Raw genomic sequence first — 53,193 nt, 5'->3', positions numbered from 1 at the left:
TCAAAAGAGATATATCATGACATACGAATAAGAGAAATCTTTTATTCAGTATTAAATTTATGTATTTTATCATTTATTTCTCTTATCGCAATTCTAGATTTTGCTAATCTTCTTTTTTCTTGCTTTGGACTAATCAAGATCATGCCGCAATCTATATATGATCAAATTCTTATGCGTAAATCTATGTGATTATTCCAGTCATAAAATCTTAGAGGCTATCTCATACATAAGCACATCCTAGTTGTTTTAACTATAAGCTTCTAACCGGCCATCCCAAATATAAGCTCCTAGAGACTATCCTACTCGTAAACTTATAGAGACTATTACAGGCATAAGCTTCTAAAGACTATCCTACACATAAGCCTATAGAGACTATCCACGTAAGAAGGTTAGTCCAAATCATTTCTTATCTATTTGATTATTATATTAATTTTATCAAATCAATTTCAATTTGATGGTACGTTCAAGATAGTCATATTATAGCTGTATAACTATATTATCAATTATTGATACATATATATAATCAAGGCATAATGTACTCATGCCAAAAATATATATAAAAATAATATTGTCTCGTCCAAAGCCAAATCCATCAATACGAATCTAATAATATAAATCCAATGATTCAATTAGTATATATATAATAATGATTTTATATAGAGATTCTTAACTCTATCGATGATAAACTCGATCACAATTATTTATTAGTCTACATTGAGCATGCCTAATCAATTAGTATAAATCTAGTTCGTCTTTGATCAAATATTAGCATAATAAAATAAATAAATTATTATTGATTTCTTAATTTCAAAGCTCTAATATTCGAATCCCTCTTAAATCTATTTTTTTTTCTATACTGCCTTATTCAAGATTAAATAAATAAATAAGAAGTTAGGGTTCTATCTTGATTGAAGAACTAAAGTGTAAAATTTTTGCTCAGCAATTCTTATCCAACCAGGTACCTCTACATAAAATCAATATGTATCATGAAAAAAGATAAGCATAATAAGGATGAGACTGACTGGATACCGGCATCTAGTAATCCTAATTAATCAAAATAACATAATCAAATTCTTCATATCAATAAAAAGTGTCCAATCAAGGTTTAGATAACAAGTTAAATATTATCAATAATGGATCCATGGATAGTCAATGAAGATTGAGTTGAATATCGTAAGATAGTGTTCAGCCATAATAGTATGCCTTTGAATCTCTCATCAAGGGTCAACCTAGGGTCCACAAGTAGAAGTCTCATCTAGGTCCAACAAATCATGTAAAAAGAGAGAAAAGAGAGGAGCGAGAAAGTTTGAGAATAGAGAGAAAAGAGGGAGAAGATGACTCTCTTTTCCTCTTCTTCTTCTTCTAAAATAGGGGACTATCCACTTCTTCCCTTCCTTCTTCTCTATCACATCAACGAAGGTGATGACCAAGGGTGGTGGCAACTGGGCGGCGTTCAACCATAGCATCATCAGCGATAGTAGTCAGCCGACGAGGAGAAAAAGAAAAAAGAACAAGAAGAAAAGAAAAAGAATATAGAAAGGATTCTAGGCTAACCAACCCCACGTTGGTGGCTCTTAATAACAGCAACCCTGATGGCTCCAGCCCTTGGCAGCTAGAGCACGTCCATATCCAATGATGACAGCGGCAACATCTATAATTCTAGTGGTTGGTCGGATATAAAGTAAAAAAAATAAAAATAGGGGGGTTCAAGCAACAATCCAACGAGCAACCATAATTACAAAATCAAAAAAAAAAAGAAGAGAAAACACCCTTAAGTTCTTTACCCAAGTCTGGAAAGGCTAAATGGTGATCCAATGATCTTTTTTCAATAGAAAAATCAACAAAAATCTTAAAGCCGGTGGCAGTTGAGGAGATGATTGAAGGTTGCTACTTAAAGGAGAAAGGCATCTTCCTTTATAAAGAAATCCTAAGGCTTTATCTGAATTTGATAGCCTTAGGTTTCTCATCTTCGAATAAGATCGGGAGGAGAGGTAGACTCCCATCGGGGGGGATTCATCCTTTGCCTCATGTGCTCATTACCTTCAAGGCCAATCCAACCTAATTAGGTCCTATTTTAGATGGATTCAATTAAATCAGATTCTCATATTCTCTCTTCCTCAAAATAATTTCAGTATTGAAATTAACTTGCCTCAGGTTTTACATTTTAAAAGTTCTGAATATTTATGTTATCTACTAGCTCTCATATAGTTTTTTTTTAGAGTGCTCGCTTCACAAAATCTTGACACAAAGAATTATGTGGCATCTCGGAACTCATTCCTTTCATTTTTTCAAAGAACACTAATATTTCAATATTATATTAATATACCAAAATTCTTTATTCATGATATTAATTGACTAACTTCACATAGAAATAATAATCATCTCAAATTACTTGTAATAGAAATAAAAGAAAGTTTGAATATCGAGCACTCTTCATAATTATAGCCTTCTTTCTTCTTTTAACCTTCCTCATGATTTAATAATTCGATTTTTATCTTAGAAAAATCTTAAGCTCCTACATCCAAATCAAGTAACAATATCTAAGATAAAAAAAAATTCATATCAAAATATTTCAGATTTGAAACTAATCAAAAAATTATTTAATACTAAATTTGAGATATTTAGAGTTCTCCTTGGCATTATCTACTATAAGAGAACCTACTGATGAAAATTGCCTAACTATACCTAAATTAGTCAGAGCATCAACAGCATTCTTTTTTCCTCACTAGTAAAATCTTATTTTACTTGAAAACGAACTCATCTTCTATCATAATAACTTCCAAATCAAAGAACTGATGTTTCTATCCAATTTCAAAATAAGTCTAAAATATAATAAATTTGAAATGAGTTAACCTTTAATTTACTTGACAATTATTTAAACAATTTTAAATAAATTTTTCTTATAAAATTATTAATATCAAATTTCAACAAATAAAAGGAGCCATACTCAATGTCCTTATGAGTAGAATTTACTTGATTATTTCTCTTAAAGATTCCTTCACTATGATCCCTAGCATCAATCGACATACTCACTTAAAATTTTGTCTCTTATATACTAAACTCATACAAATCTTTCAAAATCAATTTCTTTTCTCAATTCAGTAATAACAACAAGTATCTTAGATTAGCTCATAATCTAAACTTTAACTTGAAGTTTAACACTCTCGATGATCTCCATTAAATATAAGGAAGATTAGGTAGTCTGATCCAAATATGATAATTTGAATTATCAAAGATTGTAATAAGATGCAAGTCATATACTCTCATGATAAAATCTATTCGATCAATAAAAAAATTAAATATATTTACAGCATCACAGATATATTTTCTTATATATGTCGGTTTCATTCATACTCCACGTATAGCTTCAACCCTCAAATATATCATTCATATTATGAAACTCTTTCTTAGGCCATGTCTTAAACAATTTTTAAATGATAAACTCAAAATGTGTAACCAATAATTTATAACCAAATTAAAGTATTATCATGATTTGCACCCATATCAAGTTTAGAATTCTAAAATCATCTAAATAATAATCGAACAAGTATACACATCGCAACATAACCTATCAATATATCGCATTTTATTTCATAGTCAATAATTTTTGTACTTAGGTCAAACCCTACTTATCGAAATTAAAGACATAACTCGTCTAGCTCTTTGTACAAATCGTACGCTATTTATATATAAATTTTATCATAATATCTTATGGTTTGAAATCTAAATTTTAAATCTTTTCGGCTACTTCTATCGTATCCCTAGTGATCATAATCTCAAATTTTATTTCACTTATGTCACAGTCTCAAGTGATCTTAACCTAAGCTCTGATATCACTTTATCATACTCCAAACCCAACATCGAGGTCGGCCATGAGATATGCCCGTATGGATCCTAAAGCGACATCTTAGAGATCATTTAAGGTCTTAAAATCTATTATAACCTCAATATCCATAAATAATAATGATCTAATTTTATAACAAATAAGAAAACTTATACAATTATAAAATATAGCCATCCAACTGTATCAATCATGCTCTATCTATTCATTCCTTTTGACCGTGATTCCATCCATAGCCAAATACAAGTGTCCTATAACTTTGAAAAAGAAAAAGAAAGAAGGGGGTTATGAGATTTACAGTCCAGCAAAAATCTTCACACATCCATACCAATATAATAATATAATTTTAAAATAGTGATAAGCAATATCAGAGTAAAAATATAAGATATGAAGTCTTATATCCAATAACTAAAATAACTCAAATATTCATATAAACATGTATAAATCATCCATTATCAAAAGAGAAGTATATATCATGACATGCCAACAAGTGAAATTTTTTATTTAGCATTGATTTTCATATATTTTATATGTTCATCTTATCATAATTTTAGAATTTTACTAATATTTTTCTTTCTGATTTTGGACTAACCAAGATCACGTTTCAATTTATATCTAATCAAATTTCAACACGTAAGCCCTGTGGTGGCTATCCTATCCATAAACTTTTAGAGACTATCTCATGCATAAATCGATAGAGGCTATCTCAAGTATAAGTTTCGAGCTGGCTATTTCAAGTATAAGCTTCTAGAAGCTATCCTATATATAAGTTCGTGGAAACTATCCCAATCATAAGCTTCTGGGACTATTCTATATGTAAGTCCATGAAGGCTGTCCGAGATATAAGCTCTTGGAGACTATCTCATACATAAGTCCGTAAAGGCTATCTACATGACAAGATTAGTCCAAACTATTTTTTATCCATCCAATTATTATGTTAATTTTATCAAATCAATTTTAAATTGATGGTATGTTCAAGATAAGTATATCATAGCCATATAATTATATTATCAATCACTAATATATATATATATATATATATATATATATATATATATATATATATATATATATATATATATATATAATCAAGACATAATGTACTCATGTCAAAAAATCATATGAAAATGATATTGCCTCATATAAAGTCAAATCCATCAATATAAATCTATTGAAACAAAACTAACGTTATAAATCCAATGATTTAATTAGTATATAATAATATCATCATGTGTAATGATTCTTATTTACAGTAAACTCGATCACAATTATTTATTAGTCCATGTCAAATATGTCCAATCAATCAGTATAAATCCAGCTCATCTTTGATCAAATATTAACATAACAAAATAAATAAATTATTGCTAGTTTCTTAATATCAAAGCTCTAATATCTAAATTACTCTTAAATCTAATTTTTCTATCTCGTCTAATTCGAGATTAAATAAATAAATAAGAAGTTAGGATTTTACTTTGATTGAAAAACTAAAGTGTAATTGCTCAGCAATTCTTGTCTAACCAATTGCACTTCTACATTAAATTAATATCGATCATAGGAAAAGATAAGCATAATGAAGATAAGGCTGACTGTGCATCGACATTAGCCAGCATTCAGCAGTCCTAATCAATCAGAATAGAGTAATCAAGTTCTTCAAATCAATAGATGAGTGTCCAATCAAGGTTTGGATAATAAGTCAAATATTTTTGATGATGGGTCCATGGATAGCCCATGAAGATCGGATTAAATGCCATAAGATGGGTATTCGCCCATAATACTATCTTTGAACCTCTCACCAGGGGTCAACTTGGGGTCCACAAGTAGAAGTTTCTTCTAGCTTTAATAACTCACATAAAGAGAGAGAAAATTTGAGAGATAAAGAGAGAAAAAAGAAAGAGGATGACTTTCTTTCTTTTCCTCTTTTTCTTTTTCTTCTTCCAAAATAGGGGACTATCCCCTTCTTTCCTCTCTTTCTCTCTATCACACCAATGAAGAGGTTGGCGATAACCAAGGATGGTACTTAGCCGCAATATCATCAACGACGACAATCAGCCGATAAGGGGGAAAAGGAATGAAGAATGAGAAGAAAAAAAAGAACAAAGGAGGGATTCTACATTGACCAACCCCATGGTGGCGGTCCTCAACAGCAACAACCCTAGTGGCTCCGACCCTCGACAGTCAGAGCATGCCCATGTCCGACAACAGTGGCTATAACAACCGCAGTCTAGCGAGTAACTAACATTGTGTGTGTGTGGACTGTTATGACAATAAGATAAAAGGTTCCAATACTATACACTATCCTTTACATCTCCTTTCACCTATTTTCACTGGTATTGTAACTTAGGGGTCCAAAAAAATGAACCATTGCTCACAAAATCAGAAAATTAATTAAAGGTTAAAAGAGAAAACCTTGTCTATCCATGATAGGTAACACCCCTCATCTTTTGCTTGGAGGGCAAGAGACAGTATTTTTTCCAAATAGGCTTGTTTATAGATCAGATTTGGTCTTGTCCAAATGTCAAGATAATTTTCTTAAATCCAGGCTCGAACAGCCCGACTTGGCCTAATCTTCTTTGAGGTCGACTCTTGTTTAGGCTTTGAGTCGGGACTTAGACTTCATGGTCATTTTTAAATTATGTAAAACTAAAAAAATATTAAAAATAAAAAAAATTTAAAAATAGTGAATATGAATAATTAAATATTGCAAACAACATGTTTATTATATAATTAGCTGACAGATCAACAACAATTATCAATTACACTTGCAAACATATCAAACCCAAACAAATAAAACAAGCAAAATAAAAAAAAGAGTTGGGCCGAGTTTTAATCTCAAGCCTAAGCCCATCGTTTATTAGACACTAAGATAGATCTATTTTTCAGGCCTAACTTGGGCCGACCAACTAGATGGGCCTAAATCATTGACTTGAGCCTGCTCAAAATGCTTTGGATTCAAGCATCTCTGGCTGGCGATGTGGTCCATGAACCATTTTTTTTTTTTTCTTTTCTTTTCATTTCGTTTTTCTGTTTTTGTACATGAACAACGTATTTTTCCAAAGTAAGATCCGGTAGCATTCCATGATACATATTTGACAAGTGGCAGCTAGTCTTGTACCGAGCCGAAAGGTCCAGAAAGCAACTACCAAGGAGAGGTTGAAGTTTTTCCAACGACTTATGTGAAACCGCACAAAAGCCGATGAGCTACTCGGAAACTTCCGGACAGAGACCTCGCCGACTATTTCTTACCGCGTCCTATGTCGCCAACCCCTTCCCCACTTAGCCACACTGAGCTAGGCCTGCTGATGAACGACGGGAGGCGAAGAAGTTGCGAAGCTTCCGTAGTTTCCTTTCCTGAATTCACCAAGAAAAGTTATTATCAAGGTGTTTTGGACTAATTCTATGCTGCTCATCGACAAAGTGCAGCATTAATGATGCTTGCCCCCAAAAAATGGTTTTTTTACATCATACCGAGCTTAAGTCAAGCTTGAGGTTGACTTAGCTAGAAACAAGTTATAATGTCCTCTGATTTGCATGACGGAGCTGAAATTAAAAAAAAAAAGAATTTCAGAGAGGCAGGATGTCATCTACATTATTAGTACTATGATGACAGTGGAAAAAAAGTATATTTTTATGGATTTAGCTCGTTTCTTTTGATAAAATATCCATGTTGATCCACAGGTAGAACACTATGGAATCAATGCTACTATGGTACCAGGATTGGCCAAGTGACCAAGTGGAGCCTTTTTGCATGTAAAATTCCTCTTTCACTATAATTCATAAAAGAATGAGAACCACTCTACAGTATGAGAAACTCTGTTTTATGACTAGACTTGAAAGGAATGAAATTGATAGGACAATTTTCAGGGAGAATGGAAGAATCTAAATTTTACTTGATATATACATACATATATAGATAGATAGATTGAGAGGCAGAAGCTTCATTATGAGTTCAAAAGTTTGCTCGCCCATCCTCCAAGCTGTGAAACATAGAAGGAATTTAGCGACTCCCTGTGTATAAGCACATTAGCTAATATTTATTATCCATCAACATAAATCAGTCTTTCATCAAATTGGCACCTTGGGATGAGGAAGATGCCTTGAAAGCTTCTGTCAGCACATAAGGTGGAGATTGCAAAGTAGAGGCTTCCAAATAAAACAAATGGAAACAAGATTGCATATATCAAAGCATAAAAGTAGCCATTACTTGACAATTTCCCAGGAAAAAAATTTATTCAACTGGTTAATTTTGAAATAGACTACCATTGTATGGTCCTAATAATCATAACAACACAACACCGCCTCATGGCACATAGTTTCCTTCTTCTCTCCTGTTACATACTAGAATGGAATGTGCACACCAATATGTATCTATGTATACCGATCGGCAGGCTCAAAGTCCTCTTAGCTAGCCTCAAAAGTTTCATGTTCGGTTATCATCTACATCAAGGGGTCCTCTTGAATGAATTCTTCACTCTCTCTTCCCAGTTTTTAAAGCTGATGGCAACCCACAGGAAAAGCAGGAGGCAGACCCACAGGGCCAGGTCCATGGCGAGCGAAGTCCTGGGCTGCGAGGTGATGAAGGTCAACATGAGGCTGGAGTAAGCCACCACGAACGGCCACCGGACCCGGCGAGACTCCACCGGCACTCCGGTGAGCAGGTACACCGTCATGAGCATGGAGCTGCCGAAGCCCACCCAACTGGCGGTCATGAAGAGCCAGTACCGCTTCCGGTGCTTGTCGCGCATGATGGGGTCCCCCGCCACATGACCATGCTCGTCGTCCTGCCAGCAGCCACCAGGGATGTTGGTTCCCAACTGGTACGTTAACGCCGTGATCAGAGTCGCCACCACGATCAGTGTGTTGCTGTCGTTGCCCTCCCATCCCCGCCGGTGCTCCAATACTGGAGACGGAGAGAAAATCTGGCCCTCTTTTGGCTTTTGGTGCTGTTCTTCTGGTGGGGGACCGGGAATTGGAACTACGTGGTTCTGGCCCTCTTTTGGCTCTTGATGCTGTTCTTCTGGTGGGGGGCCGGGAATTGGAACGACGTGGTTTTGGGATTCAGACATGGTGGTTGGATTGCTTTCGCTGAAAATGGTATGGACTATTATGGAACTTTTTTTTTTTTTTTTTGGCTCCTGGACGTTTTAAGTCGGGACTCCAAGACTTGGGAGAAGAAGAGAAAGGCTAGAAGAAGATTGAACCCTGGAGACTGAAGTTTTGCCATCTGATCAGCTTATTAAAATATAAAGTCTTCTGTTGACTAGGAAGCTTCGGCTCTCCTCCCGCGCCGAAAGCCCTCGGAAATCTCTCGTCTTTCTCGTTTCCCCGTGAGTGGACACGCGTACATACCGAAGGGAAGATTTGTCAACATGAATTCTTGTCCTCACTCCACAGCTCGGGTCTGCTTCTTGGGGGCAGCCGTCCGCAGCAACCAGGGAAGAGTGGGTTCCTTCCGCTGGAAGGTAAAGACCGTTGATAGTCTCTGTTGTCGTTGAGATTACTTTTGAGCTAAGTATTTTATTTAAAATTTTAATAATTATGAATAAATAATATATTATTAAAAAATTGTATCTATCAGGCTGATTTCTAATATTTTAAATAGTATATGAATCTAAATTTTTTACAAAAAAATTACTATCATTTTAGTGGAACATGTGCAATTTATTTGAAAATTTTGAAAAATTATATCGTTCTATTTTCTTTTGTATTTATGTTTGTAATGCCAAGTTATTTTTTTAGCAAATGCATGCATGATTATTCAAAATCAATTTTTATCATTAAGTTAAATCTTGAATGCTCATTTAAGTGCTATAAATATACCATGTATCAACACAAAAGATATAACTGTTGAAAATAATAAAGTATTCAATAAAAGTTCTCAAATACCTTTTTATTCTTCACTTTGAGTATATGTGTGTGCCTACCTCCTTCCAACAAAATTGTATCAGGGCCTTGTTCTTTAGAGAAGATATCGTCAAAAGAAGCTACACTTTTCTTTTATTATCCACAGCTCATCAAAGATAAGTTTGACAATTGGATAATTAGAATGAAGGCTATCTTTGACTCTCGAGGAATATGAGAGATTGTTGACAAAGTTTATAACGAGCCTCAAAATAAAGCAACTTTAAATCAAGCCCAAAAGGATGTTTTGGAAAAGGCAAGAAGGAAAGATCAATATGCTTTCACAATCATCTATCAAAGCTTAGATAATGAAATGTTCAAAAAGGTGGCAAATGCAACCAACTCTAAACAAACATGAGGAACCCTCTAAAATTTTTTCAAGGGAGTAGATAAGGCGAAGAAAGTTTGCCTTCAAACTCTAAGGGTCGAGTTTGAAGGACTTCGCATGAAACAGAATTGTTGCTGCTGAAATTAGTTGGAGTTAGATGACGGACATCTGGTCCTCAAGTAGAGATGCTGGCATTGGAGTGACCTACAAAACAAGTCCCAAATTGGAGGTTATGGCTCCAACAAGGATCCTCTGACACTCAAGTCAAAAAAATAGAGAACAAGAGAGTAGCAACGGATTCTCTGAGAGGGATTTGATTGAACTCCTGGATTTTTGGGGCTTTGATTGTTTATATAGAAGGATGTCGGACAGCTGGATTGTTAGCTGTGAGATTGCACGATCATGAAATTGTCGGATCGTGGGACATGCTAAATTAGATGAGATAATTTAGCCCTTAATTACTCCCACGAGATCAGGGGAGACGGTTATACCAGATCTTATCTATTCGAGATAGATAGTTATCGCATATGTTGAAGAGATAAGTCAGCGAGTAATTCATATACAGGTTAGACCTCGGGAATGCCTCAACTCAGCATAGAGATAGACTCCTCAGCTCATACGGTGATCAGCGGTCGTGTTGATGATCCGAGAATTTGAAATATTTTGTGATATAGCACTGATCCGAGGTACTCGCGATAACCATCATAACAAGAATGAATCCATTTTGGATTATTTCTCGAGAATTCTGGTGGTGGTCAATCAAATGAAGAGGCTTGGTGAAGATGTAGAAGATATTCGTAAAGTTGAAAAGATATTTCGCTCACTTAATTCTAAGTTTGAGCATGCGGTGGTGGCTATCGAAGAGTCCAAAGATTTGGAGACCATGTTGATTGATCAATTGAATGGATCTCTTTGTGCATATGAAAAAAAAATAAACAAGATAAATATGGACTCGTAAAGCAAGTCTTGCAAGCAAAACTCTCTCTTAAAATGAATGAAGATGCTCCTGAGAGAGGTGGAAAGAATCATGGATGTGGAAGAGGTAATGGTCATGATTGTGGTCAAGGAAGAGGAGGAGATGATCAAAAATTTTCCTATATGAATGAAAATCAAAATTCCTTAAGAGAATATGATAGAGGAAGAGGAAGAAGCAATTATACAAGAAATAATGAAAAAAATGTATGACAAGTCTCATATTGCATGTTATAATTGTCGCAAGTTTGATCACTATTCTTGGGAGTGCTATAGCAAAAAGGTTGAAAAGGAGAGAAAACCTTATTGAAAATAAAGAAGAAGAGGAAGAGCTAGTCTTGTTGCTTACACTTAAAGAGCTAGTCTTGTTGCAAACAATCATATGATCGATGACAGAAGCAAATTTATGGAGCTTGATAGTAATATTGGTGGGTATGTAACTTTCATAGACTCATCCCCGGTGGAATCAAAAACAACATTATAATTTTAATTCAGTCAAGAAATAATAGTCATAAAATGTTGTCTGATGTTTATTATATTCCAAAGCTAAGAAGTAATATTTTAAGTCTGAGGCAACTTTTAGAGAAGGGTTATAAAATTTATATGAAATATCGTAATCTTTGATTGAAGGATCAGAATGCTAGTCTTATTATTAAAGCATCTATAATAAGTAATAGGATGTTCTTGTAAAATCTACAGACTGTTGAAGCCGTGTGTTTGAAAATGTGTGAAAATTTTGCCATGGCTCGACATATGCAATATAGAAATAAAAAAGTATCCAATAAAAGTTCTCAAATACCTATTCCTTCTCTTTGAGTATATATGTGCCTACCTCTTTTCAACAAAGTGGTATCATGGCCTTGCTCTTTGGAGAAGATGTCATCAAAATGAGCTATACTTTCCTTTCAATATCCATGACTCATTAAAGATAATTTTGACAATTGAACAATTAGAATGAAGACTATCCTTTTCTCTCAAAGAGTATAGAAGATTATTAACAAAGGCTATAATGAGCCTTAAGATGAAGCAACTTTAAATCAGATCCAAAAAGATGCTTTGAAAAAGGTAAGAAGCAAAGATCAATATGCTCTCACAATCATCCATCCAAACTTGGATGATGAAATATTTGAGAAGATGGTAAATGCAACCAACTCCAAATAAACTTACATGGGGAATCCTCCAAAATTCCATCAAAAGAGTAGATAAGGTGAAGAAAATTCACCTTCAAAGGAGTTTGAGAGACTTCATATGAAAAAGAATGAATCTATTTTGGATTATTTTTTGAGAGTCCTGATGGTGGTCAACTAGATGAAGAGGCTTGGTAAAGATACAAAAGATATTCGTATAGTTGAGAAGATACTTTACTCACTTAATTCTAAGTTGAGTATGTGGTGGTGTTAATCGAAAAGTCTAAAAATTTGGAGACCATATCGATTGATCAATTGAATAGATCTCTACTTACATATGAAGAAAGAATAAATAAAAATAAATATGAACCTGTGGAGCAAGTCTTGCAAGCAAAACTCTCTCTTAAAATTGAGGAAGATACTTGTGAAGCAGGTGGAAGGAGCCATGGATGCAGAAGAGGTTGTGGTCGTGGTCATGGCCAAGAAAAAGGAAGAGATAAACAAAATTCTTTCTATATGAACAGAAATCAAAATTGCTCAAGAGGATATGGTAAAGGAAGAGGAAAAAATAACCATACAAAAAATAATAAAAAAATATAAAAAGTCTCATATTAAATATTATAATTATAGCAAGTTTGGTCACTATTCTTGAAAATGCTATAGCAAAAAATTTGAAGAGGAGACAAATCTTGTTGAAAATAAAGAAGAAGAGGAGGAGCCAATTTTGTTGCTTACACTTAAAGAAAAAAATAAAAATAAAAAACATACGTGGTATACTGATAATGAAGAGAGCAATCATATGATCGATGATAGAAGTAAATTTATGAAGTTTGATGGCAACATTGTTAGGCATGTAACTTTCGAAGACTCATCCAAAGTGAAAATCAAAGTCAAAGGTATAATTTTAATTCAGTCAAGAAATGATAATCATAAAATGCTGTTTGATGTTTATTATATTCCAAAGCTGAGAAGTAATATTTGAAGTTTGGGGCAAATTCTAGAGAAGGATTACAAAGTTTATATAGAAGATTGTAATATTTGATTGAGAGATCAAAATGTTAATCTTATTACTAAAGTATCTATGACAAACAATAGGTTGTTCCTGTTAAATATATAAACTGTTGAAGCCATGTATTTGAAGATATGTATGAAAATTTCATCATGGCTATGACATATGCGATATGGCCATTTAAATTTTAGAGGATTCAAAATTTTAGGAGAGAAGAAGATGGTATTAAGTATGCCAGGATTTGATCATCTCAATTAACTATGTTAAGCATGTTTACTTGGCAAGCATTCAAAAAAGAACTTCCTAAAGCAAGCTAACTCAAGAGCCACCAAGGCATTTTAACTTGTCCATGCTGACATATGTGGCCCCATCAAACCTCCATCATTTGGTAAAAATTCCTATTTTTTGCTCTTTATTGATAATTTATAGTAGAAAGATTTGGGTTAATTTTTTAAAGAATAAATTTGAAGCTTTAAGGGCATTTAAAAGTTTTAAAGCACTTATAGAAAAGAAGAGTGGCTATGAAATCAAAGCTTTAAGGATTAATAGAGGAGATAAATTTACTTCTAAAGAATTAAAAAAATTTTTGTGAAACACATGGAATTCGTCGTCCTTTAATAATTTTCAAATCATCATAATAGAATGGAGTAGCTGAAATAAAGAATCGAACAACTTTAAATATGACTAAATGCATGTTGAAGAGTAAGAAGATACTAAAAAAATTTTGAATTGAAGTAGTTTTATGTGTGCTTTATTTTTCTAACCGCTATTCAACCAAGAGCTTGAAGAATGTGATGCCCTAAGAAGCTTGGATTGGATGCAAGCCGAGTATATCACACTTGCGTGTCGTTGGCTCCATTGCTTATGCATATATTTTTAACCAAAAAAGAGTTAAGCTTGATGATAGACGTAAGAAGTACATATTTATTGGATATAATATAAATTTTAAAGACTATAAACTGTTCAACCTAAGTAATGAAAAGTTTATAATCAGTAGAGATGTTAAGTTTGACGAAAAGGTATCATGGGATAGGAGTTCACAAGAGAAGAAATCATATGATTTTTTTTCATACTTTGAAGAAGAAGATTCAACCATTCAAGCTTTTTAAGATCTTACCACACCACCAACTTTACCAACTCCTATCTCTTACGGATCAACATCCTTACTTTCATCCATATCAAATTTAAGTGAAGGATCATAAAAATATAGAAATCTTGCTAATATTTATAATGAAACTGAAAGGTTAAATAATATTACTTTATTTTATTTTTATACGGATGTTGAACTTTTGAGTTTTAAAGAAGGTAGGGAAGAAAATAAATGGATCCAAGCTATGAATGAGGAGATACAAGCTATAGAGAAAAATGAGATATGAGAGTTGGCTAGTCTACCAAAAGGATAGAAGATAATTGGAGTCAAATGAATGTTCAAAGTCAAGAAAAATATCAAGAATAAAGTGACAAAATATAACATAGGGCTTGCAGCTAAAAGATACAAATAAAGAGAAGGCATTAACTGTAAAAAGATATTTATTCCTATTGCAAGATTAGAGATAATTAGGCTGTTTATCTCATTTATAGCTTATAATCATCAGAAAATTCATCAATTAGACATTAAGTCCATTTTTCTTAATGGCTATCTTGAAGAAGTCTATATCGAACAATCCTTAAGATATGAGGTTGAAGGGTACGAAGATAAAGTACTAAAGTTGAAGAAGGATTTGTATGGATTGAAGTATGTGCCAAGAACATAGAAGAGCTGAATTGATAAATATTTTCAATAAAATGACTTCACTAGATGTTGACATGAAAATGCACTTTATGTGAAGGAGCAAAATAGAGATCTATTATTTGTATGCATTTATATGGATGATTTTGTCTTCATCGATAATAATCCAAGCATGTTTGAATAGTTTAGGAAGGCTATGGCATAGGAATTTGAAATGATCGATATGGATCTTATGTCCCACTATTTGGAAATTGATGTAATGCAATTAGAAGAAATTTTTATCTCATAAGAAAGATGCACAAAGAAAGTACTTAAGAAGTTCAATATGCTAGATTGCAAGCCGGTTAATACTCCCATGGAGTGTGGTATAAAGTTGTCTAAGATGGATTCAAAAGAGATAGATCCTACATTGTTCAAGAGTCTTGTGGGGAGTCTAAAGTATTTGACATATACAAGACTTGATATTTTATTTGCCGTTGAGCTTGTAAGCCACTTTATGGAAAATCTTTTAATTCTCACATAAAGGCAGCAAAAGAATTCTCAGTTATTTAAAAGATTTTCTTGATTATGAGCTATTTTATTCATCTTCAAAAGATTTTAAATTAGTAGTGTAATAGTGATTTTGCTGGAGATCTTGATGATAGAAAAATCATATAAGGTCTTGATGATATGTAATTTCATAGAGTTCTAAAAAATATCTCATAGTGACACTCTCTATATATGAGTTCGAATATATTGCTGCAATATTTTGTGTTTATCATATTATTTAGCTAAGAAGACTCTTGAAAAAATATTATTTACTATAAGAGAAAGCTATAAACATTCTAATTGATTATAAGTCAGTTCAAGCTTTAGCAAAAAATCTAGTTTGTCATGATCGAAGTAAGAACATTGACACAAGATTTCATTTTATTCGAGAGTACATTACTAAAAAAAAATTAAGTTAAAATATGTAAAGTCTTTTGATCTAATTGAAGATATTTTCATAAAGCCCCTCAAATATAAGAATTTTCAGAATACATGAATGAAGCTTGGAGTAATGAAAAGGTCAAATTTAAGGGGGATATTGTTGGAAAGTAACTTAGCTATTCATTTTCTCTGTTATTATGGTTAATTTTGAGCTAAATATCTCATCAAGAACTTCAATAATTATAGACAAATAATATAGTGCTGAAAAGCTACGTCTATCTAGTTTCTAATGCTTAAAGTAGTGTATGAATCTAAATTTTTTATAGAGGGTTATGATCATTTTAGTGGAAGATATACAGTTTGAAAAATCTGAAAAATTATATTATTTTAATTTTTTTTATATTTATATTTGTAATGTTGAGTTATTTCTTTTGCAAATGCATGCATGGTCATTAAAAGTCAATTTCTATCATTAAGTTAAATCTTGAATATTGATTTGAGTGCTATAAATGTGCCATGTATCAAGGCAAAGGGTGTAAATGTTGGAAACAATAAAGTATTCAATAAAAATTCTCAAATACCTCTTTATCCTTTTCTTTTGAGTATATGTCTGCCCACCTCCTTCCAACAAAGATTTCTTATCCTAAATTCTAATTTTTTTAATAAAAAAATTCATAAGAGCAGGCAAATAGATATCTATCCGCTCAACAAAAGTGAAATAAAAGGATTGAAAAATCTAAAAGGCCATCAAAATTATTGACATCATCCATTTAATCTAGCTTAGATATGGATGGGAAGAATGGGAGCCATGCATCCATGATATTATAGTAGATCTTATTTGCTTCAAGGTCAAGCTGTCATTGACTTCGTAATGGTAACAGAAGAAATTCTAAGGTGTAAGTACCCAGTAGGTAATCTTTATCCCATCTGACTGTGAGATTGTTAAGATTATTATAGTGGTAGAAAATGAGGAAGACTTGCTTAGAGTAGCAGCTCTCTGGATACCATCTTAAGAGAATAATTTGGCTTGAACTCAAATGAGAAATAAAGCAAATAGTATGTCTAGTAGAATCATGGTATGTCACTAGATAACATCATTGATTCTATTTGACCTCCAAATTGAACTCTAAATCATCTGAGATTTGAGGCAAAAGAATAATAATGGTGGATGCATTCAATGTCAGCAGGGGCATAATCTATCTTGCATCCTGGTTCAATATTTTATATATATATATATATATATATATATATATATATATATATATATATATATATATATATATATATATATATATATATATATATATATATATATATATATATATATATATATATATATTCTAGATAAACATCTGCATCCTATTATGAGCTTGAAGTGGATGGAGTGGGTAGTTTTTCTCCATGCTTTTGTAATAAGAATTTCTATTCTAAATGCCTCTCCCCTGTAAAGCATAGCCCTTTCAGACCCACCAACCATTAGTCCCTCTATGATACTTTGCACAAGCTTCATGGAAAAACATGATTGAAGGCTCTGAGTATATCACAAATGCCATTCGAGAGGATAGTTAATTGAAACTTCTTGTGATTCTCAACCTAATCCATAACAATCATAATAGCCATTTTAGAGAATAGATAGGACGAAAATATCATTGCCATTGCCGATAAACTTGAAAATTGATTATCCAACCAATAGAAACTCTACACCATAGCCTTTAAATTGAAGAAGACTTTCTCGATGAGAAATTAAGCTCTACACCATATGCACCATATGGTGGTGCACCATGCCAATTATCTCATCTCATTTTTATGGACCTCATCTATCATGTGCTCATCTCAGATTATGCCCCCACCCCCTATACCTCATCTCAGATTGTTCCTATGGTGCACTGCTAGTATGGTGCATATGGTGTAGAGTATTTCTCATCTAGATCAAATATAGTTCATCAAAAATTATTGCCTATTCTGCATGTATCATATAGCTATGCACTCATCCAATCACAACCTCTTGTTTCTATAGTGACCATAACCAATCATGGCTATTGGTTGATGTGGGCCTCATTTGTCGAAAACACTTCTCAGTGCACCACCCTATAGAAATCAGTGGCTATAATTGACTGCATTCATAGCCACATGGTGCACACAGTATAGATAATAATTTTTTTATAGTTTATCTATCTCAATTTAAAATTATATATGGGGTTGACTAGATGTACCCATAAACAATCAGGTTGCAGAACTAGTCTCCCCATTGTCTTGTTCAAAAAAAGATCCTTCCATTTTTTGATGATAAGAAAGCTCAATCCTCTACAAAAATGATTACATAATTCTCTTTAGGTAGCAAAATTAATAAGAACTCATACATTTGTGAAAAGATGAACTAGCATGAGCACAAGCACTTACTGTAATTGATCCTATCACTGAAAGCTCCTTCTAGTTTCGTGCATCAAGTTAGATATTTTTCTGAATATAAACTAGGTCGAGATCCTGCATAATAAGCCTTTTATGTTGCAAAGGAATGCTAAGATAATAGCCTAAATCATCCACCTATCTAGCTTCGATAGTATCCAACAATACTAATATCTTCAATTCATCTGACATCTGAGGTAAAAACATTACAAAGCAATTGAATAAGTTAACTCGATGTCTGGATTGGCAACAACACTCCAAGATTACTCTTAAGGTTATGTGATCTTATACGAAACTTTGTCGATCAAAAAAATGCAGTCATCCACAAATAGTAAATGAGTAATTGAAACCCATCCTTCTCTAGGCTTATATCAACATAAATTCTCATTTGCAACCTCATTGTTGAGTTCAAGTCTCGACATTTTATTACATAAAAAAAAATAATGAGGAGACAATTTGCTTGCATTCCATGGTGGAGTTGAAAGAATATGTAGAGCTATCCGAAGTTCAGATACCAGATTGCTGGCTGCAAGGGGCTCACATCTTTTTGAGCCTTCCATCTTGTGAGCAGAGCTTCGTGCCGCTTAGATAGATATCATCTGTGCTAGACAGGAGTTGCAAATAAAGATAATTTTTATTGAGGATGATTCTGTCATAATATTTAGTTGGATTAGAGATGAGGCGAAGTAATTGGAGGCTCATCCGCTCCTCCACGATATCTGAAATTTTTTTCATCTTTCCATTACGGTGTCAGTTTGGCATGTCTTCAGGAGGTGAATAGTGGAGTAGATTGAATTGCATCCTTTGTTATTGAGCACACTAGAGACTGAATATGACATCAAGGGGATGTTTGCCTATGAACCTTGCGGGATATTTTATTTTCTGACTTCTTAGATTGTACTCACACTAGAATGGTGTGATCATCCGTGTGTATCAAAAAAAAGAACGCGTAGAGCTTCAGAAGTTCTTCTGGACCAGATGTACAATTGGATGCTATAGACTTTAATGTCATTACAACCTATGCTCATAATAATCTCCTTGCAGAATTCAATTTTCTCGTTAACGGTAGTAGTTCTTTGAGCTCCAAGATAGGTAAGGGGAGAAATATTAGTAGCTACCCTCCAACGTTTTATAAAATATCTAAAAGGAATATATTAATGGATGCCTCATCATTTAACCAATCCCCTTAGCATCATCCAGCCATGATATTATATTTTTGTGTCTCCTTATAATTATTGATTTGTGTCTGTTTTGCATTCTAAGGAGTTGTGATACAGAGTAATTTTATCTAGCAACCACTGCATATTAGCATGCAATAACCCATAGAGATCTATTTTTATCTGTTGGATCTTAAAAATTTTAGTTTTAATTTCATTAAACTTCTAAAAAATTTTGCCCCCCACATTCTTGTTTTACTTTCTAAAGGTTTGCCTAATCATATAGCTTCTTCTACAATGCATATGTTGGAGAACAAAGTTGCTTGGATTTTATAATTTAATTGTATTAAGACCGACAGTAGAAGCACTCACATAAATAATAGAGAGAATAAGAAATAAAATAATATAAAAATTTTCACGTGGTTCGGTCTCTCAAATAGACCTACATCCATGATCTCGAAAGGGATATTTTTACTAAAATAAAATTGCTATAATTTTTGAACAGACAAAATTGTAAACCCTCTTTTCCTCACAACTCTCCAAGATCTTAATTACACCCTCTTAGTTAACCTAAGACTTGACTTGTTTTGATGGTTATAAACAAGAACCAGGAGGACCTATTTATAGGAGCATCAGACTCCCCCTGTTTTAATCTCAACCTATGTGGGACTTTAAAAATCACTATGCTTGTCACAAAAATTTTTCTCTTTTTCAAAAGTCTCACATATCTCTACTTTGTCAAAGAACCGAACTCTTTTCTCAATCTTCAGAGTGTCTGTCATTCTGCTGCTTTTCATCTTCGCTGACAAGACATGTCCATCTAAGTATTAGATATTCTTTACTTTCTTCCTTCCTTGTATAAGTAAGTTTCTATCCTTGTACACTCTACACCAATTTTCAATGCCAACATACTTGTATCCATGTGAAGCAAACTTATCTAATGAAATAATATTAGCTCCACAAGTAGGCACATACCTTACATTAGGAATTATTTTGATTTTATCATTGTGGAGCTTCAGACGAACTCTTATAATGCTTTCAATCTATTACTTCAGATTGTTTCCCACATTAATGTAGCCAAAATCTCTCTCAATATGCAAAGTGTCAAATAGATTTCGATTAGTGTATATATAGATATCAGCAGCATAATCTATCATTTAGCTAGAATTACTCTCAATAACAGCTGTGTTTGAGAGGTAAAGTTCATCATCAGTATTGACCATATTTACGGAAGAATCACCTTTTGACTTATCCTTCAACTCTTTCATGCTTGTTAAGTCCTCCCTGAACTTTGGGTAGCAAACCTGGATGTGACCAAACTCTCTACAGTAATGGCACTCAACAGTGCTAAAGTCTTTTGGCTGAGATTTTGATCTTCCATCACATTGGTCACCTCTCTTCTTCCTCCCTCTCTTAGAACTCTCCACAGTTAGTACTCGACTTTCTCCAGGATAATCTTCATCTTCCATCATCCGATGATTCTCTTTCAAAATCTTCATCACCTCATTTAATTGTAGTATGCTTTTTCCTACTAGCATTGACTGCACCAGTAGTTTGTAGGATCTGGATAGTGAAGCCAACAAGAACAATGCCTGCTCTTCTTCATTAATCATCTCCCCTGTATTCAATAGTCGAGATACTAACTCATTAAATTTATTTGAATGGTCAATAACATTACCTCCTTCCTCCATCTTCAGTGAGTACAGATTTATCTTCATCATCAAGCAGTTAGTTAATGTCTTTGAGGCATACTTACTCTTCAACATGTCCCACAGCTTCTTTGGTGATGTTTCGTTCAACATCATGATTTTAATTTGTGGGGCCAGTGCCATCCGAATCTTACTAACTATCTTTTTTTGGATTTTACTTCAGTCTGAATCTTTCATCTTATTCGACTTTTCATCATGCAATGCAAAATCAAGATCCTGCTGCACGAAATAATTTTGAATTGTGTATTGCCATAAAGTAAAATCAATCATTCCATTAAACAATGAAATCTCATTCTTCAATGTAGTCATCGTATTTAATAAATCCCTAATTAAACACCTTCACTCAAATAACCAACAATAAGTACCACAAAAAAAGCCAAATATAGAAAAATTGATCTAAAAAATGAAACCAGTAATTCGAAATTAGTCAGAACCAACCTATTTTCAAAAAAAAATATTGACATGGTGTCGAGACCCACTGACATGGTGCTGACTGTTCTTCCACTTGAACTACTGATGTGGCAACTCCTGCTCCTTTTTCTTTCCTCTCTTAGATCAAAATTTCGCTCTGATATCACTTGTTGAGACCGATAATGAAAGTACTCACACAAATAATAGAGAGAATAAAAGAAGAAAAATAATACAAAAATTTTTATGTAGTTCGGTCCCTCAAACAGACCTACATCCATGATCCCGAAAGGGATATCTTTACTAAAATAAAACTGCTATAATTTTTGAATGGACAAAATTGTAAATCTTCTCTTCCTCACAATTCTCCAAGACTCCGATTATACTCTCTTAGTTAACCCCAGACTTAGCTTGTTGTGGTGGTTATAAATAAGAACTAGAAGGGCCTATTTATAGGAGCACCAGGCTCCTATTTTAGTCCCAACTAATGTGGGATTTTGAGAACCACTATGCTTGCTACAACAAATTGTTGACCACCTCCTAGCAGGATTGGACAACATTGAGCCAAATTTTCTTAAATATAAAAGAAACAATAATTCTAGCAATTAGAGATAGAGTCAAAAGAAGGGGACAATGGTCCAAGCCAATTAAGAGTAAATGTATGAAATTCTTAAATTCTTTGACTTTTGAATCCTTATAAGAAAGGAAAACGTCCTCTTCTCCCAATTCTATCAACTATGGAATTAAAAATCTTCCACAATGACCATTGGTTTGTCTAACTGGAGCATTTGAGAGGCCTCCTCCCAAAGGATTTAGCGAGATACTCCAAAGATTTTTTTATAAATTAATATCGAGAGCCAGGGTTTACCATCACAAAGAGAGATTATATTATATATGGCTTGATTAGAAGAATAGTTTTTGGATGGCTCCTTAAAAGACTCGATGCATATATGAGATAGTTTTATTGAGATATCGGTGATATCTATTTTGATTATGATCTCTCTATTTTATTCTTACAAATCATAGAGACATTATTGAGCTAATAGGTGTTGACGTGGACACATTTGATTTTATTTAATGACTATATCTTGGTCTTCATTTGCCATATGGCTATATATTAAAGATTAGGATAAAAACCAAGTAACAATGAGTGTGCATTGATATCTTTGGCTTAAGCTGAAATACTCTGGAGATTGTTGAGGACCAGAGGAAGGAGATGATATAATATCTCCTAGGTTAGATTTTTCTTCGAATATTTATGTGCCAGCCGTTATTTTGGAATCGGATTCTGATTGTATTTTTCATGCAAAAAAATAATTTATTATTTTTTTTCCAATGTACACTATTAGATATCACTTTATAAGTTTAATGTCGGTAAATAAAAAAGATAGTCCGAAGATCTTTGAGATCTCAGCGAGGTATGATGCAATTGTTGATGTTATATAAAAAAATCAATTATTCTTTCACATGAAAGATATAACCCAAGCTTTTTCAGAATTGATGGTTTGGCTTTTAATGCTACTTTAAGCTACATCGTTGGGCCTTGAGATCTCCTCCTTTAGGCTTGGGTTTGGCCTTAAAGCCATTGGAGTTAGAACTAGAGATGACAGTCATGCGGGTTTTTTTGATTATCTGATGGTTCCGAACCCTAATAGAATCTATTTAGTATATCCTATAGGATTTATGATTGAGTTTGAGATTTAAAATTAAAATTTGGATTTGAGACTTGTTTTTTGGATATCTTTTTTATTCTTGATTATATTATTTAATAAATTTTTATTCAAGGGAGAGAATTTGAAATATAAATCTCTTAATATCCTAACGACTACCTCAACCAATGAAGCACAGTATTTCGTTGTTTTTAGATTGATTGCTAAGATATTTATATCCGTTCAATTCTTATACATAAATACCAACACAAAACCAAATGATAGGGCCTTTCCCCGTATAGATTGATCACTTTTTTTTTTTTTTTTTGCTTATTTTTATTTTCATTTCATCCTCTCTTCGGAGATTACGGGGAAGGAGAGCACCTAAGAGAGGTTGGAGGGTTCGTTCCAACAGGGTTGCGAGTTGTGGCGATGTGAGTTGGTCCTCGAGGTTTCGAGAGAGCGATTTTCTCATGATAATATCAATACGAGTGAGGGTTGAACGGACTGGTTCGGGTACCCGACGGGTGTACCAATTTCGTAATCGGGTGTGGACGGATTCGGATACGGGTAGGGCAAATTTTGCGAGTACCCAACCCATCCACACAGTGCCCACGCAGCGGCGGCGGGCCATCTCGTCATCACCTCTCTCTCTCTTTGGGATCAGGCCGGGCAGGGTTCGGGTAGCCGGTGGTCAACGGTTCTGTGGAATGGATCACATCGAAACCCGTCGAGATCGAAATCCGGTCGGTTTATAGATCTAAGAACAATCTTTTTTTCCTCTGCTCTCGTGGACCACACGATCCCCCGCCAATTCCCTCGACGAGCTCCAACACGGCAATATCTGATAACTCCTGTAACGAAAGTTTGCTTTTTTAGTTCATTTTTGTTTCTTTTTTTGATCCGTTCTTATAGTTCTCATCCTTTTTCTTTTTTGTAGCTGCAGAGATTGAAAAAGAGTTGTGCTTTTATACCGAGTTATAAAGGGAAAAAGCTGATCTTTAATTGATCGCTAATGGCTTCGCCAATCATGGCTCCCAGCTTTTCAATCTTTGGCAGAAAGGTACAATCTTTTTTTGACAACTATTTCTGTTTCGTTTACAAAATCTCATTGTTTACTAATATTTTGTTTATTGCAGATGGAGTCAGGGCTGATGTCTCGTTTTATCCCTTCAATCAGCGCCCATGGATGTAGGAAACAAGCTCTGAATAGAGTTCTTGCAGTTATGGCGCCGACGCAACCTCAGCGTTCTCCAGCAACCACTGGTTCAGTTGCGATTCTTTCTAGTTTATTAGACTTTTGATTCTTATTTTAGTTCAATTCTTCTAGGTCATCTGATCTTTTTTTATTTTATTTTTTATTTTTTGCTTTTAGGTCAAACATGCTATGTCTATGACGGAGAAGATCTTGGCAAGGGCATCAGAACGGACACAATTGGCACCCGGTGAGAATGTGTGGGTGAATGTGGATGTGCTGATGACCCATGATGTTTGCGGGCCGGGGACTATTGGGATTTTTAAGAGAGAGTTTGGTCAGAATGCAAAGGTGATGACTGGCCCCTTTTCTCCCTTCCTCTTTCTACTTGCGCTGTTAGAGGTTAAATTATGCTTTTTGTTATCATGCTATGATCAATATGGATTGCATTCATTGGACTAGAATCTTATTATGTTGGATGGATGTCTGGTCAGGACACCACCTCCCAAGATCCTTTCAGTACCACGCGATGCAGCAGGAAGAAAAAAAAAACAAAACAAAAGGAAAAACAATCAAAATACGTGGATCAGCCACAAAAGGGCTCGCCTCCACGGGGCATGCAAACTTCACTATGAAAAGAAAATTTTACAAGAGGAGACCTCATCCTCAACCCTTGTACACCCAATTCTCTCTCACATAAAGTTCCCCTCACAAAAGCTCTCTCTCTCTTGGAGACCCCCCTGAACCCCTGAAGAGCCTGGTGACCGCTGTCCAGGAGCCTCCTGCTCCTTCTCTCTCAGCGCCCTAGCCTCTCTCTCTCCTCTGGTTCGTACGGCGGCGAGAAAACCCGAGCCCACCTCTTCTCTGTTTCACGCACAGCCCTTTTAAAGGCTTAAACGGGTTTAAAACTTGATTAGAGAGAGATTAGGAGTCCTAAACAAAGCCAAAAAACCTCCTGGACCGTCGGATCAAGACCGCAATCTCTCTGGGCCGTCCGATCGCGCTCCGGTCCACGGAATAGTGCCGTGGACCGCGAGAAACGCGTGGGAAACGCCCACGCGGTCCACAGGCCGCGCCGTGGACCACCCGGTCCACGGTGGACCAGGGCAAAGGGCCAGCAGGCCTGGGTCGCGCGTCCTGCGCGGGCCTGGGCCTGGGTCGCGCGTCCCGCGTGGGCCTGGGTCGCGCCTTCCGCGCAGGCCTGGGTCCCGCGTCCCACGCGGGCCTGGGACGCGCGTTCCGCACGCCGCCGCCGCCCGCCGCCGGTCGCCGGCGGTCCTCCGCCGCCTCGATTCTTGTGCCGACTTCAAAAGCTCGTATCTCCTCCATCCGAGCTCCGATTCAGGTGGTCTTGGTCTCGTTGGACTCCGTTTTTCGCCGCGAACTTCGCTGTGGGCTCAATGTGGACTGAATCTTGAGGCGTCAAATCCTAACAATCTCCACCTCGACTCGATATTCGGCCTCTTCCAAACTTCGAGAGCTTCTGGATCTCCTCGCCCCCATGCCCTGGGGCAATCGCCTGCTGATCATGGATGGGCAAACATGGGAGTCGAGCTAGGCTGCTCGATCCCATCTCCGTCGTATGCTGTGCTCCTCCTGACCTGAGACCTGCTCGGGGCATCATCCTGCGGCAATAGGAATCTTACCTTGCGACGTCGCCTCTCGTCCTCCCGAGTCTCCTGTCTCGTGCCCGATCCGCCTCCTGGAGCTCCACCTCGCTCTGGGCTCCACCTGGCTCCCGATGCTCCACCTCGCACTGGGCTCCCTGACAGGTAATAATGTCCTCTGCTCCCCTTCTTCCCCTCCAGCACAATCCTATCGCCGCGTAGCACCCTCAGGATTCCTCCACCAGCTACCGTCCTGTAGCCTCTCGAATCCAGTCTGCTAAGTGAGATAAGATTCCGTCTGAAATCGGGTATGTATCGGACCTCCCCCAATCTCCTCACTGCACCGTCATGTGTCCTCCAGCTGACCGTCCCAAGGCCTCTGATCGCACAGCTCGATTTATCCGGCAGATATACAGTGCCCTCACTGTTCTCCAGGGAGTTAAACTGCTCCTCTCTGCAACACACATGATAGGGGCATGCAGAATCTAATATCCACTGTTGGGAAGAAGCAGATACCTCGTCAGATATCTCAAAGACATCTCCATCTAAATCACTGCCGGCCGTCGCTACAGCAGCCACCGTCCGATTTTTCAATTGAGGGCAATCTCTGGCTAGATGCCCCAACTCCTCACACCGGTAACACCTGGTTTTGCTCAAGTCCCTCCTGGACTTAGACCGCCCTCGTTGCGATCTCCTGTCGCTCCGTCTACCGCCTTCTGCACCTTCAGAAGCCACCAAAGCTGAGCTATCGACACCTGAGCTCGAAGCTGGGTTCTCTCTCCTGAGAACCTCGTTCTGGAGTATCGCCGCGGTGACCTCGTCCATCTTGATAGTGCTCTTCCCCACTAGAAGAGCAGTCACCAAGGACTCGTACGAAGAGGAAAGCGACGCCAGCAAAACCAGCGCCCTGGTCTTCTCAACGTTCTCGCCAACGCTGAGAAGGTCGGTGAGGATCTTCTGGAAGTGGCTCAAATGCTCCTACACGCTCTGTCCCTCAGTCATCCGCAGTTGGTAAAACTGCCTCCAGAGGAAAAGAGTATTGGTGAGAGACTTCGCCATGTACAACTCCTCGAGCTTCGACCACAGCACCGTCGGGGAAGTCTCGCTCAGCACATGGATCACCACCTCATCCGCCAGGTACATGCGGATGGTACTCACCGCCTGCATCTGTAGCCATTTCCAATCCCGCACCTCCATGGTGGTCGGCTTCTCATCGCACAAGAGAGCTTCGATCAACCCCTGTTGGATGAGTACGTCCTTCACCCTTGCCTGCCACAAGGAGAAATTGCTCTTACCATCAAACTGGTTGATCTCCATCTTGATTGTTCCTGTTTTCTCCATCTTCAGTCTTGCTCACCACCACTGCAATCTGCGTCCTTGTACTGTCTTGCTCTGATACCACTTGTTGGGTGGATGTCTGGTCAGGACACCACCTCCCAAGATCCTTTCAGTACCACGTGATGCAGCAGGAAGAAAAAAAAAACAAAACAAAAGGAAAAACAATCAAAATACGTGGATCAGCCACAAAAGGGCTCGCCTCCACGGGGCATGCAAACTTCACTATGAAAAGAAAATTTTACAAGAGGAGACCTCATCCTCAACCCTTGTACACCCAATTCTCTCTCACATAAAGTTCCCCTCACAAAAGCTCTCTCTCTCTTGGAGACCCCCCTGAACCCCTGAAGAGCCTGGTGACCGCTGTCCAGGAGCCTCCTGCTCCTTCTCTCTCAGCGCCCTAGCCTCTCTCTCTCCTCTGGTTCGTACGGCGGCGAGAAAACCCGAGCCCACCTCTTCTCTGTTTCACGCACAGCCCTTTTAAAGGCTTAAACGGGTTTAAAACTTGATTAGAGAGAGATTAGGAGTCCTAAACAAAGCCAAAAAACCTCCTGGACCGTCGGATCAAGACCGCAATCTCTCTGGGCCGTCCGATCGCGCTCCGGTCCACGGAATAGTGCCGTGGACCGCGAGAAACGCGTGGGAAACGCCCACGCGGTCCACAGGCCGCGCCGTGGACCACCCGGTCCACGGTGGACCGGGGCAAGGGGCCAGCAGGCCTGGGTCGCGCGTCCCGCGTGGGCCTGGGTCGCGCGTCCCGCGCAGGCCTGGGTCCCATGTCCCACGCGGGCCTGGGACGCGCGTCCCGTGCGCCGCCACCTGCGGCCGTGCCGCCGCCGCCGGTCGCCGGCAGTCCTCCGCCGCCTCGATTCTTGTGCCGACTTCAAAAGCTCGTATCTCCTCCATCCGAGCTCCGATTCAGGTGATCTTGATCTCGTTGGACTCCGTTTTTCGCCGCGAACTTCGCTGTGGGCTCAATGTGGGCTGAATCTCGAGGCGTCAAATCCTAACATATTATATGCATTCGAAACCATTTTGGTTATGAATTTAAAGTTTATGATGTCCAAGTTTAAGATTAAGATGCTTGTGGGTAAGCTCGAGTTGTTTATGGAAATTTTGAACTTACTAGTTAAGTAATATGATATTATGTCTTTGTCCAACCATGACTTGTAAATGGTTGCATCATTGAGAAAGGTTTTCAACTATACTCCTCATTTTTCCTTCTTTCTTTCCTTTTCTTTTCTTTTCCTCAGTTTTCAGTTCCAACATATTGCTTGGAGACTGATGATTCATACATGTGACCCCAATTGTTGGGACAAGGATTAACGATCATGGTTGTGCTTATCTCTCGAATTCAACATTATGAGTTTGCTTGACAAACAATGCTACATAAGCTAAATACTATGGTTTATATATATCTCTTCTATGTTCCTGCTATGTAGGCCTCAAGGGTGTATCAACTTTTGTTAATGGTTCCTTTAATAGGGTTATTGGTGTGAAATTAGAGGATAGTATTGGTGGGGATGATGATGGTTACAAAATTACAATTTGGAGTCTACTACATGATTGTACACACATATTTGGAGGTTGTATTTGGTAATGATAAAAGGAGACATAAGATTTGTGGGAGGGTTTGCGGGGGGGGGGGGGGGGGGGGGGGGGGGAGTTTAGGTCCAGAAGTTGATACACTTGATGTTGTTGTTAGATGCTTTTCTATCCATGCATCTTCTCTTACTCCCGTTTTCTTTTGTGCTTCATGCAACTGAGCACAGAAATATATATACTATGGTGGTAGATCAGAATGGACAACCACTAACAGGGTACTAGAATGACTTGTTTACAGCATTATGCTTGTCTAGATGCTTAGTTTCTTTCAAAATGATTTACAGATAGCATAAAGCTTTTTGAAACTTTCAGAATCGTGTTTCACTCCACCACTATAGCTTTTCAATTCGGTGGCATCTCCATATTCATTGATACAGCTGACCTTCTTGGCATGATCTGCAACTACATTATCTTCTGAACTGGAGCTTCTCCTAGTGGGCACACCCCTTTTGCTTAACCGGGTTCTGGGTTCAAATTTTGGATGGTGCATCCCCAAAGAGTTGAACTTCACTATTATGTGTGCGTGGGTCTCCTTCCCCACCCCGCTTCTCTTTATCTCAAAAAGCAAAAAAAAGACATACATTATCTTCCAAAGCAATAACTACTGAGATTGCTCATACTCACATATTAAGTCCTAAAAGAATCCATAAGCAGCTAACAACCAATTTAACTCTTAGTTCCAAGGCTCAAATCAAAGGATGTTGCATATAATCTTTAAGTTGTAGTTGAGTGATGCACAACTCTAGGAAGCATAGATACCGGTACGCAGTATGAGTATGCCGATATGGCAAAAATTGAAAAACCACGATACGGGTATGACTAGATATTTTATATTTTTATTAATATTTAAATATAAATAATATTCTAATATTAATAAAAATATATGAAAAAATTGAATCATATATATAATATTTGAATATTAAAAAAATTAAGTTCTCAAATCTCAACTAAATTTATAAGTATCATTATAAAAAACAAACAAATACTTGCAATTAATGAAAAGAAAAACACTAGCTGTCTAAATAAGTAGAAAAAATCAAAATAGTAAGTCTTGATAATCAAGTGATAATAATTTCAGCTGCTTCATTCTCTGTATTATTAGCAAAAAGCTTCTTCTCTACATCTGGTTTATCAAGGAACAAACTTGCAATCTCAAGAATATAGAGATAGGAGTACCGGTGCCGCATCGGAAACATACCCACAGCGAAAATATATCCGATGTTGGTACATGCCTGAAATAGGAGTACCGGTGCTTCATAGGCACAACTAGTTAAGCAGCTTGCAAAGCCTTGACAAAACTATCCCAAGAGTCTATGGAGGACTGTGATAACCAAATGTATGAGAGGAGATAGTATGTCTCTCTATTTCAGACTTCATCCCATTATCGATAAGAAATTAGAATATAGTCGTATTCAATCTCTATCTTTTCGGTTAGTCAAGAGATCCAAGAGTGCCCAGAACATCCAGCAAGAACTCCCATCTGTTTTTCTGCAGATACATCCCCTTCTTTGTCTTGCATCTGAGAGTTAATGCTTTTGCTATCTATTCTGTTGTGTAGATTAATACTAATGTATAAGAAGCCTACATCAGTTTGGATTGCAGAGGAGTCATTATTAGTAGAAGAAGCTATAGCCTTGAGTAATCTTGATTGCATAGATATGATCATTAACTAACTGTGAGGTGCTATTATATATTGCTAGGCATGGTATGCAATTCCATACCAAATCACTCGATTCGGTTGGTATCTATTGTACCAACCATGAAGCGGAATGGTTCATGGTCGTGGTACAATTTTTCCTGAACCAGTGCAGATCGATTCTTACTGTGCCGAACTACCTGGAGACCCTCAGTTCTAAGCGGTTCGACTTGGTAAAGGCCTATACCTCTTTGGGCCTCAATTGTTGATGGAGAAAGGCTTGTCACCCTTTTCTCCCTCTTTTCAAGATAAGAGAGGAGAAATGAGGAGAGGGTAGGAAATAATGAAAAGTCTTTTTTAATATGTATTTTATATTTTTAATGTTATATTTAGTTAATTTAGGATTTTTCGCATATATATCCTTACAAATATGGCTTATTACATAATTGCTCTCTGAAAATTTCTATTTTCATATATACCTCTAAAATCATCCTATTTTTTATGTGGATGCCCGTATCATTAGAATTTTTGGTTGATATTAATAAATAATTATTTTGAGTGCTCTCTGACACTATTACCCTTTTACTCTATTATTCCTAAAAAAAAAAAAAACTAGTATTCAGTTTATATTGAAAAGAACTATATGTTTATATAATTTGTTCAAGGGTATCAATGCAGAGTGTAATAAAACCATTTTATATGTAAAAACACCATCAACGGAACACAAAGACATGATTATTTTGGATTCTTTTTGTTAACATGCAAATAGTGAGTTTTTTTGGTGGTAAAATATGTATAAGCTATATTTGCAAGTGTATATATGCAAAAACTAGTTTATTTGTTAACATATATTATATAGTCACACCATTCTTTATGCATGTAACATAAAAAATTAGTATATTACATTTAAACATAAACAAACAAACTCACAAGATCCTTCTTTAATTCAAAACTAAATAAACGAAGTTCAAAAACCTTGAAAACAAAAAAACAATATTTTTTGGTGTACTGGTATGGTTTTGTATGGTTTGGTATGATATTGGTACTATACTATATCGGCCACCTATCGATATGCAGTTTTTGGTACGGAGACTAGGAATATTAATGTTGAGAATTTTTCAATTTCTTCGTTTGTTTATTTGGCATGTCATTAAGTTCCACAATCCTTGTATTAGATACTACAATGGTACATTACTAGTTTAGTATGGTGCAAGTTGGTACGATACGATAATCACTAGTATTGAGACAGCTTTTAAGCTTGGTATGAGTCAGTATAGGTTAGTATAATACAGTGCAACCCCCAATTTTGGGTGGTATTTGATCAGATAGTGTTTGCACCTGCTTTGATTGGGTATGATCGGTTCCGTATGGTACAGCAAACATTACATGTCATTAATAAAGAAAGGCTGGTACAGTATGGGTCATTATTGGTTCAGTATGGTACAGGTTAGTGTGGTACGATACACACCCTGTATCGAGACATCTCCCAGGCCCTTTTTTGCACTATTTATCACAGTACTCCCTGAATCTAGGTGGTATGATCGGTATAGGTTGGTATAGTATGGTGCGCACCCTAGTTTTGGGCGGTATCGATAGTGTTTAGACTTGTTTTAACAGGGTACAGTCGATTTAGGGCAGTACTCATCAATAGAAAAAGGTGTTGTGCTTAATACTGTGTATTTACTATTTCGATTGTTAGAGGATTTTTCTTTTCATCGATTGCCCCACCAAAGCATTATTGTTTAATAAGTATCCAGTAATCAGTAATCAGTATTTAGTTTTTCATTGTTGTATCTTTCTCTGTCTAAATTGTAATATGGAACATTTTGTGTTGCTTCGATTTTTTTTTTAATGTCTGAATTTCATTGTTTTAGGTATATGCTTTATATGATATTCAAGGATGCACCTCTCCATTTTAAATGCTTGTTCTGTGACTAATTACAGGTTTGGGACCGTGAAAAGATTGTTATTATACCAGATCACTATATCTTCACTAGTGATGAACGTGCAAACCGTAATGTGGATATTTTGAGGGACTTCTGTACAGAACAAAATATTAAATATTATTATGATATCAAGGATCTTGGTAATTTCAGGGTATGATTTTGACTCATTTCTTTCCAAGCAGTTAATGCCTACAAGTTGAATCATGAATTTACTAAACCAAAAACACATTGTTAGCTTGCTTGACATTTGTATGTTAAATTTCCTTACCTAAAAATGCAGGCTAATCCAGATTACAAGGGTGTATGCCACATTGCTCTTGCCCAAGAAGGTCATTGCAGACCTAGCGAGGTGCATATAATTACTAAAGATGCATATAGTGTATCAAAAGTTGCCTACATTTGTTATCTATTCTGAAGCGGTTCATTGTTCGTATAGGTTTTGCTTGGCACAGATTCCCACACATGTAATGCTGGAGCTTTTGGTCAATTTGCTACTGGAATTGGCAATACTGATGCAGGTTTTGTCATGGGGACTGGGAAAATTCTACTTAAGGTTTGTAAAGACTTAGTAGATGTGCAATGCTTTTTTTTTTTTTAAAAAAAAAATGTTTTTTCCTGTTTTTTCTTTTTAGTTTAGTAATGCATATACTGATGATTTTATTTATCTTTAGTTTATTAGAAATAATTAATCTTAAGATAACATTAAAGATGATCCTAAATAGGAATATTTGGCAAATAAGGATCCATAAAGCTGACCACAAATAGTTAGAATTAAGGTTTACAATATTGGTTTCAATACCTGTTGCCAATTGCTATATGGACATGTGGTACTAGGGGTGTACTATCTATCGGTTTCTACTAGTACAAATATGTATGCCTGGTATAGACCAGTCTGATCTGAAACCATGAAATAATGCTAAATTCTTTCCTTTACCGCTCTTAAACCAGCTAATATAAATTAATTGGTCCAACACCAACTTTTACAATTATGTTTCATCTTTATTTGTTTTGGAGGTCATTTAGGTTGTAGCGATATCTTCAAACTTCATTTCTTATGTCCTCCTATGTTTTCCTTCAATCTTTAGTAATTGCTGGCCTTCTCTAACATAAACAAACTGTCACACATCGTTTATTTTCATTTTGTTCTTGTTAAATTTTCTTGTATCCTCTCTGTTCTTTGCCACAAGTCTATTCAAACATTCTTTTCTTTGCTATGCTCTTTTTTGCATCTAATTTTTCCTGTTGATAGAAATGCAAATACAGTTCTTCTTATTCTATTCTTTTTCCTTCTCAAGTCATACTATAAAGGTTAACAATCTCAGTACCAAATCCCATATTGGTACCATGTTCATGCAGTGCCAATATGCTCGATGTGTGGTTGGTTCGGCCCTATTGAAAGGTCTTCCCAACTTGTTAAGTTTATGAAAGAGATCGCTATTTCTTATAAAGGTCTAATTTCTTAGCTGCTGAGGTAAATGAGGTGTTCATATTTGTTGTGATTGTTCAGATAACAAGCATCAAAGCAAGCCTCAGCCTGTTAGTTCTTGCCATTTAGATCCAATTATTTACATCTACACATGACTAGTGTATGCCTATGGTTCTGAATTATTTAAGTGATTATTGTATGTTTCATCCAGGCTCTTAAAATGCCTTGAGATTCATTGAATTTGCGAAAGTGATGCCACATCTTCACATGACAGTGACCTCTAAAGGGAAGAGAAAAGCATGCTTATAGGAGGTATTGTATGATAATTCGACTTGCTGACTAAAAGGCGTTCAAACTCCAACAAAGGTTAGGGGACAATGGGAAAAAATCTGCCCACCTTAAAAGTCACTCATTTAAGAGAAGATTATAATTCTTGATGATTCTTATTCAAATCGAACAGAATAAGTTCTCTTTCAAGTACACCAACATGTACAATATATCTCTAGGTATACTTCTAGGTCGATAACTTTCAGAAGTCTGAACTTTTCAAAAGAAATCTCACATTACCTATTCTCTATGTATGAGAAATTGACTCGATGACAATGGCATTAAAACTCACAGCCAAGGTTTTAAATATCAATGGGATGACAGGGCATCCCACATATTGAGATGGGCTGAGTTAGGAAATAGACCGGGATGGGATTGGACATCTACCATCCAAGCGTTAGTACTGTCCTGTTCCATTGAAGAAACTGGGACAGCCCTATCCCACAACATTTAAAACCTTGCTCACAATTGCTTTATGCATTATATACATAGACTAGCCCAACTTTTGTCTTATGGATTGTACTTGGTTTAAGTTGATTTGAGCTCAAATTATGATCTTGTTAGCATCTATTGATGCCAAATATTGTGTTGGCCCATGATGCTCTTCCATTAGAAGTTCTGATGCATGTACATGCCCTTGGAGCTCAGAGTACAATAAGCTTCCTACTTTTGTGATTTGATGCAAATGCTTGAAGGAAAGCTGTTTTTGCAACCACATCAATGACATCATTGTTCTTCACATGCTTCCTCGCAGATTCGTGATCTCAAACTCTGATCTTTTTTGTTAAATTTTTTACCATGCATATTCTCTCTCTCTTTTTTTTTTGTCCACATGATCCATGTTAGATCTTGTTAAAGTTGTCTTCTTGACTCATATATAATTGTTTGATTGAAAAATAATGAATGCTAGGTAACCACATCAATAAAATTTTGGCACATTTCTTCGTCCTAATATTAACATTATCTCTTTCATTCTTTAGATAAATATTAAAGTTTAAGGGTGAACACAGATAAGAAATAAACCAATACGTACCTTAGGCTTATTTTCAACCTCCATGATTTTTGATAAGTGTAGTAGGATGATGAGGATGCTCAAAAAACAAGAACTAAGCATATAAAATCACTAGTTAATTCCTGAGCTGTTATACAAATTGACTAGGGAGTTCCTGTGGTCTCACGGGATGAATTTTGAATGTAAATCAGGAGCAAAGGTGAATTAGGATGGCAAATGGATCTTACTAGGATCATAACAGCTTCAATTGTCATGCTGAATTTTGATTGGAATTTGATCGGATACGGATTGGATACCAATATATCCATATCCATATTTGTTTTGTCTAACGAATACAAATATGGATATAGATATTATTTAGATGCAAAATTCATATCTATATTTGTTTTAAACAGATACAGATACAATTCGGATACTGGAAGTATGGATATAATTATAGATATAAGTTGGAAAATTAAATTTTATGACTACAAAATCAAAGATATTACTAAATAGATGATAAATCAAGTTAACATCATATCTATATGGTTGTATATTTTCTTTAAAAGTTAATGTATTATATAAAATTATATAGGGTTATAGGTAGATTTAGATATTCGGATATAGATAGGATAGTTGTCTATCCATATCCATATCCATCAAAAAATCCATATCCATTTTTTTTTGATGGATATGGATATGGTTATGGATAATAGTCGGATCCTCAAATTTTTGTTCATATTTAGATTGATTTGGATACAAAAACGGATCCAGATAGACTTTTGCTTCTAATCAGCAGCCTGCATACCCAAGATAAAATTTACTGGTTTATGTTATTGAAAATGATATAACTTTTATAGAAGTGTTTTCCTTAGAACCTTTAAAATTGCAGGTACCCCCAACTATGAGGTTCATACTGGATGGAGAAATGCCCAAATATTTGCTTGCCAAGGATTTGATTTTGCAAGTAAGTTTATGGATATTGAAACATCTTAACTCTGACTTATTTTAGATTGGTTTGTCATTTTATCTAGTAATTATTTGCTGGAGAAAATAAGACCTTTTTTTCATTGTAAAAATATTTTCAGCTTATGTTGTTGTCATGCAGATTATTGGTGAAATAACTGTTGCTGGTGCAACATACAAATCCATGGAATTTGTTGGCTCCACTGTTGAAAGTTTAAATGTAAGACTATGTTGTACCATATCTTGCTGCAATGGAATTGATTATATCTTTCATCTAAAATTTGACTTTATGTATGCAAGATGGAAGAGAGAATGACACTGTGCAACATGGTTGTTGAGGCAGGGGGTAAAAATGGGGTTGTCCCTGTTGATAAAACCACACTTAAATACCTCGAGGTAATGGAAGTTTGCCCTTTCATTGATCTATGTCAAGCTGCAGTGAATTGTATTAAATAAATGAGGAAATTAGACACCAGAACAGTTGTTTTTGTTGGCATCGCCAAATGAATACATTGGAAACATAGAAGAGTGCTGTCTTTCACAAAATTGTCCAGTTTCCAAGGGTGGATGGCTCTATATTTTAAATTTTATGTTATTTACTTGATTTTGCAGGACAAGACAACCTTGACTTCTGAACCCGTATATAGTGATGATGGTTTCAGGTAATTGTAAATTTATTTTCTACAATTATCTTCTCAGTGCTATAGAAGGTCTGGTTATTTCATCTGTAAAAAGTTCCTTTTGGTTTCTTTTTCCATTCAACTGTGTTGGTTAATACTATTCCTCTAATCAAGAGAGGTTTTCCACCAATTATGTATTTCTGGTTCCCCAAATTAGGACAAATCAAATCTTTCAAATTCCAGATGATACCAACTTTTACTTCTTTCACATAAGCAGCCTTACGTTCTTGGATATTGCATGCTTTGTCAGTATAACCTGATATCTTAGGAACTTCTAACTTCTATAAATTCTGATGGTTAAATTTTCTTTAAGCTTTGCTGAAGTAAATGTTCCCAAGTATCTCGTTAACCAACCCCTCCTGTTTAGTGCTTTCACACTCTGTCTTTTCTGCCTAATGATTTTCTTCAAATAATTTTATTTACTGATCACACGTATCTCTTTTTGTCTTTCTAGATTTATTCAAGAATACAAATTTGATGTCTCCAAGTTGGAGCCGTTGGTTGCAAAGGTTTGTAGTGTTAGAATACTGAGTTCTTTGAAGTGTGGGAGTTTCTTTTTCCCTTTTATCCTTTTGCACTAATAGTATGAAAATGCTGCTTCCTCTATAGCTGTTAATCTTGATCCATTTTATATTATTCCAGCCACATTCTCCTGATAATCGTGCTTTAGCAAGAGAATGCAAGGATGTCAAAATTGACAGGGTATATATTGGCTCTTGCACTGGTGGAAAGACAGAGGACTTTCTAGCTGCTGCAAAGGTTTTTCTAGCTTCGGTAAGAAACTTTTGGATCTCATCTTTTGTAAATTTGGTTGTCAGTCCGTCTTCTATAGGTCCACTATTTTCCAGTGCTAGGTGATGGAGAATGGAGAAGTTTAATAGCTTTTTTTTAAATATTCAGACAAGATTTTGTGTCCATGTTTTGTTAGTTCAAAAAATTCCAGAATTTCTTTTCCACAGTTAATTTAAAAAGGATTTCATGTTAAGCTTGATTCTCTAAATTAACATGTTGGAATGTGATGTTATGCCATTAAAAATATTGAATTGTGAGTTTGCTTCACTATTCTAGGTTCTTGTTCTTATCACTTAGTAACACCGCAATGCCAATCCACTGCCACCCCAATATGCGTCATGTGTTATTTGGATGCTCCATTTTTAGGTATCTAGAAATGTCAGAATTTCTGGATGCTTGACCTGACACGATTGGACATTCCATTTTTTAAGTGTCATCCTTGTGTTAGCAAAAAAAGTGCCTACAGTTGGCTTGCTTTTCAGGCTGCTGTGTGGGCTACTTTCAATGTTGGTTACGTTAAGTGGAATGCCCTATATTTCAAATAAAACTACTGCAGTCATTTATAACTTTAGTATTTTAAGTTGCATTTTAACTTACATGAACCTGAGGATTATCTTAAAGCAACCAAACTGGCAGCTTAAATTCGCCTAAGGAATCACTTACATTGGTTTTACATATTTACACGCACATGCAGGGTCTGGCTATAATCTTAAACAGAGGATGTTACACCACTATAAAAATCAATGTTGGGGTTTAAAAATACAATCTAGACCATTAAATGTGATCTGCCCGTAGCTTAAAATGCCAATTTAAGAGTCATATTTTGAAGAACCCTTGCCTATGCATCAAGTCATTTTGAAACCAACACAATGTATTTCATTTCCAAAGCTACATATATGGGAGGTCTTGATGCATAGGCTAGAAGCCTCTAAAACATGTTTCTTTTTGTACAGTGGCAGTTTTGGCTTTGTAGATCATATTCGATGGTTTAGATTTGCATTTCTCCAATCCTCTACATTGAATTTTGCAGTAGGTGTTGAGTCCTTTCATCACGTCCTGTGTATTATAACGATTACCCCTACATACAAAGAGAATAAAACTTCTTTTGACTTATTGACACACCTATCTATTTTCTTCTTTTTTGTAAAAAAAAAATTAGTGGAATAGAACCATGTACTCCTAATGCCTTCTTGGACAAACGGGAGGGATGATAGGATAGACTGTCTTTAGAAAAGAGAAGAGAAAAGATGAGAGGAAATAAATTAGAGAGGGCAAGGGGAAGGAAGAAAACCATTCAACCATTAAAGAATTCATGGGATATGGCAAGTGCCAAGTGAAGGAAAACACAGATTGTTGCTGGACAGAAGAAAAGAGCATGAGACATGGTAAAGAAGAAAAGGAAAAAACTTGACTTCTTCAAAAATTACAAAAAGGATTGCAACTCGGGCAGTCTGGGTCAGGTTGAGGGCAAACCCTTACCCAATCCAACCTCTTTATGGCCCAATCCCGACCCAACCTTTCTCAGGTTGGGATTTCTCGAACCTAGCCCAACCCAATATGTTGTCAAGCTAAATTCTGATGAGATCTGGTTATGTGGATTGGTTAGGCTGTGCCACGTTAATCAGGTTAGATTGGGTTGAATATAAATTTTGAGACATGAAAAGGTTTGAGATGCTTTTGTTGGATTAATGTTTGTCGGATTAAGGACTCAACATTCATCAATTTCCATGACACACTCTCACATAATGTTACAAGCCTAAGCATATGACTATCTAAACATGTAAGTTATCTATATGAAACATAAAATGAATTATTTATTTATATATTGGTTGGGAGTTAATTTAGATCCAGTTTGGTTTTGGTTAGAAATGAGTCCATGTTAGGTTGAAGGTCAACCCTAACCCAACCCTATTTGAGGTCAGGTTATGATTTTTGAGATTAAGCCCAACCTAATTTTATAAAACCTCAACTGAACTCAATCCAATGTGCGAGTCAGGCAATCAGGTTCGAGTTGAGCCCAACTCAAGCTGCACTTCTGGTTACAAACAAGGGTGTTTCTAATTTGGGGTGAGAAAATGAAAGAATTCATGGTGTTTCTAGGCAAGTGTCCTATATCAACCAAGGTTTAAAGTAATGAATGATTGTTATAATGGTTACAACAAGGCCCTAGATTGCTCGGACCATAATGGGGTAATGGCCCTTGCTGTTATAACAGCTAATAACTGCTGCTACAGCACCATTATTTTATTCCCAAAATCAACCAATAATCCTACTATAAGGCAGCCACAGTATGCGAGAGGTTAGGTTATTTCCGAGTGCGCATATATGATATATGGAGCGCATATGCAGGTGTATATGTGATTCACATTTTTAAATATCTAAATAAATGATATATATTTAATTATATAAATGGTTAAATTAAAAGAAATTAATCAATAAAATTCAAAAAAAGAATCGTATACACCAATTCATTCTTATTTTAGTGGGCTGCGTGTACAGTTGATTTTTTTTAATATCTCAAAAACAAGGTACGTAAATATTATATAAATTTTTACAAAAAGAAATGAATTAAAAAAGTTCAGAAAAGATAATAAGAATTATGTATGCACATTCATACCCATTAGGTTTTTGAGTGCATATTCTAAAGTTCTAACATGAGATGTTAACCTAATGAAATGACTATCATGCTATGAAGTATAGACCATCCTCAGACTTGCAACAATGAGTTAAGTATAAATGGCAACAAAATATTTTTAGAAGAGTATAAGTGTATAACAAAGTTTAAACTTTGAAGTACATACTTCACAAACGAAAGTGGTGAAAACATGTAGTACTTAAGGAATGTGGGCATATATGCAATTTGTGGGTGCATATGCAGCCACATATGTGTTATGCAGGTGCATATGCAGCCGCCGAGGCATATGAGGACTGCATATAACCTGTGCAGTCCTGTTCAGGGGCAGCCTTCGCATATGCAGCTGCATAGACCACTTTTTGAAACAATGAAATTAAGGGTCAGGATGTGGTCCATTATTTGGGGATATCCACATTGTTGTAAATGTTGCTAACAACTCATCCCCTATAGAGATGCTTTTGCCCAAAATTTTATTCATAGGTTAGCCTGTGAGTGTCAGATTCACACGGGTCTCCACAGGTTGCAGACACATGACCAATGTGAGTTGAGAGATGTGCATTGCTTCGATTGCTTATTGCATGATTGGCCTAGAATAGCAGGTCCTGTGATGTGCCACATGCAAGGATCTGCAGGGGATAGGCCTAAGAATGGTGCTGCTGGTCCAAGAGGCATGAATGAACTATCTTTGACAAAGCAACTTTTACTGTAAGGTATTAGATTATTATTCAGTTTTGGGCTGGTCTATGACATAAATCTGAATATAATGAAATAGTACAGTATGTCAACAATGAGATGCTTATTTATGGATGTAAATAATATGTAAATCTTGTTAGAGTCCGACCCAAAAGCTTAAACTTTTAGGTGGATGGATCTAAGGTTTTAAATCTCGTGGGATGGGGCTGTCTCGATTTTTTCATGGAACGGAACGTGTCGCTGTCCCGTCTTGTCCTGACACTTGGGACAGAGATGTCCCAAGGGGTCCCGATCGGGATGCTGGGGTGCTAATGGGACAGCCTGTCCCAACACATGGGATGGTACCCCATCTCGGTATCCCATGAGACGTCCCACTAGGATCTGAATCCTTGGATGGATCTTTGAGTATCTGAGAACAACTTGAGTTACTAACCTATCTAACATGGGATTATTCCTCAATACCCCATCTCATATGTAGAGTGTGAGGAGAGATGGAACTTGAAGATTACGCGGATAGGTGTGTAGAGGCATTGCTAGCTAAAAAGAGTGCCATGCTAGTGTGATCCAAAAGCTTAAGTTGGTCGGCGGATGGGCCTATCAATATTTGAGACCAACTTGAGTCCCTAGCCTTTTTGGTATGGGACTATTTTTCAACAATATTATATTCAAACTCTAAATATTTTATAACAATATAGGTTGAAGAATTGGTTGATGGAAAAGATGCGATTGTCAGGAAGAAGTCTCAGCAGTGGGTGCAAGATTTTGGGAGTGGTTTGAAACCCTAAGTGGTAGACTTGAAGAAATAGATTGCATGGTTGAATTTCCAAGTGTTGTTATTTTCAGTTGGTTGTATTTAAATGGGATTTTAGTGAACACAGTGTTTTCATTTTCTGCTGGATAGTCTTTATTCTCCTTTAGGTAGTTATCTTGGATTATGGCTGTAAGTTGAGGGCATCACTTGCAAGATTTCATCAACCAAGAGTTGTGAAATTGTAACCAATCTCTTTAGGTAAAAAAGATGATATCATGGGATGCTGTTTAATTCTTTCTGCCATTTGTGTTTGTATTACATGCACATTCAAACAAAGATCCTGCTTATGTATTTGACTTGATGTTGCACTATTTGGCTCATGAGTTTCTGTTCTATGACCAGGGCAAAAAGGTTAAGGTGCCCACTTTTCTTGTCCCTGCTACACAAAAGGTAGGACCATCACCTCATATAGAAGGAAACTGGATTTGCTGTAAACTAGGACTCACAGCTCATTATCATAATTTTCTGTAGGTATGGATGGATGTATATAGCCTTCCAGTGCCAGGATCTGGTGGCAAGACTTGCTCTCAGATATTTGAGGAAGCCGGTTGTGAGGTTCCGGCAAGTCCTAGTTGTGCAGCTTGTTTGGGTGGCCCACGAGACACTTATGCACGGATGAATGAACCTCAGGCAAGTTTCTTATCTCATGGAATTTCTTTAGAAATATTTTTGTTTCCCAGCCCACCTTGGTCGCAGGCAGTTGGTTCAGCCACAAGCCTATACTAGTGCAAACTAGTGTATTGTGGTAGACTGGCTTGTCTGTATCTTAATCAGTGTCTGAAATCCCTGATCAAGTCTGCTGAATTGGTGGGTTTTTTTGGTTGAGAAATCTAGGTATTTCAGCTCAAAAAGGTTGCAACGTAGCCCACCAACAGTTTGGATGAGCACAGAGTCTCTCCATGTGTTGAAAAAAAATTAATAAGAGAAATGAAAACCTTTTGGTTGTTGTGATAGGTTGTCCAAAGCTGGTCAAGCTGTTATGAAAAATATGTTAATGATCATGCGGACCATTTAAGACTGTAAAGTTGACCCATATTATGTTTGTTAGTCACACGGTGGATGGATTTCAGCTAGTGATTATTCTCTAATACTTGAGGTGGTTTTGACTTGGATTTTGCCTTCATTTAATTCTGAATCTGTCAAATTATGGCCTTGTGCAGGTTTGCGTCTCTACCACAAATAGGAACTTCCCTGGCAGAATGGGGCACAAAGAGGGCCAGGTCTATCTTGCTTCACCATATACAGCTGCGGCTTCAGCTCTGACTGGCTATGTTACAGATCCAAGAGAGTTCCTCCTCTAAAGGACATCTTGTGGCTTACTGTACTATCCTAGGCTGTCTTATATTTTTGTGTTTACTATCTCCAGGCTTGGTGTCATTTACAGTGTACTCTTCTGGATGTATTAATTATATTATGTAGAAATATGTAGGATCCAACCTACATTGAGGAGAGATGACTTTGAGATATGATTCATATTTCAACAAGGGACTCTTATAAGAGGTGGGGACTGTAGGGTTGGTCAAGAGTTTTATTTATAGGCTATTGACGATTAAGCGATGATTTTGAGTGCTTAAACTCCTTTCAGAGTATTAAAATATGTATATTTTGCTTTTGTATCTTTGCTTGTGTTTTGTTGGCAAAAAATCTCATAGCACGGAATTTCGTCGATACTATCATCAAGCTGGTCATAACCAGTGGATGCAAGGTTTGATAAGTTCATCAGTTGTATCCTTGATCGACAAGGATGATTTAAAGAAGCATTCGTTTTTGAACCGCGTAAGTTTGATAGTGTGGGTATGCAAATGTCTGTATATTGGAAATCATGAGAAACAAAAAGTCTTCAGTGAAAGGTATCCTTCTGTGGTGTTTATCTTACTTCTGTTGGGGCAGTAATTAGACGAGGGATGCCTAATCATTTAGAATTATGTCTACACATGACAAAAAATCCCATGTATCCTTTTTCATTCTGGATGCATAATCTTTTTTTTTTTTTTTTTTGTAATTTGGAGCTTATAGAATGTAGATAATAGATCAGAATCTGGTGCAAATCAAACAAAGTTAACCTTTTAGTTAATTCTTTTGGGCAAATTGTTCCTGCGAATGATTAACTTTGTCTATTGTACAAGAAATCTAAAACATGCATTGGGGCAGAAATAGCACTCCTGAGGCTTGCTTAAGTGCCAGCATTGGGTTATCCGGTGTTGAGTGATTTGGCTCAGAGACCTATGCATCGAATGCCTCATAGTGTAACACCAATCATTTCGGGATTATATGCAGATCACTCGATGATCCCTTTCTTGCATGCACGCTCCTCCAGAAGCATACATAATAATGATGGATAGAAATTAATTAATAGCATACTTGATCAAATAAGTGATTTTTTTTTTTTATGTACTATAGATCTTATACCATCTCTTATGAACTTAAAATTCAAACTCTAATTGCTATAGGAATATTATTTAATTGGCCTCTGCCTGTTTGAATAGTTTTGGTTAAATCTGTTTTTATTTAATAAGAATTAATTCAATAGCACCACCATTGGATAAATTCATTGAAGTTTATGTTATTACATATATACTTTTGATTAAGAAAATTACCCGGCTGCTGCGCATTTGTGGTTCAAAGATTTGTGTTGCTAAAACCCAGCCTGAGATGTGGCTTCCTACCGTTGGTCAATTTGACACCATCCCACCTCCTAAACCGCTGCCACCAATGCAGCTTCTTCACCCGAACCCGGCTCGCCTACCTCTCCAATCAGACCTGGTTGGCTTGGACTGTCTTGTTCTTCCTTGACCTCCAAATGTGACGAAGTTCTCGAAAATAAAAAATTATTAATTAGAATAATTTTGCCATATATATCTTACATCGTTCAATAACAAAATAGCAGATCATCCAAAAAAAAAAAATTTTTTTTTTCTTCATTCAAAATAGTAAAAGCGGACAGCTGATCAATTATAATTAACAATATTTTTTTTATTTAAAATTTTTAATTAAGTATGAATAACAGTGTATTTTTTTTAATAATAAATAATATGTTGATTTGTTATTGGATGGTGCATGATATATATAATAAAATTATTTTAATCAATAATTTTTTAAAAAAAATATCCATGTTGACGCCGAGCTGGCGCTCTGTCCACTGCTCATTCCGTGTGAATCCTCTCAGGATACTTCCACGGTGACCTGTGATGATGGGCCCCACCGTCGTGTCAGCGTCCATATGTCTGAGATGGTGGTGGTGATGGAACATGATCACCGGCTTGTCCTTGAATCTTCTCATCCGTCCATCTATCTTCTCCGGCTTCTTCTCGTGGCCCGCTTTGGCGGTTCTTGCTGATTCACGTATCGGCGTATCGTCCGGTGATGACTCAGCCTCCTCCGATGCGGATCTAGAACCCGCTTGGATGGGCTCCGATCTCGCCTTTGCACAACTGCTGGTTGACTTGGTATCCAACATGGCACGATCTCAGCATTAGCCGGGAAAGCAATAGGTGGGCCCGCTCTTGTAGCAACACGTATCTCGCTCGTTGATGAGTCAAACCAAGTCGTGTCACTTAGTGAGGAGCAGACTGTAGATTCCCTTCTCAGTGTTCGCGGTGGAAGCATCTTCTGTGTGCGTCCACTTGGTCTCTTCCCACACGGCGAGGGGGGACAGGTTCCCTGCCAATGGAGAGTTAAAAGAATATGTAGAGCTTCCGAAAGGCCTTTTGACCCAGATGTACAATCGGATGCTGTAGACTTTAATGCCATTCCAACTTATTCATAATAATCATGGTGAACAATTCAGCTCGCCGGCTAATGGCAATAGTTCTTTGGAGCTCAAGTTAGGTAGGAGGAGAAACATTAGTAAAACATTAGTAGCTATCCTCCAACATCTTATGAAATATTTCAAAAGAATATGTTGGTATATGGGATGTCTATGATGCATACGATTTTTGGGTGATTTTTGGATGGTTATGGTAACCACCCATCCCCATTTAAAGAAAATAAAAACTGCATGGGAAGAAACACACGATACGTTCTGAAAATAAAGTAGAAAGATTACTCTCCAAGATTTTTAAGATTCAAAAATCTTTTTTCCTTAATCCGTTAATGAAATGTTAGTGTCTTCATATTAATCACACCAAGGACTAGTCGATAAAGCAGCCTGATATCTATTTGGGCCAAAAATTTGTAAGATTAGATTTGACTTAGAACTTAATTTAGTTCTTCATTAGTATCAGAGCATTTTTAGGCTATTTTCTGATATGATTTAGTGTGTTAATAATGGATTAGTAAATAATTTTTGTGATTAATTGACTATTTGTACATAATATTGTACTATAGATTGAAAAAATCATATCTTTCTGTATACTATGAATTATGAAACAAATTTTTGTATGCAAACAGACTATGACGTGTGGTAGTAATCTGATAAGCCATTTAAGAGAATTTAAAGTTTCAAACTTTTAAAATCATAACTTTAAATAGGGCATAATTAAAAATCCATTCAGTTTCAAATTTCAAGCTTTACATGGTTGGATAGAACACGCCAAGAGCTTTAAATCAACATCTGATTCGAAATTTTTGGATATTGATAGAGGGAGATATTAAATATTAAAAATTAAGAACTAAAATAAATAAAATCTAAAAATTGGTTGAAGAAGATGGTGCTGTAACGGTGGGCCTGGTGGGCGCTGCTTGGTTTGCATATTTGGGCTGATGTGATGGTGGGCCATCGCTGAAAAGAAGAGCCATCCTGTGGCTCTTCAACTTACACAAAAAAAAAAAAAAATCCCTATTCCTCTGGGATTTAAACCCACGCCCTACTGATCTAGCATCTTAATTTAGCGCCTGTTGGAGAATACCGACCGACCATGCTCGTGCCGACTTATAATCGGACATACTGATCGACCGACCGACCGACCGATCGTCAGGTGCCGTTACCGACCGATCGACGGCTGTCTACCGACCGAAGATATGTCGGTCGGGCAGACCTTTTCCGCCCTCCTGACCGACTGCACCAGGAGGTCCGATGTCCGACTCCCGCGACGTGCCCGACTGACCGTCGGAGGGATCCGAATCTCCATCCGACGCCCCTCAGCTGGCCACCGACCTGAGGTCGGTCGACTCCTCCAATCACCGTACTACTTCCAGAGATTGTCAGTTCTGACAACAGCATGCGGCACTGCCGCCTAGGGGCATTATCCCACCTAGGGTATAGGTCAACCTTAGAGATTTGACAGCCCCACGGTGATTTGACACCTTTACGGCGACTCTGACAGTCTACAGTGAATTGACAATTCTTCAATTGTCCGTGCCATTAATGACGGCGCCATACCACGCTCCACTATATATATCGGGGAAGGCAACAGTGCTAGGGGTCTGTCCGAATACTCCCAGGCTTGCTCTCTCTCTCTCTTTCCCTCTCTCATTGAGCTCCTTGCTTTCTTCTCGCTGTTGCCTAGTCTCCTCTCTGACTTGACCGTCGGAGGGTCTCCGCCGGAGCCACCTCCGGTCAGTGCAGACTTTCTTTTGCAGGCGCTCGTTCCTGACGACCAGGCGACGAGAGGATTGGCCGCAACAGATTGACGCGCTAGGAAGGGGAAGTGACAAGTTGGTGCTTCATCGACAGCACCAGGAATTGTGACCCCTCACAGAATTCGAGATGATAAAGACAAGAGCTTAGCGATCGAAGGTCACCGGATCGGCGAGGCACTCTTTCCACCGGGAAGAGGCCTCTCCTTCACCCTCCGCGGCGGAACCCAGCTCTCCGCATCCCGCGGTGACCACGGAGGCACAGATCGTGGCGATCGTGCAGCAGATGACCGTGCTGACGGACGCGGTCAAAAGCCTTCAGCAACAGCCGGTCCAGCTGCCACCATCACCGGCCGGGCAACCGGCGGCATGTCCGATGCCCTCCAGGAGCAACCGCCGATGCCCGCATCGATCTCTGTCGCCTCCGCAGGAGCACCTGCTACAGTGCTCCCATAGAGAGGAGGAGAGGCGGCCGCGGTGCGACACCCATCGGTCCCGACAGCATTCTCCCTCCCAGCTGGAACGAGCGAGGAAGGAGAAGCGACCGCGAATGCCGTCCGCCTCCCTCTCGGAATCTTTCGGAGACTCCACTCCTGGGGTCTCCCAGCACCGACGGACGGACTACTATGAACGCAGGTTCGAGAAAATCGACCGTCGGCTCGCACAGTTGCAGGTGGACGGGCAGAAGTCTTCAAATGACGTCGACTTTCAGACTGCCCAACCCCTCTCTCGACTCATTCTCGACGAACCGATCCCCAGTCGGTTCAAGATATCGCACGTGGAGCCCTACGATGGCTCCACCGACCCAATCGACCACCTGGAGAGCTACAAAGCTCTTATGACGATTCAGGGGGCAACCGATGCTCTCTTTTGCATCGGCTTCCCCGCCACGCTCCGCAAAGCTGCCAGGGTCTGGTACTCCGATCTTCGATCGGGAAGTATCCACTCCTTCGGATAGCTCGAGCACTCTTTCGTGGCTCACTTCAGCACCAGCCGGAAGCCGCCGCGAACGTCGGACAGTCTTTTCTCCCTCAAACAGGGAGAAAATGAGACGCTTCGATACTTCGTGACGCGATTCAATGCATCCACGCTTGAGGTCCGGGACCTCAACGAAGACATGGCTATCTCGGCCATGAAACGGGGGCTGAGGGCGTCCCGGTTCACTTACTCCCTGGACAAGACCCTCCCCCGGACGTATGCCGAACTATTGGAGTGCGCGTACAAGTACATGCGTGCAGACGAAGGAGCTTCTGACCGGTGCTTGACCGAGTTCAAGGGCCCGAAGGAAAAGCGAAGAAAGGATCGGGACCCCACCGAACCTAGCAGGCCCCCGACCGACGGTCGGGTCTCGCCCCCGCGACGAAATCAGAAGTCGCCCCGACGGCAGACTCCTAAGCCGACACGCCCCATGTATGACTCCTACACTCCTCTCTCTGCTCCTCGTGCGCAGATTCTGATGGAGATCGAGGGGGAAGAGTACCTGCGACAGCCTCCGCCTCTGAAGGCAAAAGGCCTTGACCGATGAAAGTACTGCCGATTCCACCGGGGCCACGACCACAATACCGAGCAATGCATCCAACTTAAGGATGAGATCGAAGCCCTCATCCGTCGGGGGTATCTCGATAAATTCTGGAGGAACCCACCGACTCAACCCGTCGTCGATCGACGACCCCAGCCGACTGAAGAAGCGACGACTAATCAGCCAACGGCCGGGGTCATCAACATGATTTCCAAACGACTTGGCCCGGGGACGTCTGCTGGAGGGGAGCCGACGAAAAAGCTGCGCCCGAACGACGTGGTTACTTTTACGGAAGAAGACGTTCGGGGCATCCAAACTCCCCACGACGATGCTGTTGTTGTCTCGGCAACAATAGTGAACTATGATGTAAAAAGAATTTTTGTAGATAATGGAAGTTCAACGAACGTTTTGTTTTACTCGACCTTCTCCCGGATGCAACTATCAACCGACCGACTCAATAGGGTCTCTACGCCCTTGATAGGCTTCGTCGGGGACGCCGTCGCGACGGAAGGAGAAGTTACCCTGCCCGTGACGGTCGGCACCGAACCGCAACAAAGCACGGTCCATTTGACTTTTGCGTTTGTCCAAGTGCCTTCGGCCTACAACGCCATACTTGGAAGACCCGGACTGAACGCCCTCAAGGCGATTGTCTCGATGTACCATCTCTTGGTTCGGTTTCTGACCAAAAATGGAGTCGGGAAGATGTGCGGAGACCAACAGCTCGCTCGCCGATGCTTCCAGATCTCCGCTCAAAGCGATGAGTTGAAGGGCTCCCTGACGATCGACCGACTAGACCAACGGGAGAAGGAAGAACGAGGCTCACCGACCGAACAGCTCGTTCCAATTTTGATGGCAGAGAGCCCCGACCGAAAGGTATGGGTCGGGTCTCAATTGCCCGACCCGGAACGACGACGGTTGGCGGAGCTGCTGAAGGTCAATGCCGACATATTTGCTTGGTCGGCAGCAGATATGTCGGACATTCCTCCAGAGATAATAACGCACCATCTCAACATTGACCCGACGATGAGGCCGGTGAGGCAGAAGAACAGGTCTTTTGCTCCTGAAAGACAGAAGGTCATCGACGAAAAAGTGGATAAGCTACTCGAGGTGGGCTTCATCAGAGAAGCTGCATATCCCGATTGGCTCGCCAATGTTGTCATGGTCAAGAAAGCCAACGGGAAGTGGAGGATTTGTATCGACTACACCGACTTGAATCGGGTCTGTCTGAAGGACAGCTTCCCATTTCCAAAGATCGACCAGCTGGTGGATGCGACGTTCAGATTTTGACTGCTCAGCTTCATGGATGCCTTCATCGGGTACAACCAGATCCAGATGGTGCCCGAAGACGAGGAGCACACTGCCTTCGTGACCCCCAAGGGCCTCTACTGCTACCGAGTAATGCCCTTCGGGCTGAAGAATGCCGGCGCCACCTACCAACGACTTGTCAATAAGGTCTTCAAAGATCAGATCGGGCGCAATATGGAGGTATATGTGGACGACATGCTGGTGAAAAGTGCGCAGATTCTGGATCATGTCCGGGATCTCGAAGAAACTTTCCGCACTCTACGACAACACCGGATGAAGCTGAACCCGACTAAGTGCGCTTTCGGAGTAACCTCAGGGAAGTTCCTCGGGTTCCTCGTCTCGCAACGGGGAATCGAAGCCAACCCCGAGAAAATCAAGGCCATCATCGACATGTGCCATCCGAACATCAAGAAGGAGGTCCAGCAGCTGAATAGAAAGATCATTGCTCTCAGTCGATTCATCTCTCGGTCGGCCAAAAGATGCCTCCCATTCTTCAAAATGCTGAGGCAGGCGAAGGGCTTCTCTTGGTCGGATGAGTGCCGACGGGTCTTCGAAGAGCTGAAAGGGTACCTGGCTTCTCCGTCGTTGCTTGTGAAGCCAGGGGTCGGAGAGATATTGTATCTCTATTTGGCCACTTCCCCCGAGGCGGTCAGTTCGGTGCTCGTCAGAGAAAATGAGAGCCGAACTCATCAACCTATCTACTATACCAGCAAGGTGCTCTGCGGTGCTGAAGCTCGATATTTGGAGACAGAAAAGATGATTTTCGCCCTGACCGTCTCCGCGCAGCGACTCCGCCCATACTTCCATGCGCATGCCATTGTGGTTCTCACCAACCAGCCCCTGAGGACGATATTGCGCCGACCTGACACATCGGGATGACTGACAAAGTGGGCGATGAAGCTCAGCGAGTTCGACATACAGTACCGGCCGTGACCTGCCTTAAAGGCCCAGGTCCTGACCGACTTCATCGCAGAATGCCCGACTACCGATCGAGGGTCGGAAGACGTGGACCCCGGACGAAACGCGGTCTCCGAGTCTGACCCGGTTTCCACCTGGGTACTGCACATCGACGGAGCTTCAAATGCTCAAGGGAGCGGGGCTGGGTTCCTGCTCACTAACTCGGATGGGGTAGTCACCGAGTACGCCCTCCGATTCGACTTCAAAGCCTCCAACAACCAAGCCGAGTATGAAGCGCTCCTCGCTGGCTTGAGGATGGCAAGGAAATTTGGGATCGACAGCCTCCGGGCATTCTCCGACTCTCAGCTGATCGTGGGGCAGGTCAAAGGCGAATTCGAGGCGCGAGATCCATCCATGGCAAAATACCTCCAGAAAGTGAAGGATCTCGTGACGCGCCTCGGGTATTTTGAAATTTCCCACATCCCTAGGTCGGAGAACGCCCGGGCCGACGCACTCTCCAGGCTGGCGACCTCGGCTTTCGACTCTTTGGGCCGGACATTCGTGGAGAATCTCGAGCAGCCGAGTATCGACAAGGTCGAGGAGGTGCTTCAACTGACGGCCGAACCAAGCTGGATGGATCCGATTGTTCGGTACCTGACCGACGGGATCGGCCCTAAAGATCCCGCGGAGGCCAGGCGGCTCCGATGGTCGGCCTCCCAATATGTGATCATAGATGGCCGACTCTACAAAAGGTCATTCTCCCTTCCCCTGCTTAGGTGCTTGGGACCGACCGACGCAGATTATGCACTCAGAGAAGTGCACGAAGAGATCTGCGGGAGCCACTTGGGGGGCAAATCCTTAGCCTACAAGGTCCTGCGGCAGGGATACTACTGGCCCACCATGAGGAAGGACGCGGCTGAGTTGGTCTGGAAGTGAGAACCATGCCAGAGGTACGCTAACGTACAATGCCGACCAGCCAGCCAAATCACTCCTATTGTCGCCCCATGGTCCTTCGCTCAGTGGGGAGTCGACATTCTCGGTCCCTTCCCTCCGGCATCGGGTCAAAGAAAGTTCATAGTCGTAGCTATCGACTACTTCACCAAATGGGTGGAAGCCGAGCCCCTGGCGTAGATTACCGAACGAAAGATGGAGGACTTCGTCCAAAAGTCCATCATCTTCAGGTTCGGATTGCCGCATACCATTATCACCGACAATGGGCGACAATTCGACAACCAAGACTTCAGAGACTTCTGCGTGAGGTTTCACATCACGCACCGACTGACTTCCGTCGGGCACCCACAGTCCAATGGCGAAGTCGAGGTCACCAACCAGACCATACTACATGAGCTCAAAACCCGACTGAATGAAGCCAAAGGCCTCTGGGTCGACGAATTGAACTTCGTCCTATGGGCCTACCGAACGACCCCCCGTGTCCCGATCGGGGAGTCGCCTTTTAGCTTGGCCTATGGGACAGAGGCAATGATACCGCTCGAGATCGGGCTGCCATCAACTAGAGTCGAGCAGTATCAGGAGCCGAATAACTCTGATTATCGGAGAGCCGATCTAGACCTCCTCCCCGAACTACGGAACGAGGCTCAACTTCGCATGGCTTCATACCGACAGAGAGTAGCCCGATATTACAACACCAAGGTCAAGCCAAAGCTTTTCAGACCTGGGGACCTAGTCCTAAGAAAGGCGGAAGTCTCGAAGCCTCTAGACCAAGGGAAGCTAGCTCCAAATTGGGAAGGGCCCTACATGGTAGCGGACACCTACGGACCAAGGGCTTATCGACTGGAAACTCTGGAAGGAAAACCGATTCTCCAGACCTGAAACGCTGACAACCTGAAGTTGTATCATCAATGAACTTTGTACCTGTTCATTTGGAATGCAAATCCAGTTTCAAATTTCGGAGTTTTTACTCTTCGACTGACGATCGGTGCTCGCCAAGAAGGCCGAGTCCCGACGTCCCGACTCAAACTTAATGTCCACATGGAACTGACGGCCCGATCGCCGATGATGCATCGGACGCTCACAATGGCCGAACCATCCACGACAACGGGAGTTAACACTCCTTCTACGGTCAAAGTTTCAGGCCAAACGATCGGCCAACTTGCCGACTGGGCCCCGACCAAAGAAAGGCAAAACGCCTGCGTGACCGCCGTCGCGAC

General features: G+C 38.7%; 2 protein-coding genes and 1 long non-coding RNA gene across 6 annotated transcripts; 2 read left to right on the top strand and 1 right to left on the bottom strand.

Annotated features, from left to right (window-relative positions):
* Positions 1-7,974: 7,974 nt before the first annotated feature.
* LOC105042593 (uncharacterized) lies at positions 7,975-9,061 on the bottom strand. Its single transcript, XM_010919883.2, has one exon. It carries the CDS (start codon positions 8,902-8,904, stop codon positions 8,281-8,283), a length of 624 nt encoding a protein of 207 aa, XP_010918185.2. The 5' UTR covers positions 8,905-9,061; the 3' UTR covers positions 7,975-8,280.
* A 14,606-nt stretch (positions 9,062-23,667) lies between these two features.
* Positions 23,668-43,403, top strand: LOC105042510 (3-isopropylmalate dehydratase large subunit, chloroplastic). Of its 4 annotated transcripts, none has more exons than XM_073256883.1 (16): positions 23,668-23,979; positions 24,089-24,205; positions 24,282-24,413; positions 24,518-24,688; positions 32,465-32,617; positions 32,747-32,815; positions 32,903-33,019; positions 36,103-36,177; positions 36,319-36,396; positions 36,477-36,572; positions 36,789-36,838; positions 37,311-37,365; positions 37,499-37,630; positions 42,130-42,177; positions 42,259-42,417; positions 42,948-43,403. In XM_073256883.1, the coding sequence occupies exons 2-16, from the start codon at positions 24,158-24,160 to the stop codon at positions 43,086-43,088; spliced, it is 1,524 nt and encodes a 507-aa protein (XP_073112984.1). In that variant the 5' UTR covers positions 23,668-23,979; positions 24,089-24,157; the 3' UTR covers positions 43,089-43,403. The 4 variants fall into 4 exon arrangements, with proteins under 4 accessions (XP_073112984.1, XP_073112985.1, XP_073112986.1 ...); XM_073256884.1 differs by having other exon boundaries at positions 23,748-23,998; positions 24,083-24,205; XM_073256885.1 differs by having other exon boundaries at positions 23,762-23,979; positions 24,083-24,205.
* On the top strand, positions 33,028-36,096 carry LOC140857600 (uncharacterized). Its single transcript, XR_012141083.1, has 3 exons — positions 33,028-34,002; positions 34,104-34,204; positions 34,833-36,096. It is a non-coding gene; the product is annotated as an uncharacterized lncRNA (long non-coding RNA).
* Positions 43,404-53,193: the final 9,790 nt, after the last annotated feature.

Source organism: Elaeis guineensis, chromosome 4 (genome assembly GCF_000442705.2).
Source record: "Elaeis guineensis isolate ETL-2024a chromosome 4, EG11, whole genome shotgun sequence".
Classification (NCBI taxonomy): domain Eukaryota; kingdom Viridiplantae; phylum Streptophyta; class Magnoliopsida; order Arecales; family Arecaceae; genus Elaeis; species Elaeis guineensis.
The sequence above is the reverse complement of the archived record's forward strand: the minus strand, read 5'-3'. Positions and strand labels throughout refer to the sequence as shown.

What these genes read in the sequence shown, in the direction of transcription:
- LOC105042593 (XM_010919883.2), bottom strand. Translation starts at nt 8,904, where the DNA reads ATGTCTGAATCCCAAAACCACGTCGTTCCAATTCCCGGCCCCCCACCA.
- LOC105042510 (XM_073256883.1), top strand. Translation starts at nt 24,158, where the DNA reads ATGGCTTCGCCAATCATGGCTCCCAGCTTTTCAATCTTTGGCAGAAAG. An exon ending in CTCCAGCAACCACTGGTTCA is followed by an intron (nt 24,414 to 24,517) that starts GTTGCGATTCTT and finishes TTTTGCTTTTAG; the next exon opens with GTCAAACATGCTATGTCTAT. An exon ending in CACGGATGAATGAACCTCAG is followed by an intron (nt 42,418 to 42,947) that starts GCAAGTTTCTTA and finishes GGCCTTGTGCAG; the next exon opens with GTTTGCGTCTCTACCACAAA.